General features: G+C 41.6%; 6 protein-coding genes and 1 pseudogene across 14 annotated transcripts in view; 5 read left to right on the top strand and 2 right to left on the bottom strand.

Moving 5' to 3' along the window:
* Positions 1-721: 721 nt before the first annotated feature.
* LOC137880815 (general transcription factor II-I repeat domain-containing protein 2A-like) lies at positions 722-1,781 on the bottom strand (annotated as a pseudogene).
* Positions 1,782-6,091: 4,310 nt separating this feature from the next.
* kcp (kielin cysteine rich BMP regulator) lies at positions 6,092-31,049 on the top strand. Of its 2 annotated transcripts, none has more exons than XM_068722988.1 (46): positions 6,092-6,815; positions 7,603-8,135; positions 8,317-8,389; positions 9,011-9,315; positions 9,390-9,555; positions 16,379-16,449; positions 16,571-16,664; positions 17,291-17,373; positions 17,460-17,553; positions 17,723-17,802; positions 17,891-17,976; positions 18,136-18,226; positions 18,522-18,621; positions 18,776-18,861; positions 19,132-19,225; positions 19,336-19,485; positions 19,562-19,668; positions 19,759-19,852; positions 19,971-20,144; positions 20,224-20,306; positions 20,410-20,503; positions 21,227-21,409; positions 21,602-21,772; positions 21,913-22,086; positions 22,207-22,289; positions 22,380-22,470; positions 22,546-22,628; positions 22,713-22,886; positions 23,504-23,683; positions 23,821-24,085; positions 24,627-24,709; positions 24,790-24,883; positions 24,956-25,129; positions 25,231-25,313; positions 25,609-25,729; positions 25,814-25,896; positions 26,256-26,355; positions 26,470-26,558; positions 26,760-26,802; positions 26,907-27,049; positions 27,284-27,456; positions 28,220-28,331; positions 28,413-28,514; positions 28,622-28,786; positions 28,878-29,178; positions 30,329-31,049. In XM_068722988.1, the coding sequence occupies exons 1-46, from the start codon at positions 6,713-6,715 to the stop codon at positions 30,547-30,549; spliced, it is 6,252 nt and encodes a 2,083-aa protein (XP_068579089.1). In that variant the 5' UTR covers positions 6,092-6,712; the 3' UTR covers positions 30,550-31,049. The 2 variants fall into 2 exon arrangements, with proteins under 2 accessions (XP_068579089.1, XP_068579088.1); XM_068722987.1 differs by having other exon boundaries at positions 26,700-26,802.
* On the top strand, positions 10,264-15,983 carry LOC137881188 (uncharacterized). Its single transcript, XM_068722989.1, has 4 exons — positions 10,264-11,554; positions 11,668-11,987; positions 12,110-13,281; positions 13,860-15,983. The coding sequence occupies exons 1-4, from the start codon at positions 10,876-10,878 to the stop codon at positions 14,092-14,094; spliced, it is 2,406 nt and encodes an 801-aa protein (XP_068579090.1). The 5' UTR covers positions 10,264-10,875; the 3' UTR covers positions 14,095-15,983.
* A 3,063-nt stretch (positions 31,050-34,112) lies between the features above and the next one.
* On the top strand, positions 34,113-37,603 carry LOC137881227 (uncharacterized). Its single transcript, XM_068723053.1, has 12 exons — positions 34,113-34,131; positions 34,268-34,426; positions 34,567-34,669; positions 34,825-34,945; positions 35,057-35,316; positions 35,418-35,727; positions 35,800-36,194; positions 36,304-36,594; positions 36,683-36,859; positions 36,968-37,072; positions 37,150-37,241; positions 37,325-37,603. Exons 2-12 carry the CDS (start codon positions 34,380-34,382, stop codon positions 37,398-37,400), a joined length of 1,977 nt encoding a protein of 658 aa, XP_068579154.1. The 5' UTR covers positions 34,113-34,131; positions 34,268-34,379; the 3' UTR covers positions 37,401-37,603.
* dnaja2b (DnaJ heat shock protein family (Hsp40) member A2b) lies at positions 37,596-42,925 on the bottom strand. Its single transcript, XM_068723054.1, has 9 exons — positions 42,781-42,925; positions 41,698-41,757; positions 41,051-41,277; positions 40,887-40,967; positions 40,623-40,756; positions 40,308-40,504; positions 40,030-40,174; positions 39,403-39,530; positions 37,596-39,307 (listed from the first exon to the last, which is right to left on the bottom strand). Exons 1-9 carry the CDS (start codon positions 42,856-42,858, stop codon positions 39,119-39,121), a joined length of 1,239 nt encoding a protein of 412 aa, XP_068579155.1. The 5' UTR covers positions 42,859-42,925; the 3' UTR covers positions 37,596-39,118.
* A 1,796-nt stretch (positions 42,926-44,721) lies between these two features.
* On the top strand, positions 44,722-59,869 carry ppp6r2b (protein phosphatase 6, regulatory subunit 2b). 8 transcript variants are annotated; one of them, XM_068722583.1, is made up of 26 exons: positions 44,722-44,975; positions 46,402-46,472; positions 46,590-46,745; positions 46,879-46,977; positions 47,314-47,500; positions 47,775-47,912; positions 48,004-48,069; positions 48,205-48,317; positions 48,407-48,520; positions 48,688-48,808; positions 49,362-49,523; positions 49,617-49,847; positions 49,959-50,023; positions 50,107-50,222; positions 50,332-50,417; positions 50,502-50,579; positions 51,636-51,733; positions 51,817-51,874; positions 52,119-52,240; positions 52,358-52,533; positions 52,627-52,783; positions 53,210-53,289; positions 53,799-54,009; positions 54,230-54,253; positions 55,158-55,304; positions 56,338-59,869. In XM_068722583.1, the coding sequence occupies exons 3-26, from the start codon at positions 46,618-46,620 to the stop codon at positions 56,369-56,371; spliced, it is 2,811 nt and encodes a 936-aa protein (XP_068578684.1). In that variant the 5' UTR covers positions 44,722-44,975; positions 46,402-46,472; positions 46,590-46,617; the 3' UTR covers positions 56,372-59,869. The 8 variants fall into 8 exon arrangements, with proteins under 8 accessions (XP_068578684.1, XP_068578681.1, XP_068578686.1 ...); XM_068722580.1 differs by having other exon boundaries at positions 46,307-46,472; XM_068722584.1 differs by lacking the exon at positions 44,722-44,975 and adding an exon at positions 45,083-45,233.
* A 607-nt stretch (positions 59,870-60,476) lies between these two features.
* LOC137881626 (MOB kinase activator 2) overlaps positions 60,477-60,948 on the top strand; it is a 4,428-nt gene continuing 3,956 nt past the window's right edge. Inside the window, exon 1 of the mRNA XM_068723639.1 lies at positions 60,477-60,886. Within this exon, the coding sequence (XP_068579740.1) occupies positions 60,804-60,886 (83 nt within the window). The 5' untranslated portion in view covers positions 60,477-60,803. The remainder of the gene's footprint in view (positions 60,887-60,948) is intronic.

Below are 60,948 nucleotides of genomic sequence, written 5' to 3'. Positions count from 1 at the left end.
CAACTTTGAATCATTTGAAGACTTATTATTTTCTTTGAATCTGTGAACAAAACTCTTCTCCCGATTTATAATTAGAAGTTTTTCCAAAACAGCAACCAATCGCCCCGAGGCAGCAGAGCGAAGTGGTCGGGCGGGGGTGTAAGGCTTGACCATGGCCTGGAGATAGGCAACAGTGCTGACAGAACTAACAGTGTTTACCTGAGGGGTAACCTGAGGGTGGGTGCTACGCTTTCGCAACAACGCTGTCAGTTGGGACCAAGATTATTATCGTTAACGAAAACTAACGAAAAAACGAAAACTAGGTGTGAATTTTTTTTTCGTTAACTGAAATAAAAATAAAAACGAGGCTTTATAAAAAAACGATAACCATCTGAAACTGTATTGTGTCTTTACAAAACTAACTAAGAGAAAATGTCTTTAGTTTTCGTCTTTGTCAATGTATTTCATAGATTTAGACCCTATAGCAGGGGTGGGCAAACTTTTTGGCTCAGGGGCCACATTGACTTTTAAAATTTGACAGACGGGCCGGGCCAGTATCAGATGGATAGAGTGTTTGTGTGAACCAATATAAATTATAAGTAAAAGCCAATAACTAAAAAGTAAAGAGAACTTACATTTCAGTGGGAACAGTGTTGTTGGTCCCCCTTTTTTGCCAGTGCATCAAAGTTTGATGTCAGCTTTGTTGTGGCAATTCTCAGGACAGATCTGAGGTGTTCATCCGTTAACTGGGATCTGTGGCGTGATTTGTTGGTTTTCATCACGCTGAACGTCTGCTCACACACGTAAGTAGAGCCAAACAACACCAGCATCCTCTGTGCCATCCTCCTCATGTTTGGAAACTTGGCTTCGCTTAGTGAAGCATAGAATTCAGCCAGCTTAAGGGAGTTGAACTTCTCCTTTAAGATGGCGTCACATTGAAGATCAATGAGTTCCAATTGCAACTCCTGCGGCGCCGTTTCATAGTCTTGTGACACCAGCTGAAGTGACTTGTCAATTTTTTCAAAATCAGAGAACCGACGGCAGAATTCTCTGTGCAGGTCGTCCAGTGATTTGCTGTATTTCTTCACATGTTGAGGGGCCTCTTTCAGTGTCGCTAGTGTGGGGAAATGAGCGAATGATTTGTTTGAAATTTGTCTTGAGAATAAAGTCAACTTGGCTTTGAAGGCTCTCACATTTGTGTACATTTCATGCACAAACTGATCTTTCCCTTGGAGCTTCATGTTCAGCTCATTCATGTGTGTCAGTATGTCCACAGCAAAAGCAAAATCACAAAGCCAATCTGCGTCGCTCAGCTCTCGAAAATCATCAGCTTTCCCGATTAACTCCAAAAATCAGCTAATCTCCCCTTTGAGCTCCCACACTCGTCGACATACTTTCCCCAAACTTAACCAGCGGACATGAGAGTGATACAGCAAGTCCTGGTGATCAGCATCAGTTTCCTCAAGGAACTGAATAAATTGACGATGCTGAAGTCCCCTCGCTCGTATACAGTTAACGAGTTTTACGACTGGCTTCACTACATGATCAAGCTGCAATACAGATTTACACAGCGCTTCCTGATGGATTATGCAGTGTACAAAAATTACATCCAGCTCAGGGTTTTCCTCTTTCACCTTATCCTGGATTCTTTTCAGCAGCCCAACGTTTTTTCCAGTTAGGTTTGGCGATCCATCCGTGGTGACATTGGCAAGTTTACACCAAGGTAGCTTCAGCCTCTCGATGACACCAGACACCTTGTCATACAAGTCCTCTCCTCGTGTTGTCCCCTTTAGAGATTCCATGGTCAAAAATTCCTCCGTTATCTCAAAATCTTCATTAATCCCTCTGATAAAAATCAAGAGCTGAGCGGTGTCTTTTACATCGTTACTTTCGTCCAGTGCTAACGAATGTAACTTAAATGACTCAGCTTTTTTGTTTAACTCGCTGGCTAAGTCTTCGTCAATTAGTTCTACACGCCGAGTCACTGTCCTGCATGATAAACTCAATTTTTCGAATTTGTTTTTGCTCTCTGGACACAAGAGACCTGCTGTCTCTACCATGCATTCTTTCAAAAACTCCTCTTCAGAGAAAGGCTTGCTGGCTTTTGCTAATTTAAATGCTAGCAAATAACTTGCCTTGGTGCTTGATTCTTGACTAGCAGTTTGTCTAAAAAAACATTTTGCTGTGTCTTTAAATTGGCTGCCAACCTCTGAGCGGTAGCCGCCCGTTCTGGCGTTGACTGTTGGCTAGCATAGTTAGCATGCTTGGCGGAAAAGGGCGGCTTATATTGTATTCTTTCAATACTGCAACGGATTCTTGACAAATAAGACATACAGCCTTAGATCTCACTTCGGTGAAAAAATATGTATCAGTCCACTCCTCTTTAAAAACTCGCCACTCACTGTCAACTTCTCTTTTCTTTGGTCCACTCATTGTTGCAGAGGGGCTCAATGCAGGAAGCTGGCAGGAGGCTGGCAGGCAGAACCCTATATGTCACATGAGCGCGCAGGGCGGCGCAGTCCCGTGGGTCTGATGTGCGTTCGTTATGCCGTATAAAACGGACCATGTCTCCTTGGCGCGCTTGCCTGTGGGGGAGGGGTGGAGGTGAGCAGCGCAGACAGCAGCAGCTGGACTCGCAGCCTGATGCGCTGCAGAAAGCACGGCACAGCTGTCCTCTGCTGCACGGCACGTAAAGACCGCTGTAACGCTTCTCCGTTCCCGACTTGAGTTAAACATTGATGCTGGTATTTTGCCGTCATCGTGCTTCGGGAAACTCAAGTCGGGAACGGAGAAGCGTTACAGCGGTCTTTACTATAATTTATAATTCATAATACTCGGCGGGCCGGATCCGGCCCGCGGGCCGTAGTTTGCCCACCCTTGCCCTATAGACTCTATTTCATAGGGTGCCGGCCAGCGCAGCCGGAACGTCTGTGACCGTCGGACAACGCGTATGGGAGTTTGACATTTTTATTCTATGTGGACCGCCTGCCGCTGGAAGTTATGCTTTGCAAATACTCCACCAGGGACGTGCGGTCAAGGGAGACAGGCAGAGCCTCACCTGTCATCATGAAAAGTAAAAAACAAATAATGATAAAATAAATGTTAATATTTTTCTACTGATCTGTGCTATAAATGTAATTTCTGTATGATTTCAATAATTTCAAGCATTTCTATAATCAAAATTGCTGAATTAGCGCATGTCCTGTTCAAACAGAGAGGAGACACTGAGGTGAGGCAGCGACGAGCTGAGCCTCACTCAGACTGTGAATCCTTAACTGGGTTGCGCGCGTGTCTTTTGCTTTCTCATTGTTTGTCACCACTGTAATATTTGTAGACACTTTTATTATATGTCCTTTCTTTACATAGAATAGGTAAGGTAATGTGTAGAACATATTTAGTGTTGCTGATCTGACATTAAACCGCAGTGAAAAAGCACAGAAAGGCAAACACTACTCTGCCTCAATGAAGAGGGCGTGCGAGAGCCCACGGGTCGGGTTTACTGTATGCTTGTTCTGTCGTTGCTCTTCTTCTACACTTCTCTTCTTCTTATTATATTTTGCTTTGACCACAAACATGTAAGATTCAATATCCAAGCTTAAAAATGTCTCAAAAAAACAAGGAAATATGACCAAATCAACAGCAATTCAACGTCGGACAGGTAAAGTAACCTTTTATGTGTTTGTTGTTCTCTTTATTCATCCGTGGTTGTTAAACAGAGTATCGCGGAATCTCACAATTTTCGCGGGTGGTGCCCGCGAGCGCTCCGCTTCTGAAACGCTCCCGGTGGGGCAGGTCGCGTATGAAGGTAGATTTGTGTCTTTATTACGCAAACAAAAAAATATGTTTTAAAAGCAAATTTCTCGCACTGCAATCAAAAATGAAGTTTATAAGTGAAAATATATAAACTGAGAATAAATTATTTGTTAGTTTTGCTTATGAAACTATAATTTTTGGTTGCAAAACAAAAACCTTTGCTTTCAAAACGAAAAGCTAAACGTAAAGCTACGAGTTGAGTTTGGACGTAGTGGGCGGGGCATACGCTGCTGAATGAGCCAGGAGTTTTTATTGGTGGGTTCGACTTGGATCCCGGCATCTACTTCCACTGTAGAGGTTACTGTGATGAGCGGCATGGAGGTAAGTTGACATTATATTGCTCTGTTAGCACTTCACTTTGTTTTCATGTTGTTAGTGTCGTAGAGTCTTTTTTTTTAAAGAACGACATGAGGTGTTGTTGACATGAAGCTTCACTTTCTGCGTGCATGTAACGTAAGTCGAACCCACCAATAGAAACTCCTGGCTCATTCAGCAGCGTATGCCCCGCCCACTACGTCCAAACTCAACTCGTAGCTTTACATTTTGGTTTTGGTTTTGAAACCGTAGCTTTTCCTTTTGAAACCGTAGCTTTTCGTTTTGAAAGCAAAGGTTTTTGTTTTGCAACCAAAAATTATAGTTTCATAAGCAAAACTAACAAGTAATTTATTCTCAGTTTATATATTTTCACTTACAAACTTGATTTTTGATTGCAGTGTGAGAAATTTGCTTTCAAAACATATTTTTTTGTTTGCGTAATAAAGACACAAATCTACCTTCATAGTCGCGGCGCACATGCTCCCGGTGGAATCAAATATGTACCTTACCTATGTGTGTGTAAAGAATGCTGATATGAAAAACAACCAGTAGTCAATGTGCAGGCTGCCAATTGAATGGTGATTTAAGCTACTCTATTGGGTTCATATATTTGTAAATCTGATTTATGTAGTGTCAGTGCCTCACCAGCCACCAACCTCACCGCACGTCACTGTACTCCACCGCTTTCTGTATCCTCTGTGTGGCGCAACAGAACACGCCCAAACATGCATTATGTTGCTCTATATCAAGTGAAAACCACATAGTGTAAAAGTCATGTAAATCGGATGCTGTTTGTCAGAAAACACAGATTTACTTGGTCTGTTGCATTCCACAGTAAAGACTAAAACTAATACTGAAACTAATAAAAACTAAACTCAAACTATGCATTTTCAAAAAATAAAAACTAAACTAAACTAGCAAACCCGCTTTGAAAACTAAACTAAACTGAAATTGAAAACAAAAAGTCATAACAAAATAAAAAAACTAGTGAAAAATGCAAAAGTATAATAACCTTGGTCGGGAGGACGTTATCAGCTAAGAGAGCAGATCAGAGCTGCTCACATGCACTAACATACACTAAAAGCATGCATGGCCAGCCCGGCTGTATAAACAAAGCAAGGAGAAGCTCAGATAACATTACTCCACAATAGTCTGTTGCTGCTATATTATTAGTCAGAACATTGTTTATTGCTCCTTTAACAAAATAATGTTGCATTCCTAAGCTTTTACTGCTTTATCGCTGTCTCTAATCAGCCCTCTCGGCCTGAAAGAGTCATGTCATCCGGAAGAATGTTGTGTATGTTGAAAAACCACCGAAACGAATAAAGCAAGTCCTCTGGGTAAACTTTTAATTGTAATTATTACAGACCAGCTGGCATGAGTCACGGACGTGACAAGCTTTGTTTAGTATGTGGACAGACGGTGGGAAGATCTTAGTTAAAATCATGGGTTCAAAGTAGTGTCTTCTTTAAGCCTGGATCTCTCTCAACAGATATACTCTCAATCTGTATAGAAAACAATCTGGAGTGGTGAGGGACTCTCCAGTCTGCTGCTTCCATTATGAAACACCTGGGTGTCATCGCATCAAGAACACTACAACGAGACAGAGGGGCATATGTCTGTCTTTTTGAGTGGGAGTGTCTGAGTTGTCGCAAAGCTTTTGCTTATGAGGGTGCACTCAAAGAAAGTCTCTAAAATAATAAACACAGCAGAGAAAAGAAGGACAACAACATGAAAGGAACGCCAAGAGTTGTGGAGACAGAGGTGGGGGGGATTGAGCACAGTGGGATGCACACTGGGACCGTCTCCAAAGCAGTGAAACATGACTACTTCTGTGTACCCCCGCCCTCTCTCTCTCTCTCTCTCTCTCTCTCTCTCTCTCTCTCTCTCTCGCTCTCTCTCTCTCTCTCTCTCTGCACACACACACACACACACACACACACACACACACACAAACATGTTTGGCTGCATGGATCCCCTCCAGTGTCCAGGCCAGGTTTTAGCTGATTACCAAAACGGGGGTCTTTGGGAATCAACACCACTGAGCAGTAATGGGTGGAGAGATGTTTTTTTTTTTTTTCTGACAAAACGAGGGAAAACAAGGGAAGAAAGGACTTCACCCACAGCTATCCTTCTGGGACTGGAAACTGAACAAGACAGACAAGAACCGGTGACCTCACACACACTGCACACCTGAATTTTTCTGCACGTCTCTCTCTCTCTCTCTCTCTCTCTCTCTCTCTCTCTCTCTCTCTCTCTCTCTCTCTCGTTAGATATAACAAGCATCTTGAGCAAGGATAGTAATAATCATCAAACTCTATGCCTTTGTGATCATGGAGTGAAAGTTCGTTGTAGATATGGCCCCAGGGGGGAATGTAATTGTGTGACTGCAGAGAAGTGACGCCCTGCCTGCATCCAGATGTTTCATGTTTCCCCTGTGTGCTCTTTGTAAAAGATCTGCTCGCAGTGAAAACAGGGAAATCTTCAACCTAGAGTACAAGGTCCATGTCACCAGATTAAGGTTAAAAAGACAATGAATACCATTCCTTTTGCATAAATTGTTTGGAGATTATTCCAGGCTTTATATTTTGGTTCCGTCTGGAGAATGGAGAGCGGCAAACTGAGGACGCTCATGCTGCTGGAGATACATTTGCTCTGTATCTTTGTGCTGTCTGTGCAGGGGCACTCCAGTCCAAATCATGAGAATGGTGAGTTTACAAAAGCATTCTTGGGTTACTAGTTCATCTTTTTTTTAATTTTGCATATTTATAGTTTTGTTCATTTTGTGTTTTTTTATTTTTATATGGAAATATTCACTTTAATAAAAGTAGCAATACTGCAAAGTGAAAGTATTCTTAAGAAGTAAAACTAAAGTGCTTCATGCAACATATTCTTAAGTGTCAAAAGTAAGTACTTGTTTTTGCAGTACAGTCTTACATACCTTAAATTATAGTGGTATGTTATTATCACTGATTAGTTATGTGCAAGCAACATGTTATAGCTGTTGTGTTGGTGTAAATCATTTCAACTACTTTACATAATGTTGGGTAGATGAAATCTTAACCATGCATCACATTCTATCAGCATGTGATGCATGATGAAAATATATTTTCATCCAAAATCTTTATTTACAAAGAAGCTAGGCCTATAGCTATTGTAATACTCAATTACAAGTACTCTTTATTAATTGTATTACGTACTTACTTTGTGTACATGCACTCAGCTACTTTCCACCCCCCAGTGGTGGAAAGTAGCTGAGATTTTTCAAAAAAAACCAAAACAAATTTGCTAACTTAAGCTTTTAGCAGTGAGGATTTATCTCCAACAGCCATGTGCGACCGGCCGATGAATGGCTTCATTCTGATTCCATCTCACACAGACTCACACAATCATTACAACCCAGAAACCATAGTGTCACCTTCCATTTGACCGAGCATGACCTCATGCAGTATGTGTCTGCATGTTTGTCACAAGTCTGTTTTATCTCTCTCCTAGTGATCGACCTTCTGGCAGCCCTCAACATGTCCCACCACATCAGCGGTGTGGCCAGACTGCAAAGTCCTGGCAGTGTGATATACAAAATACGTCCCAGAGCCCCGTACCTAACTCTTCCTCGTGAATATTCCCACTTCTTGTTCTCCAACCTTCAGGGTGATATGGGGGTGCATTTGGTGGGGCGTCAGGCATCGGGCTCCAGTGCCACTCTTTTTTCTATCTCCTCTACGTCTTCACCCCTTCTCCAAATCATCTCCTCCACCCACAACTATTCTCTGCATTTGGACTATCAGGCTGGAGGAGAAGCTCAGGGCCTTGCCAGCTTTCACTTCCCAAGGAGAAACCCCTTCTCCGGGGAGGAGTGGGTACAGTTGGCTGTGAGTCTGGAGACTGATAGGCTGGCATTTTTTGTAGACTGTCAAGAAGCTGTTGTTGTACCGATAAAAAGTGACGAGAGAATCAACCTGGAACTGCCTCAAGATGCTGTGGTCACTCTTGCCAGCACACCAGGGAAGAAAGACAGTAAATTTAGTGTGAGTTTTTTGCACATACTGCATACCTGTACATACTCAAATACTGACAACATGAGACCTTTACTGATTTACTTACATTACCATTTATCTTAGGACATAATTGAGCCTCCATTTGATGTGAATTCTGTATATACAGTGACATTTAGCATGTGTGCATTTCTGTGTTTCTGTATGAATGCAGGGATATTTGAAGACAGCTGAGATTTCAATGAAAGCATATCTAAGGAGGCCGTGGATCTGTGACAATGTTACAGGTAAAGAAAGATTTTCTATATCAAAACTGAATGCTAATTATTTTTTTTGAACACAGAACAAGGATAGATATATGAAAAGATTGCCGAAGAGATCCATAAGCATGCCTTTCAAAATAAACATTCAAAGCTCACTATAGAGCTGTGAACAATATCCTTTTTGTATAGATATATACTATATATATATGTGTATTCATGCTTGCGTGCACACACTGTGTGCATTCATTCATCAGTTTGCTGAAAAGCAGATACTGCAGAATCTGACTAGATGCCAGAGGCTGCAGTGTCAATCCCTGTTTGTTTTCTTTTGCTCCATTCGTTCTCTGTATTGCTGACCCTGATAATGTATTATATTCTGAGTACTCTTGTACTGGGAGACATGAGACAATTTGTGTCAGTGAATAGTTCTTTTGTCATAAATTATATGGACTATTATTTGGATCATATCTTTTGGGCCTTAGGCAGATAGTCCCCCAAACAGTTTGTTTATTATTCCTCAGTGTGGGTCTTCATTTTGACAGCATTGTCCCAGGATGTTTGTTTAAGCTCAGACTTTGTTCTTTTATTAATGCAAGAATTATCCAGGAATCTCTTCTCCAAACATCTCCCGCTTTCTCCTTCCAGATGCTCTGCCTTGGTCTCAGTTTACAAACGCCGATAGCTCAGATTCTCGGACTGACAGCAGTCGAATGTTCCAGCAGGATGCATCCTCCAGTAAACATCAAGCAAGCAGCAGGCCAACGGACCAAACCAACCATTATCTCCAGGATGTCCAGAGTGACCAGCTGCAGAGAGGTGTGGTGCTGGGGCCCCCGGGATCTCCTCAAGGGTTGAAGTCTGTTTCTCAGGCACAGAAAGATGACAGGCTGAAGAAGCTGGAGAAGAGGCTGGAAGAGCTGGCTCATATACTGGACACGGTCAAAACTCAGGTACATATTACACTTAGAACAAGTGTGTCAAGTGATATGAAGGATGGACATAGATTTTTTTAGTTTTTCTGCAGAACGCAGACCTACAGTCACGCGTACAGTACCTGGAGGGATGTGAGTGTGTGAGGCAGCGATGTGCGTGGGAGGGACGTGACGTGGAGGAGGGCCAGCGCTGGCAGATTGACCTCACCACTGTGTGTGTGTGCACATCTGGAAAGGTCACATGCCAAGCTAACATTGGTAAGGTAAAAATGATTCCGCTTCTGTCCGTTCTCTTTCGCTGCCTCATTCCCTCCCTCATTTGCTCACTCTGTTTATCTTTGTTACACACATACACAAAAACACACAATAAAATCTAACTATTATTTTGGCACACTTTCAAAAACCTTACACTAACACACATTCAACTGGTGTTAAGTAGCTAGTTTGCAGATGGCCCTCCCTCTCCCAGACCCTTGTCTATCTAACCCCTGTCAAAATGGAGGCGTATGTTTCGTCTTGACCTCTGACCCTGCTGGGTTTCGCTGCTCCTGTCCCCCCAACACCAAGGGACCAGTGTGTCAGAGACAGCTGAGACAGGTATTTTTGTACCTGGATTAGTGGGGTAGAGTAGATTCATAATGTGTTACAAAACAACAAAATGTCTATGTTGAACGTTTTTGTCCATGTTGTGACAGTGTATGTATTAGTGCAGCATCACAGAGCTGTTAATAGGGTGGCAGATGCTTCTTGTAATGTTGACCGTGTGTCCTTGTGTGCTATTCTAAGGCTTTGTCTACAGTAGGTGTTTCATTGTTTTAGTTTGGAAGATTTGCTTATTGTATGTTTGGTTACTCGGCAGGTCTCAAGAACTTTTGAAAAGCTTGAGGTGGGTCACAATCACAAATGAAAATGAAGGTTTGAACACCTCTTTTGTTAAGTGTTGTGTTACTTTAGTTTTCTTTTCGTTTTAGCATTTTCTTGTCAATCGTTTTGTTTGTAGCCTGCTTGTCTCTGTACATTGCTACATTTGACACCACAGTAGACTCACAGTGAGGTAGTACCTTTTGGGAAATACAATTTCTTTGAAGAAATTAGAGAAGAAGATCAATACCAATCTCGTAGTTGCTAATAGGCAGATTTTTTTTTTACTTTTTGACTGAGTGAAGCTAGCTCTTTCCCCGTTTCCAGTCTAAGTGCTAAGCTAAGTTCAACATCTCCTGGCTGTGGCTTTATGTTTAAAGGACTGATGTGAGAGTGGTATCAATCTTCTCATCTGACTCTGCAAGAAAAGTAAATGACTGTGTTTCTCAAAATGTCAAATTATTCTGATCTAGTTTTTAGATGACTCCTGTTATTGTCTGTTATGTGTTAATGGTCTAGGTGTAGGACATTGCTTGGCCTGCTGCATTGGGCTCACCCAATGCAGCAGGCCAAGCAATGCTTTACTTTACTTTTGTCTTCTGTCTGTTCTGGCTATGGGCATTGCAGTGGGGTTTAAGGCTGGGTAAGAGGCCCTGTGTCCCCCCTCCCCACTTCTAGGCATGTTGGGTATCCAAACCAGAGAACAAGTGTGAAGGGATGCGGCCATTTCAACGCCGCTGGGCCTTTAATCCTACCTCAGGCCTCTGTGAGGACTTCCTCTACTGCACAGGACACAGCAGCAACAACTTCCCTTCTTTTAAAGCCTGTATGGACCAGTGCACTTTGGGTGCGTGTTGCCTCCGCAAATCAAGGCAGGATCTAACCACAGGCCACCACAATTACAGTCAACATGAATACAACATCTCCTCTGTGAATAGGACTCTCTGTAGATTCGACCTGGGTAAGTTGGAGAATGACATGCGGTATGACAATATAGACTTCAACCGTACTAAGCTGGAAGATCTTAAAAGAAACCTTAAAAGTGCAAACTGCCGTGAGGACCTGGATTTCACTTATACCTGTGATTACCTTACTCGAACACAGTGCCAAGCTTTGGTGAGGAACCAAGCTGGAGAAGTACAAGTAATGAGCTTCTCTCCCGGAATGAAGTGCTCCAATGTGAGATGTTGTGGAGGTTGTGGTTGCTTCTTTCAACAAAAGCTGTGGAGATATGGGGAACGGTTAAGGCAAGGCTGTGAAGAGTGCACATGCACACGTAGTGGCAGAGTGGACTGTGTGTGCAAGCACCTGACCAAACGTAAAGAGATCAGAGACCTCACACTGAGAGAGAGGAGGTTGTACCAACAGGCTATCAGAAAAGTCTACGCCAGGCCAGGTAAGACTGTAAGTCTTTTTTGCCCATAGCTTTTTAAAATTTTAAGTATACCTTTTTAATCATTATTATGTGTTTATTTGTGTCTCTGTTTGTGTGTTTGCATGTGGATTTAGCTTTGTGGAAGGGCTTTGCGCTACTGAGAGCTGAGTTCTCCCCTCTGGCCGGTGATCATGCCTTCTTCCTCCCCTGGCACCGCTACTTCCTGCGATTAGTGGAGCGTGAGCTGCAGTCAATATCATCATGTAAACTGGCACTTCCATATTTTGAGTGGACAGTGGACTCTGGGTTGATGAAGTTCTCAGCTGCGTGGCAGGCTGGATTGTTTGGAGGAGATGGGGAGCCCAGCTCCGGCTGCGTACCACATCACCCTTTCCAGGGCTTGACTTCCCATTTCCACTGGTCCCCTTGTCTCAAACGGCGTTTCAACTCCTTGGTTTGTCAAACAGCATTTATTCATTTAACAGCCCACCTCCCTGTACTTTCTATACATTGCAACATTTTGAGCTGTATTACTGGTACCCGGTTTGTCTAACTAATTTCCATTAATCCCTTTAGATGTGGCTGCCAGATGCAGTGACCCTGCAGAGGACCGTAAACCAGGCAGACTTTCAAGTGTTCTCCCTGTCTCTGCAGACCTTTTCTGGCCTTTTTAGGCTTTGGGTAGGGGGTCACATGGCTTCCCCTCTGGCTGCTTATGACCCTTTATACCTCTCACACATGGCATTCATGGACAAGCTGTGGGCACAGTGGCAAGATAAACATCAGCATAGATCAAAAAGACAAACTTCTAGTGATGATCATGCTCAGAGTGACATCCTTTACCCTACTGCACAGAGGCATGTGAAGATGAAGCCTTTTGATGTTACCCCCGATGATGTGATTTCTTCCCAGAAGCAGATGTGTATTGTGTATGTGCCAATAACCATTGGTGCACCTTGTAATGTGACATCATTACAAACACACCCACAAGGAAGTCTGAAATATCAGATGCGTAGCTTTGACAAACACAATTCACACCACAACAGTTTTGTCATTGGGGGCTTTGACAGCAGTGGTTTTGACCAACATGGATATGATCGTAATGGCTATGACCGAAGCGGTTGGGACAGGTGGGGCTATGGCAAAGATGGATTTAATCGGGACTTTATTGATAGGGATGGATATGACATGTCTGGTTTAAACCGCTATGGGTTCAACCGTTCTAATGTCACCTGGTTTGGCATGCGTAAGGATGGGATGTTTGAGAATGAGAAGAAAAAAGAGCCTGACAAGACAGATGAGAAAGAGGAGAGTGACAATAAGACACACCGAGACAAGATAATGTCCAAAGTCTTCAGTGACAAAGGCTACAGTATTTATGGGTTTGATCCATTTGGTTTGGATCGCAATGGGTTTGATGCATTTGGCTTTCGAAGAGATGGTTACGACAAGGACAGCTGCAACTGGTTCTTCAATGGGCCGCACTACCTGCGGTTCTACTTCCACACGCAGCAACAGTTGATGTCATCCAGTGAACGAGCTTTAAACAGCATCAACCGTACCTGTCCTCCAGTCACCTCCCTGCCCCAGCACTGGGCCATGCAGGACTGGATGACTTTCAATCTGGACAAAAGCAGTGCTCTCAATGGTCAACTAGAGCAGGAATGGATTGGACAAATTATGCCCGAAAATGTAGCAGCTGCTCAAAATAGGAGCAACATATGGCTTCCAATCACACCAGATCACAGGTATCAGCATTACAAGAGGAACATTGACAATAGTCTTGCAAAGCCAGCCCACAATTTGTTGTTTGATGTTCATTGTGGTATGACACAACTCAGTGGACATTTGCTTGCAAGAGGCATCATTTTAATTATGTTGCACAGTTGAGTAATGGCAGGTGCCTTCCTTACCCTAGACATTAGCATGAGTCCTCCCTACACCTGATTAGACAAAAACAACATTTGCTTGGCTGCCATTGGTCGATTTTCAATTTCTGCTTCTCAATAACTTTGAGATAAAAACAAGGCCATGCAGTATTTTACACCTACAACAGCAAGTTCACAGTTGTTCTCAAGTTACAATGTTTCTAGAGTGAGTGTGTCACATAATCATCTAAACTTCTACCCAATGCTTTAGCACACAAATACCAAGCTTATCTCAGTAGAAGTCTTTGCAACTAAAATGTTATGGTGAAAACAGAACTTGATACACAACAGCTGGCTTTACGAGACAGTCGTCATAGCTTGAATATTAAGTTGAATCTTTTATCAATTGCTTTTTTAGCATTCTAACCAATGATGCCTGTTCCTTCGAAACACTGTAGGTTTTGTTTCAAGCTCCACTGGTTCAGCGGCTGTCCCCTTGGTTCTGCGCCCATTAGCTGCCGTGACCTCTGCCATCAGGCCACAGGCCCGTTGCCATTTGTACCCCGAGGCTGTCTGCCATGTGCGCAATTGTGGTTCCTGTTTCACAGAGTGGCGGGATCCAGCTACCGGAAACCATGTAATATGCCATGGCTGGTAAACACTGGACCGTTTCCCAAAAAAATGGAAGGATAAAGTGGACTACTTTTTACAGCAGTGAGAAGAGATTGGACCATCAGTCTGTACTTACATCGCCTCTGTGTGGTCAGAGAAGCAGAAAGTACTTCATGATTAGGATGACTATTGAAAGGACTGATACTGGAATGAAATGGACATCATAACCAATGTTACAATAGCAAAATATGATTTAAAATATTTTATATTCTGACATTAAAAGTTAAAATTGGTCCAGTATTGCGGGATAACGCTGCAGCAGCAAGCTCTGAACAGGCTTTAGGTAAAAAAAAACATTTTATTTCTCTGTAGGGTCATTTTCATAATGTTGTCAGATAATTAACAATCTGAGCCTATAAGTGGTAAAAAAAAAAAAAAAAAAAAATCACCTTTAGTGGGTGTAAATTAGTCAGTCAATACTGAACCAATTTCAATACATTGTTTCTGGAAAGTGCTATTATTGTTTAATTATTTTAAGGCATTTTTTTAATGCTGCAAGAAGCACAAACAAAATTCCATTCACCCTGAATGTATTTGAGAGGAGGACTTTCTGCTGAGCTAGATTCCACCGGAGATCAGTCAAAATACCAGACTCAAGCTGCTCTTATCAATATTTTTTTTTATATATAGGATGTAACACATTAATATGTGTAATGAGAAGGGAGCAGCCCCAGTGGTCCAGTTCTACTCTGCTTTATGGAGCATTTCAGCGTTTTTCAGCTCATTGTTTTGGTTTTTACGACACACAACTTTCCAGTTCTAGTTTACAGTCACCTGCTCTCAGCATCGAACTGCAGCAGGCAGCTATTTTTTGGCTAAAAAGTTTTGGCTAAAAAATAAACGTTATCAGACAGTGGACAGACATGCTGCAGCAATTAGCTGCGAAAGAGCCACATATTTCCCTCAGGGGTTGGTAGAGACCTAAAACAGAGATAAAAGAGAGTGAATATTGGACTCTCATTCTTTGGGTGGACAGAAACATGACTTGTTACTGCTGAATGTGTAAAAAGTTGACTTTGTCACTTGTGTTTGCAGCTTGTTGCACTGCCCTCAACTGTTAATGCAGGTCTAAAGCATCATCCTGGTAGTTGTAGCATGTTTTTGGCAATGTTTTTTTTTTAAATATATTACTACCATTTGCCATACTCTAGGTTTTAGACTACCTTGCCTTTGTATGGTAATACAGTTGTATTCAACTTCCTGGTTTGAGCATTTGAGGTAACTGTGTAGAACCTCCTGTCATAATAATAGAGTGAAACAAACATGTGTGACTTAAGTTGAATTTGGACTGGCCTCATTAAGGACTCTATTATTCTCTGTCTCTCTTTGTCTCTCTCTCCCTTAGTCCACTCCCACAGAGTTATGTAAACTTTGTTCTGGTTATTGTTCACGTTTTAACCGTCTATGTAATACACATGTGCCCAAACAGCCCACTGTCCCTTCTCTCACCCCTCTTGACTACTCTCTAGGTCACTGTCTCTGCCTTTTCATCCATCCTATCCTAAATTGTTTCTGCATGTTGGCCAGAAGACTCCAATGGCACCCAGTTGATACACACTTGCAGACTCACACTCCCACATACACTTTGATCTTAAGCATGCTTGGCTTGCTAGAGGAAATGCCTGTTGGCTGCTGGCACAGTAGGCAGCCTCACTAGCCTCTCTCACACTCTGTCATTATTGCCCTCTCTCACACACAAACACATTGTCTCTGTCCTTTGGAGAGTTGTCATTAAAATAATTATCTGCTGAAATGTCCAAGCTTGGCATAATAATATTTCATGAGCTAACTGAAAGCCTTTGATGGAACAAATTGAGTCGACTTTGCTCTTCACAGTTTTTAGTATGTGCTGTACAGTAAACAATGTTCTTTTTCATCAAAATAACTTAAACTTAAATTAAAAAGAATGGGGGAAGTTGTTGCGGTGATCTGTTACTCCTACAGTAAATCTCTTCCAGTGTTAATAGACTTGCCGGTGGTCTTTAGCGGCTAGAAGGCTGCAGGCACTTGTGGTTATAGTTGCGGCCCATAAAATATAGTATGTGTGAGAGCAAGCACATATATATTACATCAGAACCATTCTGTCACCACTGGAGAGAGAGCAGAGACAGATGTTTCCCAGTGAGTAGAGAAAGGTGAAACAAATCTGCATTGATAGACAAAGAGGGACACCAAAGCTCAAACGTACTTCCAAATTCCTCTTTCCTTACTTAAACTAACAGTATACACTCAAACGTTTATCTTCTGGGATATTTCAGACACACTCAAAAATGTTTATGCACTTAAACTGCTGTCTCACTTTCAGGATGTGAGCTGGATGGTACAGTTCATAATGTGTCCTACAGTAGAGATGGCTGTCAGACATGTACGTGTAAGGTGGGTATCTTTTTTTTAACATACACCTACATTAATATGAACATATTTGACCTTAAATAATTGCTCTGGTCATCCCTCTTCATCATTTTCTCTCTCCTCTTTGTCCTTTCATTGCAAACAGGAGGGTAACAGGGAATGCAATCCTCAACCCTGCCCTTCACTGGACTGCACACAAAGGGAGACTGCACCTGGAGACTGCTGCCAGCGATGCAGAGGTAAAGACACAGCAAAAACAAAAATCTGTCTTCAACACTCTTTGTTAGAGAGAAAAATCCCAAACAAATCCTCAGCCTCAGTTAACTACATTAAACACTTTTATGAAGAACCTAACTTAAAAAATGCCCAAAAGAATAGATCCGTCTTAGTAGAAATTCCAAACCCTGAAATGGAGTCAAAGTGTATCAGGGTTGTTCCAAAATTAAATTTGTCTAACTGTCTCACAAATGTTTTAAGAAAATATCACCAAGATTGTCTTTGCAAGATCTTAACAAATCCTTAGGCAGCCATTAAATGGGCTGAGCATAAACAAATGTATATATATTTGGTAAAAGCACTTCTAGTTGGTTTTGATCAATGAGAAGCAAAGCAAAAGAATCGGCACCACAAAATCATTGTTACTCTGGAATTGTATTTATACAATATGTTGACAGTTTAATGCTGGTCAGAAAGCATCCCTCCTAGACAGCAGGGGGTGCAAATCTGCCTCCAGATTTGAGGGGTAATTGAGGGGATTGTTCTGAATGAAAATGGTTGAAAGTTGAAAGTACTCCAGAAAGAGACATTTTTTATTTCCTATGTGCTCATTTCCAGTAACACCAGTAATGTAAAAATGTGTTTGCAGGCTGTATCCATTCTGGTGTCCAGTATGATCATAGAGCCAAGTGGAGGTCGGTGGGGAATCCTTGTGATGTCTGCTACTGTTTGGTGGGTTTGATAGTGATTGGCAATGTAACCCTCTTATCTTCTCTATCCCCTTCATCAGTATTGAAATCGTTCTGTTCTCTCACCAGGAGGGTCATGTTCGCTGTGAGAGGGAGCAGTGCAATACTCCATGTAAAAACCCAGCTGCTCCTCCACCCAATACCTGCTGTCCAGTTTGTCAAGGTGGGTTTCTTCAATTAACTGGAGGTGTGTGTGTGTGTGTGTGTGTGTGTGTGTGTGTGTGTGTGTGTGTGTGTGTGTGTGTGTGTGTGTGTGTGTGTGTGTGTGTGTGTGTGTGTGGCTTCAGTAAACTGCAGAGACACAGCATGTATGTCTTGTGTATGTCTTGTAGGCTGTGGTGTGAACAGTCATGACTTCTCTAACGGAGCTGTGATCCCTACTGGAGACCATTGTCAAGAGTGCACATGTTTGGTAGGGCATTTATCAACACATTCATCATTAGATTTCAATTTTTGTGTGTATAAATGAAGTTAATCTTTATTCTATCTTTCCCCTCCAGAATGGAAATGTGGTTTGTTCACCCCTTCCTTGTCCTGCCATGACTTGTCGAAACCCTGTACATCGTGCTGGAGACTGTTGCCCACGGTACGCAACCTGTCTAATGTCATCCCTATCACTTCCAAGCCTGCATCAATCCACCTTATTCATCTCCTACTTTCAAGACAACTGAAACATTTCCAAAGGGTTTAGATGTTTACGGTGTGTGTGTGTGTGTGTGTGTGTGTGTGTGTGTGTGGTCTGTAGGTGTGAGCAATGTGAATATGAATCCAACATGTATGTGGATGGACAGAAGTTCCCCTCCAGGAGAGACCCCTGCCTCCACTGCCGCTGCTCTGTGAGTTCAGTCTGGCAAAGACTTTTTTGTTTTCTTTATGTTCACGTGACTGGATGATGTGTTGGCCGTTATTCAACACCCAGGGGTTCAAAGAAAACCTGTGAAAGCCTATTGCCCTTTCAGAAGTAAATGTGATTACATTTGTAAATGGAATTAAGTGTGAAAATGAAGCTGTTTCCTGTCTTGAAAAAAAAAAATAGATAGATAGATAGATATCTATCTATCTATCTATATATATATATATATCTGTATCTGTATCTGACTATCTATATCTCTCGTGTTTACCTGTTTCTAGGCAGGAGAAGTGTCTTGTGAGCGCATGGATTCATCGTGTTCTACACCACACTGCAGTCATCCAGCTAAGCACAAAGGAGAGTGTTGTCCCACATGCGATGGTCAGTAGTCTGTATCTGTAAATTTGTCAAAAATATGCCATTTCCTCATGTCTTTGTCAAGTTTGTTTTGCCTATTGCATGCCATCCTCCAATTCTACTTTTACCGTTCTAACTAAAGCAAACATAACACAAGTTTTTTTATTTGTTCCCACAGAATGTGAATATGACAGGAGGGTTTATGCTGATGGAAAAGTGTTTATCCCTGCTGGAAGTGGACCCTGTCTGCAGTGCAGGTGTAAGGCAAGTCCAGTCAGTATATTCAAGAAGAAAGTGGTTAAACTTGAAACATTATATTGAAACATGTTTGGTTTAATGAGCAAGTGTGCTGCAAGGGGGAAATGTTTCTACCTTTGTCTCATGTCTCAAGAACAGTATTTTATACCTTTCAAAGCATTTTATAACACTCTAGTACCTGATAGAGCATGCACATAATAGCTATTATTGTTCTGTATGATCTTTTAAACCAAAACACATTGTATCACAACGTTTTTATACTTTTATCTGTTTTAGGGTGGGAATGTCAATTGCCGTGAAGAGAAGTGCCCTCCTGTCCAGTGCTCCAACCCCATTATAGACCCACGTCTCTGTTGTCCAATCTGCAAAGGTTATAATGCATTCACAAACACACACACACACACACACACACACACTCACACACACAAACACTCAGGTGCAACTCATCAAAGAATATAAGACTCCTTTTTTTCATTGTAGCATGTGTGTTGGAGGGGGTAGAATATGAGGAAGGCTCCAACTGGCACCCTGAGGGTCCCTGCTCCAGCTGCACCTGTGTGAATGGAGAGACACGGTGTACACACACACACTGCCCCCCGACCGAGTGCCTGCATCCCAGCAAGACCACTGGTAAGACTGTGAGTGTCTGAGCTTTGTTTATAGATGACAGTGTAACGTCAGTACACTGTCTTTTTCCTTTCCCCAGGCTCATGTTGTGCATTGTGTGAAAGCTGCACCTATAACCATCGTATCTATAGCAATGGCCAGAGGTTTACCACCCCTGACCACCCCTGCCACATCTGCACATGTCAGGTGAGCACATCTCCATTCTCACACACACACACACAATACATAGTACTGTTCGCCTTCAAACATGCTGATACAGCCCTCCCTTCTCCTCAGCATGGCAGCGTAGAGTGTGAGAGAAGACCTTGTCCTCCACTCAACTGTTCTAACTCATACACACCACCTGGAGAGTGCTGCCCTAAATGTCCAGGTTCCCAAACTCAGAACTAGATGTGGTCATGAATCAAGTAGCACATGGTGGTTTAATTTCCTTTTAGTTTATTGTCAGTTAGCTAACTATAATGTCTATGTGTTTGCATCTCTCCCAGACTGCTCCTTTGAAAACCGCATATTTGTGGATGGAGAGGCTTTTCCCAACCCAGTGAGTGTGTGTGAGGAGTGTAAGTGTGTGAGCGGCCAGATTGACTGCCACCAAGCCCAATGCCCTCATCCTCACTGTAACGCGCCTCTACACGGAACATGCTGTCAAAACAACTGCAATGGTGAGGAAACATACATTTTCTATAAGGAATACAAATTAATTTAACTAATTAAAATGTACATAACATTCCTCTATATTAGGCTGCAGATATGCTGGGAAAGAGTATCCCAATGGACAGGAGTTTCCCCATCCTACTGACACATGCAGGACATGCAGCTGCATAGTAAGAATAATGACCATCACAGCATGACTAACCCTGCTGTGTTGATCACCTGTGGTCTTCTTGAGGCAGGTTTCTATTTCAATCTGTGTTGTATTCCTTGTAGAATGGGAATATCCAGTGTCTGATGAAGAGGTGTCCACTGCTGCCATGCTCCAACCCAAATGTGCTGCCTGGAGACTGCTGCCCCCAGTGTCCTGGTAAGGATGTCCAAGAGATAAAAGTTCAGAAGGGTGAGAAATGGAAGTGCTCTAAAATAGACGCAAGGTTAGTTATTGTAGTTTGGCATGTCATTTCGCTCATATATCAACACAGTCAGCAGGTGGAACTCAATTAGGCAATTAGTTTTACCATTAGTGCACAATTATCACAATTTGCATTCAAAAACGTAATTTCTTTGACACAAATCTAAACACACAGACACGATGCGCATATTTAATTTTAATTTTTTTTATAACTCGTAACTCGTGAGAATTCATTTGGCTCACTTTTAATGAAACAAAGTGAACTAACTGACAACATTTTACTTCCTGTTTACATCCCCAAAAGCTCCAGCATTATGGTTTTTACACTTGACTGTTTCTTATTGTTAGTGAGCAGCTATTATGCTCCTTATCGTTCCTATTTTTAATTGGTATTTTATGTTTTTACTTTTTATATGAAATTATGGCTTCATATTGTCTTCATCTGATCCTTATTTTGAAAAGAGAAAGCTTAAGAGAGACATTATATTAATCCTTAAACCATGTGTTTAAGGGATGTAGAGTTTGATGGTTTTCCTTTCAGACTGATGCTACAACTCATAATTGCCTTGGTCGGGTTGGTACATGTTCTCTGTTTGAGTTTGTTTCCTGGCTGATAACGATTATGAAGTTGTATAGTAGAGACACACAGTTGATGTTTTTCCCCTGATATTCCCTCAGCTCCTCCATCAGGCTGTGTGTATGAACAGCAACCCTACAGACACACTGAGCGTTTCTACCACCCAACCGACAACTGTCGATCATGTGCCTGCACCAATGGGACAGTTCACTGTCAGCGCAAGCCCTGCACCTTTGCTCCATGTTCTCATCCCATCACACAGCAGTGCTGCCGGACATGCGAAGGTACAATTTCTTATCTCTGCCAAGATATTGTAACGCAAAGACAAGACAAAGACAGTTTGTATATTTTGATTAAGAATTTTATGTCATCAGTTTTAACAAAAGACCTCAGCAATTTTGACGCAGTTGTTCAGTCATATAAGAAACTATATTTTATAATTTAATCATGTTTTCTGTGTCTCATTTCCCTTGCAGGCTGCTTTCACGAGGGCCGAGAGCGAGCTAATGGGGAGACTTGGGATGATGCATCTGATCAATGTGCAGTATGTGTTTGCCGTGAGGGCTCCATCCGGTGCGAGAAGAAGCACTGTCCACCGTCCAACTGTAACCACCCAGTCCAGAGACAGTGCTGCATGTCCTGTGATAGTGAGTGAAAAGCTATTAGCAAATGTTCCAGCTACTGAAGATTGTCCACAGACATTTCTGTCAACAGTTTTAATTCGGAACTACAGTATGTACCCAAGGTTGTCTCAAAAATATCTTAATCTCTGGTTTTCTACTTGCAGGCTGCATGTTTCATGGGAAAGAATACCCTGATGGCACAGAGTTTGGTGATGACAAAGACCCTTGTGGCGTATGTTACTGTTACGGAGGCGAGGTCATCTGCACCAAGATACCTTGCTATGGAGAGTGCAGCCACCCTTACAAACCACCCGGACAATGCTGTGGAGAATGTGAACGTATGTAAAGTCAAAATCAAACTCTGCCCACATTCGTTTAGGATGATTCATTTTAAACTTTGTTTGTTCTTCTTTCCCATGATTACGAAATGGCAAAATAAACTTGTCTTTATTTGACAGGCTGTTTCTATAACAGTGCAGTCCTTGCAAATGGGCAGTCAATCCCTGACCCAGGAAACCTCTGCGCTGAATGCACCTGCCAGGTAGCATCAACACACACGCACACACATTCAGGTGCACATTCCTGCTGGTTAATCTCTTATAGACAATGTGTCATGCATCTTCTCTTACAGAGTGGTTCAGTGCGATGTATGAAGAAGTCGTGTCCAGCCGCTCGTTGTCCTCACCCAGTCACCAACCCTTGTGGCTGCCCTGTCTGTGACGGTAACCAGCTTACAACATATCACAGTTCATGTTATACAGAGTAAGTAATTAATTGATGTTTAACTTTGTGTGTAGGTTGTCAATTCCAAAGTGTGACTTACGTTGACGGACAGATCCTTCCAGGAGGAGAGGGAGGGTGCCAGGACTGCACATGCTCAGTGAGAGGGAGAAGGGCTGCATTTAGTTTGGGGGTCTCTCTGCACCCTCACAGCTACTGTACATATTATCTTTTTTCTCCATAGAGAGGTGAAATGGTGTGTACACAGAGAAGATGCACTGCTGTGTCATGCTCACATCCAGCTCTTGATGGCTGTGCATGTGGAGTCTGTGATGGATGCAACTTTAATGGACGAGGCTGTTTCAACGGAGAGCGATTCCCACACCCTACAGACCACTGCCAGCTCTGCTCCTGTCTGGTACTACCACGCACATATTTTAATTTGTATCCACTGTTTGTTTTTTTACTTATATGTTTAAACATGAAAACCATCAGTTAACCGTGGAAACCCTAACTAGCAAGGTGGTCTACGTTTGCAGTAAAGAGCTGTGGAACAGAACAAATCAAAGTAGTAAAATATGAAATGGCTCATCAGTGATAAAAAGATGACTAACGTGTTTGAAGTCACAGGGATGTTTTAAAGGAATAGTCCAACAGGAGTCTATTTTTCATAGTATCAAATACGTGCCTCTTGTAGGCTGTGAAAAGTGTGCTTCTTCTTTGATTTACAGCATTTACAATGGATCTAGTGGAGTCCTACAGCAACACCAAAAAAGTGTCAAAACATATGAACCTCAGTTTGCAGCATAATCCACTTTTTCTGTTTATTATCTTGCAGACAATCATTGCTAGAAGTATCCATTTAATCCGATCAGGATGACTCTGTGAAGTGCAGAGTTTAGTTTTTGCACATGGAGCATGAATACACCTAGCTACCACTCCTTCATCTTTTTTTATCTTCAGTTGTACATAAGGACTATATTGAATATACAAAATAAATATTGTCAACCTCAATGCGTGTGTTTTTGTGTACAGAACGGCGGTGTGGTGTGTATGCATGTGTCTTGTCCAAGTATGGCCTGTGTACGTCCATTGACCCCTCCTGGGAAGTGCTGCCCTGTCTGCACAGGGATTTGTCTTCATCGGGGTAAAGAATATCAGTCCGGCTCCTCCTTCCCTTCTCCCTCTGATCCCTGCTCTTCATGCTCCTGTCTGGTCAGTCTGACAATTCTTAATGGATGAAAATGAAATAATCTGACTGTGCAATTGATACAAAGTCAAATTGTATGATTAATTTCATCTCCCCTCTGTTTCTTTCTTTCCAACTTGTCCCTTCATCCCCTTCTGATCAGAATGAGGTGGTAAACTGTCAGAAGAGACCTTGTCCAGTCCGGTGCTCCCACCCAGTTCCTTCAGATACCTGCTGCCCCGTCTGTGACTCCTGTCTGTATGAGAGTGTCGTCCACTCTCACAGTCAAACCTTCAAACCCTCCTCCAACCCCTGTCAGCGCTGCACTTGTGTCAAAGGCACCGTCACCTGTGTGCCCCTGGTCTGCCCACCAACACCCTGCGTCCGACCAGTTACCAAGCCAGGACAGTGCTGTCCTGAGTGCACAGGTACTTCCTGAACTGTTTGTGTAAATGGTATGAGAAGGCTTACGTGTTACTTCTGAGTCTTGTAATATGTATAACTGAAGCAAATCTGTGGCCTCAATGTTTAATCTAAATTAACCCCGTTGCTGCAGTTTGAAGAAAATTATAATTTTCTGACACTTTGTCAGAATGAGATGTACACAATATTGGGGCTGCTTTTTGCTTTCTGTTTTACAGCCAAGTTGCATCTTCCATGCATAGTACTTTCAAGCCTTGGTCTGCATACAGAAAGAACTCTTTTTAAAAGTCTACTTCAACAACAACAAAAAAATTATATTAAATTGTACTTGTTCAGAAATTATTTCACCATTGTTTATTTTGTTTTAACTTTTACCAGTTCCTTCAATTTAACTTTCACCTAAAAGTAATTACTGGAATTGATAAAAGCTACCGCAAATTCAAGGACATTAAAAATCACAAATGCACAAACTTTTCCACATAAAAACAAGCTATATCTCTCTAAAATAGACTTAATTGATTGTCCCTTGTCTGTCTCTGGTCTCAGTGTGTATGCTTGATGGACAGGAGTTCAATGACGGGATGACATGGACCCTGAGTTCAAACCAGTGCTCCACCTGCACTTGCCAGGTCTGACTCCTCACCTCTGTCTTTTTCCTCCATATTCTACTTTTGATGGGTTTAATTGTTAATCTATCTGCGTCTTGCAGGCAGGTGAGGTGCATTGTGCGTCTCCTGAGTGTCCCAAACTGCATTGTATGCATCAGGTGACCGATCCAGGAGCCTGCTGTCCTCGCTGTAGAGGTAAATAGATCTCTAAAAATCTTAATTGCAGAAGGAATTAGTTTTTACCAGTGATTTAATTTTCCTTCTCAGGTTGTGTGTATGGAGGAGAGGAGCATACAGAGGGCAGCAGCTGGTTTGCAGACTCCACCCCCTGTATGACGTGTATGTGTGTGGACGGGGTGACCACCTGCTCTGAAGTACGCTGTTTATCTCCCTGCATCAACTTCATCAACGTGCCTGGGGAGTGTTGCCCTGTGTGTGCTGGTAAGCAAATGAGGATTTAAGGCACATAAGCTTCAAGTTGCATATTAGGATTCTCTTCCTTTCTGATGCTTGTTAATCTTATATTATTGTTTGTTTTGTAGACTGTGTATTTGAGGGCAGAGTGTATGGTCCAGGTGACAGTTTCCATCCAGCCGATGACCCCTGTCAGATCTGCACTTGTGAGGTACGATACACACCTGACAACTGGAAACCTGATTGTGACATTTTTTATGTTTGTTTGTTTTTTTATAGATAAATTGATTAAAGCAGTAAATCTTCAACCTTGAGAAGCTGGAACTAGATTATATTTGCCATTGTTGTTAAATAGATGACTCAAATGATTAATTAATTGTCTCTGATTATCTTCTATCAATTAATAGATGAATCAACAAATAGTTTCAACTGCCCTTGATAACAGAAGTACTATTAGTAAAAGTAGTCATTGTAATCCAACCTGTGTGTGTGCGTGTGTGTCCCAGGTGATGCCGGACGGAGAGCAACACCTGAGGTGTTACCGAAAGCAGTGTCCCAGTCTGGTCGACTGTCCTAAGAGCAACATCTTGTTCTCTGGGCCAGACTCCTGCTGTCCTGTCTGTGCACGTCAGTACCAAACTGCATTTGTGATACAATGTTTGTTATCTCTGCATTGTCCCTGAGCTCTGTAACATTTGTGTATATGTTTAGAGCCTCTCAGCAACTGCACCGCTGCACTGATTGGCAACGAGGTCTTGGCAACAGATGACCCTTGTTTTACCTGCCAGTGCAAGGTACCGCAGCAACGCCACTTTTCCTAGGTTGTATTGTGAATACAGTACGTCAAGAATAAAGTGATGTATGACTCAATCTGAAGCTAAGTAAGAGAATGACGCTGACACAGCTTGTTATAGCCTGTAATGGAAACATGTATATAACAGTTGAACAAATAAGTAATGTAATTAGAATATCTGTTGGAAATCATATAAAATGTTAGATTTTTGCCATTTCATTGACTTAAATCCTTTCAATGAAAGTGAGTGAAGTGAGTTTTAGTTTGACATCGCTGCACCTTGAGATCTAAATTGTTGCTTCGTCTGTCAACATCCCATGTGATTTTGAGCAGTACAGTGATCCTGTGTCTGTGATTTAGGACCTGACATGGACCTGCTTACACCAAAACTGCCTCCCACTCACTTGCCCTCGCAATGAACAGTTCAACTCTCCAGACTCATGCTGCCCTGCGTGTAAAGGTGAAATAACACCTGCTTTCCTCCCGATTGTCTGCTCGCTGTACATTTTCAAATTTTGAGTAAGTCTCATTGGCATTAATTATTATTGTAATGGTTCTCCTGTGTTTCATGCAGATTGTGTGATTGAGGGCCAGAACAGACATGTGGCCAACGGCAGCAGCTGGACAGACAGCGATGACGACTGCGTCACATGTACCTGTAACGTGAGTCTTACAGAAATTTGTACGCTGCTCATGCAATGCTTTAACTAATGATAGTAACATTTACACACCACTTTTCAAAACAATGTTGAAATACAAGATAATATAATACAAGGTAATCTGTTCTTTCTGTTTCATCGTTAGCTGGGCTATATTGAGTGCAGCATTGAGGAGTGTTTACCTGCATTTTGTCTCAATGGCCAGAAACAAGTGAAGATTCAAGGGAAATGCTGCTACGAATGCCAAGGTATCAAAACCAGCCAACACAGTGAGCTTCCACAACTTTAGTGTTCTGCCAAACAAGTTTAATGTTTGTGTATGTGTGTCTCTGTCTTGACATGTGCGTTGTAGACTCAGGGGCGTCGTGTTTGTACCAGGGAACAGTGTATCACTCTAAGGAACAGTGGGAGGTGGATGAGTGCACCAGCTGTACATGTGTGTTTGGAGACGTACACTGTCACAGTGAACGCTGCCCTCCCCTAACCTGTGCAACAGTCAGTAAAACAAACACCCACACAGTCTTTCTCAGTGTTTCATCATAGTCTGAAATGTTCTCATGATGCCTCACTGTGCTGAACCATCAGTATAGAGAGACATTAAATATCTGACATTTCTCATCAGTGTTAACACTGGTGTGTGTGTGTGTGTGTGTGTGTGTGTGTGTGTGTGTGTGTGTGTGTGTGTGTGTGTGTGTGTGTGTGTGTGTGTTTGTTTGTCTATCTTTGCAGGATGAGATGCCAGCCATTGTCCCAGGTTTGTGTTGTCCGCATTGCCTTCCTCGTCCGGCCACCTGCATTGCCTTTGGCGACCCTCATTATCGAACCTTTGATGGCCGCATGCTGCACTTCCAGGGAGCGTGCACATACATCCTGGCACAGGACTGTGAGAGTGGAGACTTCAGGTGAGCAAGTGCTGCATGGTCAGACATGGTCTTGGTCTACTACTGCTGTAGTTGTTTGCTTTGTAAAAATCATTCAAATGAAACGATCTTTGGTTCAACTGCTCACAACTCATGTCTGTAACCTGTGATGAGGGGTCAGAAGTTGACGTTGCTTTGTTTTAAAGGTCTGCTTCTGAATGGGTTTTGCATGAAAATTAAATTTTCTGCCAAAGTTTGAACATATATGATTCATTTAAATTGGCGCCGGATTTAGCAATATTTAAATCAAAATTTGATGACAGCTGATCAAACTCACACAGTCCTAATGAAGCAACTGATCAGTTTTCGAGTGTTAACTCTTAAATATATAATAAACAACTGAACTTTAACCTTGATTGTTGTACATTTACTTATTCATATTTAATTCTAAAGAGAAATATTTTTTTCAAACTAATTTTGTAGGGGCAACAAGCCAAAAAGGTTGGGAGCTACTGTCCTACACATCTTTTGCCCATCTGACACACACATCCAGTGTATTTCGCTGCTGCTAATGCTAGTTTGCAAAAACATCCAGTTTTCAAGATGATTTGCTTTTGTAACCTGCTGTAGAAGAGACTTGACTTTATACATTTAGAACAGGAATCGACAACTTTTAAATTCTTCATGACGTTAAGAAAATACCAATAAAAGAAAACAATCAATCAAAATGCCAGAAGAATTTTTTATTTTTAATAAAAGTGTTACTCTTTTTGCCCTGCCCAATGACTCATCCTTGTTTGTGCAGTGTTCATGCCACTAACGATGATCGTGGGCGTAAAGGAGTGTCCTGGACCAAAGAGGTGACCGTGTTTGTAGGAGACATTACAGTGCAGCTACTCCAGGACTGGGTTGTGAAGGTTTGTGTCTACAAATACAAATCATTTTTGCACAGTCATGTTTCTGATATGCATCCACTCAGCCATTGTTGTACTCTTCAGGTGAATGATGAGGTTGTGACTTTGCCGTTCCTGAGAGAACCGTACATCTACGTAGAGCGACAAACAAACACCATCTTACTCAACACTAACATCGGGCTGAAGGTACAGCCTTTTTATCTCTCATCGTCTTTGTTATTAACGTATGATTCAAAACAGTAAGACCCTTCAGATTCTGTCACACACTTATACACCCACTGGTTCACCTTTAGGTACTGTGGAGTGGTCGCTCACATCTGGAAGTGAGTGTGCCAGGCTCCTATAAGGGCCACACCTGTGGGCTCTGTGGAAACTTCAACAACTACTACCAGGATGACCTCCGAATGCCCAACGGACGACTCAGCCTGTCAGAGTCTGACTTTGGCAACAGCTGGAAGGTAAAATAAATAAATACATAGAACAACACAGAATACAAAGAGTAAAAGTGAAATTGTCATACAAAAATAATTTAACTGCATGTCATTTTAGGTCACGAATGGTAGCCATTCCCTCTCATCCTGTCGCCCCGGTGAGAATGTTGATCCCTGTAAAGACGCAGGCTACCAGGCCAAGAAGGGGGCTAACGCTCGCTGCAAGGTCCTGAAGTCTGCTGTGTTTAAGCCCTGCCATCGTGTGGTGCCTCCTGAACCGTGGTATGGAGCCTGTGTGTACGACCTCTGTGCCTGCGGGGCCAACACTGATGAGTGTCTGTGTGACACACTGGAGGCCTATGCCAGTCAGTGCAGAGAGGCTGGAGTCATTTTGCAATGGAGGAGCCCATCGCTGTGTGGTGAGTAAAACACACACTTGAAGGTCCTGCTAATATATTTTCTTAAGCAACTTCTTTGCTGAATGAGCATGTATGCTAAAAATAATCAGCCAAAGTTAGAGCCATTTTTGTCATTTCACATGAGAGACTATGTTTATTTATGTTTGTCTCTGTGCTTTCCTCACTGATTTGAAGCTTTGCTCAGTGATACAGACATACCTTTGTGTACCAATCAGATTTTTGCAACATTTGAATCAAAATTAAATTTGTGACATTTTCGTGGTTGTTTGCATATGTTGCCAAACCACTGTATCAAATCTGATCAAACCTCACCCACACTGTCCTGATGAAACAGACTGCAGTGCCTTGCTGTGTCTCAAATCACTTACTCGTTCACTCATTCACTACTTTTTATATAGTTTTTGTTTCTGGAACTGCGCAAATTGCAAAAGTAATGGGTGGAAAATGCTTAATATCCCATGTAGGACACCTTCCAGGTTGCTCAAAGTGCATAATTAGCTATTAGTATATCTGGTCAGTGGGAAGTAAACACCCATTTTAAGGTGAAACAGCTTACCCTATTACTCTGCGTTTATCTCTGTTTATTTAATATGTTTAACGTTTGTCAGGCCCTATGATCAACTCTCAGGTAATCAGTTTAACGTGTGTTTAGAGTTTTAATGTTGGAGTTGGTGACACATGACAGAGGGGCAGACTGATGACTTTTAACGGAAAAATCATCAACATTTGAAACCAAGTTTTCAGGGTTTTTGCATATAGATGATAGGTGATTAGGGATGATTCTACTGAACCACATTGCAAATGGTCCATATTATACCTGTGACCACTTAAAATAATAGCAAAACCAGTAATAGTCACATAGTCATACAACTGATTTTTTCCTTTTAGATCTCAAAAAGGTCTAGGACTCATGTTCTGTTTTCAATCAAAAACCCACGCAAGTCCACCTGCTCCTGTTGTAAACTGATCAGTGATGCTTCACAGTGCTAGAAGCAAGCCATGCACAACAAATTAGCCTAAAATGAAAATGAAAAGACAGTTTTGGAAAAACCGACCTTATTGTTGACACCTGCTCATTCCCAATGGTCACTCTTGAAGCCATAGTGTTCTCAGTCTCTTATTGTTTTCTCTCTGTTGCTGTCTTCTACAGCTGTTGGCTGTCCTGTGGAGAGGGGCTTTGTGTTTGACGAGTGCGGACCCCCGTGTCCCGTCACCTGCTTTAACGTGGACGTACCACTGGGAGTGATAGAGAGCCACTGCTTCAAGCCCTGTGTCCCAGGCTGCCAGTGCCCTGCTGGTCTGGTTCTACACAACAACTACTGCATACAGCCAGAAAAGTGCCCCAAGATCATTCATGGCAACCCCCAATAATTCTCTGGACTGCTCACTTTCAAGTGGACACTTAACTTGTATGCACACATATGCACTGCCACCTCAAATAATCTTCAATCCACCCAAGGACTGCTACAGCCTTCTGTTACTGTATACAGTTTGAAATAGAAAAACCTCGGGATTTAACATATTTACAGAAGTGAAATACTGCATTTTAATGTTTTTATCAGCTTTGTTTTACTTTTATATGTAGCACTGAATATTTATACTACACAAGGGTTTTGTCGTTTTTTGTCACATGTTCATTGGTATTGTCTCTACCTGTACCTGTTTTGTTGTACACATTTATGATTATATTGTCCACAGCCTTTAGATTATTTTAACAGTATTATTTGCTACCAAAAGAGCATTTGTTTACTGTACAGGTTTTTTTTTTAGCACTGTGCAATGTGTGACTATATATACAAGAAGCCACATAATCTCAGGTACTCTTTTTTTTTTTTGCTCTCCATCGTACAAATAAACAAAGGTTTCACTAATATATGTGGTATTTCATTTTATGTCATCAAGAATTTATTATGATCTTGGTAACACGTTATGCTGCAGGTTTTCATTTCTCTATCATTTTTAGGTTTCCTAAAATGAAACATGTTAATGTTTAATTGAAACGTTTGTAATTAATTCATTCCAACTGCTTTTATTGAGTGCACAGCAGATCAGCTGAATATGCAAAAATATAAAACAATTTAACAATTCAACATATATTTAGAATAAAGTTTCAAATGATAAATTGAGATGGGATGAATATTTACTTCGGATTTAATGTAACACTTCTTTCAGCTAAATTCATTTCAGTTAGCAACTGCTGATAAACTCCCTACTGTAAATCTGTAAATCCTAACTAAAAGAACAGTCTCAGAAATGTTTTATATTTTCTTCATATTTAGCACTTATACAGTTCTTTTTAGGAAATTAGCAGGGAATTCCAGACCTGTAAACACCAGTGGATGTTTTAAAAGATACATGATTGCATATAATGTAATGTATAATGTATGAGACAAGCATCATAATATACAATTTACACATTAGAGCCACCAACTTTCACTAGTGGTTCAATGTTACAGAGCACTTTTCATACAAGTGTAATGTGTCACATGGTATTGTATCACATTTCTCCCTCTGACTGATACACTCACTTTTGTTGCTTGGTAACCTGATCCAGCTGTTTTGCAGAGGACTACTGTAACCATAGTAACAGCCTGTATAATTTATCAGTCCACGGTGGTGAAAACATGGAGCAGGTAAGATGTAGTATATTAGTTTTTGTGTCTATGTGTAAACTACATGTAATGTCTTTATATCTTCCTTCAGGATTGCATCCCCGGTCTGTACCGATCCCTGGGTAAGTCTGTCGGAGCAGAGTTTTCCTCTGAAGATGTGAGTCTCCTCTACCACAAAGTGTTTCACGTTTCCTCCAACACCGATGAAGCACATGTGGCCATGAAGAAGGTAAAAACGGACATGTTTAAAACAACAAAGCCTCTATGTTTAATCCAATCTTCATTTGTCATTATGGGATACTCCTGTGTACCTGTGTCCGTTTCAGATTGCAGGAGGTGACAATAGTTGGTCATGTGTTGGTGAAAATGTGTTGGATGTTCTCCTAGAAATGGAAAGGGAGAAGGAAAAGAAGGAAAAGGTAGTCAATGCAATGTTTTTTTCTTTTCTCTGAATTTCATATAACGGCGTCTTAGAAACCCAGTGACCAAAATATTATTTTGTCATCACAATATTGTTATCTGCAGCTCTACTGGGACCTCCAGCTGCTAAATGTCGGACATCTCAACACTCTCTATGTGATGGACAAACAAGTCAGAGTCAATCCTCATGTGCTGAATTGCCTCCACCAAAGCACAGACCCAAATACTTTCAAACAAGTGGTGGGGGGGGGGGAGCTGTATGGGAGTGTGAGAGGTGGGAAGAGGCTCAAGAAGGCAGCCAGGCAGTGCTGGGCCAGGTGAGCACCTTAACTCTCAGAAGTCAAAATGTTACTCAAATACAATTCTGAGGTAAAGGAGCTTACCTGAGTTTTCCTTTTTTCTAATACATTACTTAATACTACAACTATATCAGAGTACAGAGGGAAATATGATTGTGTTTGACTTAATGCTCATATAGGATTGACTTTCTTGTTGCCTTGCAAATTGAGGCTATACCTGCTAAACATACAGTAAGATAGGCTCAAAATATACGTTTTTGTTTTAAAGCAAGCCTGTGTAACTTCTGCTGAACAGCGGTCGCTGTGACAATTATGGAATAATGTTAATGTTAAGTAGGAAAAAAGTGAACTGAGTCAGTAATATCTGTTATGCATAGATCTACCTAAAGTCTGCTAACATAAGCCATCATACAATACTGGTCATACCAGACTAAGTAAGGCTGAAGCACCAAAACCCCTGAGTGTATAGATTTGAGCAACAATACATTTTATTGCAAATTGATTTACCTTTGAATTTGTTGGAGGGAGAATGTGTTGTTTCTTCTTACAAAAGCCCCATAGTATCACTTTAACTAAGTATTGATACATTGCAGTATTGATCCTTTAAAGATTCAAATTTTTGACATCTAGAAACAATTAAAACCTTTATTTAATGTCACAAGGCACCCATTAAGCATTGAATTGCATGTTTACTATAATTATGATATTGACATGTGCTTTTATCTATCTTCTTAGAGTAGCATCAGAGAGTGTGCAAAGTATATTGCCCTCTCCCTGGCAGGGCCAAAGCCTCGGGGTGAGAGGTGAGGCCTGGGGCTGTGTCTCCCTATCAGACGTCCTGCTCTTGCTGGAAGTGAAGTATGATGTGGTGACCCACTTGCTTTATACTGAAATGCTTCAGGAGCACTACAGTAAGGAAAGGTCTCACTGAACTGTCGTAGCAATAAAACACAAAGAACAATCTCCTTACTGAAAAGTATAACTTATCCAGTATCATAGAGCCTGGTCCAGGGGCTTCACATTCCCCATTTTCCCCCCTTCCTCTTCTTTATTGATGATACCACAGCTCTGAGTATCTGGGAGACCCTGCTGCCATGGCAACAACTTAAGGAAGAGGAGGGGCTGGGGGATCTTGCAGATGAGGCTTTGGAATCAGGTGACATGCTTCGTTTGGCTGAGCTGCCAGGAGCCTTAAGGGTATACAGGTAACACAGAATAACAAGGTTATTATTACAAATTTAAGATGAATAGAAAACTAAATATACTGAAATGTCTTAAACTGAAAAGAAAACAATGACCAAACTACAATACAGAAATATATATTACACAAATATGCTGTGTAATTTATGTTCTGATTAAAACAAGGACACTCGCCTTCAGTTATGAATAAAAACACAGATAATGCACTTTATCAAAATTCACCTAAACACTGCAAACAACTCTCCATGTCCCCTTAATGGGCGTCAAACAAAAGCACTATAACAAAAGTTACTCTCCTGCAGAGCCTTCCTGAGAAGCCATCCTGAGTGCAGGGAGCAGTGTTGGTCTGCTGTTTCGCTCCTGTACGAGTTATGCACATTTCGGCGACAAGAAAGGGACACACTAACAGTCCTGGGTGAGAGGTAAATACTTTTGAAATTTGAACCTGCTGGGAGTAGGTCTGCTCTTATCTTGCATGGCGGCTGGATTTTTGTGATGTCATGAGATATCGCTTATGCAAGATTTGACACATATGGACTTCTATTTGGCTCTAACCAGGTACGTAATGAGTTGATTCCTTAATCGTTTACCTTCCAGGCTGGACAGGGAGAGCCTGAGGCTGTTGTGCCTATACATCAGATTGGCAACTCTCAGAGCTCAGAGAGAGAAAATGTCTTACAGCGCTCTACTGGCAGCTCGGCAGTCCTGGGAGACATGGTGAGCCAAAACTAAAAGTGAAAATAAAAATTCAACACTGAAAAGGAAAATGTACTCACTATCATCAGTTCTTGCTTTTTGCCCTATGCACACTCTGTTTCAGCTATATATGCTGTCTGTCCCACATGTATCTGATTCAGGCCACATGTTAAGAGTCCCTGCAGAGCAGAGCAGGCAGCACTATGGCTACATGGTGAAGAGGAGGAGCAAAAGAAGGACTTTATCCCAGTATCACCACAGCAGGTATGGTAAATCTGCACACCCTGATTCTGACAGAATGACGTAACCTCATTTAAAAAAAAATTGTGAGTAAGATGTTTCTCGAGTAATGGCTTAAAGGAAAACACTACCGTAGTTTTATCAGCAGCAGATCAAAAACATTGGCCCTGTTACAGCAGGCAGTGCTGCAGTTGCTGGTGCTGACTCAGGAGCAGGAGAGGAAGCACCTGGTCAAGTTGGCAAACGGGGTCTCCATAGAGGATTTGCAAGAGCCGGGTTGCACAGTGCCTCCAAATAAGGGTATATGGATATTTTATTTCTTTTTCTGTTGCATGCTTGTCAGAAATGTTTTTCTTTTGTATCCCCCTCAATTGTATATCCCATCTTTCTTGTTTTCTGTTTCCTATGCAGATAGCCATCAGCAATCTGCTTTAAGAAATGGCTGTATAAAAAGACTTAGAGAAATCCATGCTGGCCTGCAGACATGCAATGGCACTCAGACCCCCTTAAAGCGAACAAACCTTCAGCCACAACTGCAGCCCCACAAAAGCAGTCAACCGGCAATGTGGTACCAACACCATCTGGAGGATTGTTCCCTGCTCCTTTTGACCCATCTGATGGAGCTCCAGGAAGTCCAAGCATCTGCATTACTGCCAGCACTGATGGACAAGGTGAGTCAAGACAACCACAACATCCAATCATAAGATTCAACAATTACAGCGACTCTTTTAATAAAGCACAGACTGTTCAAATAATGATGTGTGTCTGTTAGAGTGCACACAGTGTCCGAGCTCAGCGAGATGCATATGAATCAGAACTTCAAGCACAACGCTACATCAACCTGCTCCAGCTGATATCAGATGCCCCACTTAGCTCTATAATCCCTCCTTATCCAAACTTAACCGAAAATAGCATCAATGAGCAAATCACAGCTCTGTCCTGCTGCAGTGGACTGGTCGATGCTCAAAACAGCAGTGGTGGGCCAGCTGAAGCTCCGACGGTGGATTTAATCAGAAGGGCCAGCAGAGAACTAAATGTGATGCAAGCTGCAGAATGGACTGACGAAGAGGACATCTGTAAAGGTACTGCAAACACAAGCAAACCTGGACCAAACACTTACAGCTGCAATTACAACATATTGCTTTTCCCCCCAGGTTGTGGAGTGGTCATGGAGGACCTGCCCTACTTGGAGATCTTGTGTGTATCAGATGCAACAAGTCAGAGTCTCACCGCAGACCGAGGAGCCCAGGAAGAAGAAGTGGGCAGTCCAACAAAGAGCTCTCAGAGTTATGAGAAACAGGGCTCACTGATCACCCTCGCTTGGAGCAAACCACCAGAGGATGACACTGAGTATGAGGAAGGGGCTGCGGTCAGAGGCACAGGACAGAGCCAGGATGTACAACCAAATGACACAAGCAGTACAGCTGAACACACACCGTGTGAGGAGACGACTGGAGGAAGTGACAGAGAAGAGATGAAACCCACTCTGCTCCACTCTGATTCCACAGGTCATCCTAATGCACAGTCTGCAGACCAGCAGTGCAGCACAGTAGGACAGATATGATTTGTAAAGCAGACCATAAAACATTGTATCACTATGTCATGCATCTGATTTTTTTTACCCTTTTCATATCCTCATTATTTGGCCCTTCTTGGAGAGACCACTAGCTGATCAACCAGAGAAGGGACAATCTGAATGTGACCTGCATACACATGCTTTGGTAGCAGAGACCCTGCACGCTGCACAACCACATCTCTTGGTTGACCCTCCTGAGATCAAGCGGCGTGGTGGTGACATCTCCTCTGAACTGATGAAAGAGACTGCTAACGTGGACGGAGAAGTGCTTGAGGTCGAAACGTGTCCCACTGCAACAGAGTCGGAGCTGTGGGACCTGAGAGGCCCTGAACCCGCTCATGCTGAGGACCAGACATATAATACAGAAGCCACAGTAAGTTTGCTGATACATGGTTGTGCAACCAAGATCTGTGCTGAACATTTCCACATTATTCACTCATCTGCTGTTTCCTAATGTAAAGATTGACAGTAGCCCTGCAGAAAGGGAGGCAATGAGGGAATCCACACTGATGGAGAGAGAGCAAGCAAGAGAACCAGTCTCGGAAATGGAGAGAGAAATAACAATGCGCAACCTGGTGGACGTGCAGAGAAAGGTCGAACAGAGGCAGCAGAGAGATAGAGAGAGACAACTGCTGAGGGTGAGAGAAAGGTGTAGAAGCAGAGGAGGAATTTCACCCACTAGTATTCAGGTCATTGTTTGTGGGAGGCAGAGGTGACATGTCACTCTGACACGGTTTGTCCTTCAGGTTCGGGAGCGTCTGTCCATCATACAGAACAGAAAGGCAGAGGAAGACCTGCTTGGCCTGAAACACACAGACAGGCTAAGGCACCTCACAAAAGATCTACCACAGGTAAAATACTGTGTATTAAGGGAATCAGTCTACATAATTGTATCTATCATTGTATCACCATTACTATTGTGTTTTAGGAGGATAAGAACCAGCAGAAGACAGTTGTCAGAGAGCGACTGGAGCAGCTGAGAAGAGAGAGATCCCAAGTCATGCAGTCCAAGCGAGACAGGTAAGGCACAATCTTTAAAACGAAACAGGAAACACCAAAGTAAGGTTTACCTCCATCCCTTATGTTTCCTTTTTATCCTCTAGGAATACTGCAGGATTTAAGGAGCTCCTGGGTCCAGTAGCTCTCAACAGCAGTGAAACAGATGAGGGAGCAGACTGAGAAACTACAGCTGCTTGAATTCATGTGTAGTTTTAACAAAAGGGATTTTTAGTTGCTGTCAACACTGTCCAACGAAAGTGGGATTTTCTAATGATTTAAAATATGCCACATTGCTTATCAGATAATATTCTATATATAGGCTTACATAATAAGTGTTGTGAATGCAGGGTGTGCATATGCAATAAGACAAAAAAATTGAATTGACTGTTTATTATACAGTTATCATCTTGACAAACGTAAGCATCAACATTAACGTCATTTATCAATGACCCCCTTTAGTTGTGTACACAATATCCCCGTGGCCTTAATTACATACACAATAAGTCGCAGAGGTGCATGTTAACAGTTTACAGAGGTTCCATCAACTCCCCTTCATGTGAACATAACATATAGCGGCACTGTTGGCCATTACTCACTTGTAAAAGAAATAATGTGACTAGATGAAGGACACCGCTGTAGACTTAGAATGCACCTATGGACTGGGGCTATATTTATTTACAGATCTATCATGATAGGAATATTGTAACATGTCAAAGAATGTAAATTTGGCTAACAACTCTACGATGGGGAGATATGTATAATACAGAGGTTTGCTGCGGGGCCCAGTGGTTTTCCTGCAAGAGAAGAAGATCTCCTGGTTCTGGTGAATAGAGGGAGAATGTCTACATGGGGAAAGATTCTCAGCAAATAAACATTCTGTTTTGTCCCTCTTAAATTGCCCCCATTTAGTGTCCACTAACACTGCAGTCCAACACAAAGCAGGAATATCACTCTAATAAGCCAGAACATTCCACAGCCGCTCACACACGGAGCCGCTGCATTACACACACACATACAGTACATACAAAGTACACAAGTGTGTCCTCGATTCAAATCAAGAGTACGCAACTTAGGTTCAAGTTCTGTGGTCTCGAACACACTAACATTCAAACCAACAAAGACAAACAAGTTAAAATTCCAAACTAAGAAAACATGGTGCCTGGCTGACAGGCGTTTTACTCAGGGCTTTAATATCTTAGCAATGTGACGGATGGGGACTTCACAGAAACAGTTGCCTATTCAAAATATGACTGTTCACCTCAGAGGATGACTTGGAATAAACGTGCGGCTCTCAGCAGGCTGTGCAGAGGACACACTTTTAGGGCTGTAATTAGGTCAGCTCTCTTGATAGCAGGGCACTTTGATAGCAGTAACACATTGAAATTTAAACAGGTGTGGTGTCAGATCTCTCTGTGGTGTCCTATCCGGACTCTGGATCTACATGTGCAAGATCGTCAGCAAGAAAGCAGCATGCGCTTGTGTGTGATACACTAAACTACACCTTATACAAGAAAGTCAACAATATTTGCATTTTATACACTAGACTGGTGTTTCCCACAGTGAAAGGTAAAAGCAGAGGATGAAAACAGGGCTGTCCAAGTCAAGTTCATTCAGTGAACCTTCTTGCCAGAGGCTTTGATGAGCACTACTGTCCATAAACACAAAATGGTCATCACACGTCCAGCATATCTCTGACTTATGGGCACCATGGAACTGAGGAGGGTTGATATAAGTGTATATGTATTTGTGTACATCTCTTTTTCATGTGAATCATGAAAGGAGAGAAATCAACATGTATGCGTGTCAAGTCTTGAATGGTGTTAGCAATGGAACTCAAGAGATGTTCATGTATTTATGCGTTTGTGTGTGCGCAATGTGCATGTTTTTATGTATGAGTCCTATTGGTGTGCACACTGCACCCCTGGACCATGATGGCCCCCTTCCTCATCAGAACTATCATTGTAGGCCTCTCTCCTGGCTCCACTTCCTGACCCTTGACTCTTGTCAAATTCTGTCAGGTCAACTTCCTCTGCATCTGCTGCAATAACAGGATTCTCAGCACGAGCAGGCAGTAAGCACTCGAGTTCCTGTAAGAATAGAATTGAGTGAAAAAAATGATAATCATTCAAGCTTAATGGAGCTAAAATTGTGCACCGCGGGTTGTTTAACAATTGCGACTCACATTCAGTTTTTCGGGGCTAATCCAGTTGTTTTCGGGGAACTGGACATCAAACTTGATGTAAAGGTCTCCCTTCTCAAATGGGTTTCTGTACTGAGGCATTCCCTCTCCCTTCACCATTCGAATAGAACCTGCCAAACATCAACAAAATAGTGTAAAGGCATGCAGACACGATAGGAATCCTTAACCTTAAACTGTTTATTGTGATCAAAACAGAACTGTCAGGCAAAACTATGCTTTGACTATGTGGATCACTTTGCTTTTGGCATATTATGATGTGTTACCATAACAATTTAAAATGCTATTTAGGATTTGTTTTATACTTGCACAGTTAATAAGAAAACTAGTATTATATTATACTTTACCGGGTTTTAATTAACTGTTATGAAAATGTATGTGTATACGTAAGGTCTGGGGTTGTTGTTTTAAATTGTGTACGTAAACCTTAGTCAATGGTGTATTACAGACAACTTTAGTGTTTGTAACTAGTAAAACTAGTTGCAAATAACTTAATAGATGCAGTGAATATAAGAGCTATCATCTTTTGCACTTTAAAATGTCCATGAGAACAAAACAAAAAAAGGAGGTCTGTCACGACAGAGGTGGTTGGTGGTTGGAAGACTGGTTTACCTGGCTCGATGACTTTGCCAGGTGGATATTTGACGAGCAGCTGACGTCCATCAAGGTGAGCGACAGTCATCTGAAAGCCACACAGAGCCTCAACCAGACCAATACGTTGGACCATGTGAAGGTCACTGCCATCACGGCGGAATTCCTGATTTAGATCGACATCCAAATGTGTTAAGTGTCATAACAACAAATACATGTAGACATATCATCTTCCTAGCCATGATAATACAATGAACACAGCTAAACAATCAATAAAAGAAGCCACTTGTTTTCTTTACCTCATGTTCTTTCTCTTGCAGCACCAGCACTATGTCTCCTGGTTCGACTCCTGGTGCTTGGTCAGCTTCCCCAGAGAATGTGATCTTCTGTCCGTGTCTCATGCCTTTGTCCACATGCACCTCAAGAAGCTTCGTCTCCTTACACACCTTATGACCCTCGCACTTTCTGCAGCGGTCTTTCTCATTTATCACCTCACCTGCACAAGCACACGTGCACAGATTGGACAGTTTCAGAGTGCCGTTACGCTCGTTGTTGTACAATATCAGTGTCTTTTAAAAGTTTAGCCAGAGTGTGGGCATTTACGGAAATAATACCTTCTCCATTGCAGTCTGTGCAGACGGACTGCATCTGTTGGACCATCCCAGGGGCCAGCTGTCTAATCATGATTCTCATACCTCGTCCTCTGCATGCCACGCACTTCTGCACTGCTCCTGCCTTACCCCCCTGACTAAAAGGCAAACAGGAAAGCATCCTCATTGTTAACAGGAATGTATATCTAACAAAATGACTGTTATTCTGTCAGTGCTTTGAAAATATAGGGTGATGAAACATAAATGAAACATAAAAAGCAAACTCACCCATTACAGGCAGCACACAGCACATTCTTACTGAGCTGCAGTTTGGTGGTTTTGCCATTATAGAGGTCTTCAAGAGAAACTCTGCATTAAAAAAAAAGAGATATAACGTGTGCAACAACACAATATATTTGAACCACTAAACAGTATTTATGTAACACACTTACTTCAGAGGATGTACCATATCATCTCCTCTCCTCCTGCCTCCATTGCGTCCTCTGCCCTGTCCCCCCATGAACCCAAATAGTCCTCCGCCAAAAATGTGAGAGAAGATATCGTCCATGCCAGGCCCACCGCCTCCTCCCTCCCGTAGGCCCTGTTCTCCATAGCGGTCATAAAGCTCCTTCTTCTCTGGGTTTGTCAGTACCTCATATGCAAAACTGATCTCTTTAAACTGGAAAATGAGGAGAAAAAAAAGGTACAATCAGACAGCTTGACACAGTATAAAACAACTCAGAACATCACAGCAAAAAGGGTCAACTAGGTGTGTTTCTGATGAGCCTCTCTTACAAAGTAAAAAGAAACAAAAAGACAGTCTTGTCTTTCCTGTCACATTGCAGAATCTGAGATATTAAGTCATAGAGCAGTACGAATCAAACGCTGATGCAAATTTCGCTAGGGAAAAAAGCTGTTTCATATTCTGTACTCTGATCTGCAACTTACCTCTAAATCCTCAAAGAGTTGGGCTGTGTGATCATGATAAACTAAGTTGACATCATTTCTTGGTCCCAATTGTTGAATAATTGAGCTATTGCTGTTGGTGCTGTTGCTAACTACGGTGTTGCAGCTGTTACCGTGCTATGGTGCATCATACCTTGTCTCCAGCGTCAGGGTTCTTGTCAGGATGGTACTCTTTGGCCAATTTGCGGTAGGCCTGCAATGAACCAAAAATCTAAATGATCAGAAAAGGCTGTGTTTGCACCCTGAAGACAGTTCTGCTAGCAGATCACGACGTGTATTAACAGTCCTTACTAGCTAAGGGCTTGACTTGTGGGCCTGCTGTCAAAAACTCTCGCAAGAGCATCGCTGGCTTTAACATCTCAGACACTCAAGCGTAAAGACATTACATTTATGATCTTCTGGCAAATCTAAAAGCACTTAATTTTGACAGAAAAACGTTTTGAACGTCAATCACACTGTCAGTTGTTGCCATCACCCAGCATGTTTTAGTAGGAATAACAGCTGGAATGACTAACATTACGTTACATTAACTTTGGAGACGTAAGTTACATACACATTAAGTATAAAGTATCGTTAGCTAACGTTACACGACATAAGTCTAGTACCCACCACCACACAAGTGGAGCGTTATCTATAAACCTCAACTCACGACACATTTCAGTTTAGAGATACAATATGTTACACCAACGCCACTAACATACACATAGGTGTATTTCCTTGGTACTCTTTTCTAGATGAGCGGTTTAGTTGTCACTTGCTTCGTTACTTGGTGAAGGCTATTTACTGGAATGTATCATGGAACGTCAATAGCCCGGCAAGCTATCACACTCGTGGTCAACAGTGTATTTCTTGGTTTTTCGGGCAGGCTAATAACTCCATGCTTCAGAATCACGTAACGACAGAAACGATGAAAACGCACAATCATTGCTGATATTTTACAAACACCAATGAGTAGCTTTAATTGCCATAAAAAACGCCGCGCCATGAAGTACTGAACAGTTATCTATAGCTTAGCTTAGTTTACTGGCTAGGCTAGCTAATGCTGAGGATCCTTAGCTAGCGATAGCGCTCCTTAACCTAGCTCACGGTGCTTGTTTCTAGGCCAAAATTCACTGGTGACCTCTCTCTCTCTCTCTCTCTCTCTCTCTCTCTCTCTCTCTTTATTTTGTTCTTAATAAACACATCTCCAGTTCGTTTGACAGAGTAACGTATTTACCTTTTTTAGTTCATTTTCAGAGGAAGATGGTGAAACTCCGAGGATGTCGTATAGCTTAGTGTCCACAACGTTCGACATGATGCTAACCGGCTATACCGAGAGACCTTCTGCGGAGGTTCAGCTGAGAGAGGAGCCGACGCAACAATCACCGGTTGGGGCTGCCCAGGGTTGCCAGATACTCCACGACAAACCCCCACTCGGAAACAGATGTCACTAAACAGCATCCATAGAATTAATGCAGAAAAACATTTAACTAAAAACAAATTTGTCCACTGACTACCAGAAATTGCATTTGCATCTAGATAATGTGGGATAGTGGTGAGAGGGAGGGAGGAAGGTTACACTACACTGTCTGAAGTTTAAACATCCTCTTTGAGTGAATTTGGCTTTTTAAATATATCCCCAAATCTTGACGTTTCCATATGAAGAAAAGGAACATTTAGCTGAAGTGGTTAAAAGCCCAATCCATGGGGGACACTGAAGGTCTATGTTTTAGGACATTTTAAGCATCACTCGATATTTACCTTCAGAAAACTGTGACCCATTAGGTTATATCTGGTGTCGGTCAGTCTCTTAAGGTACATCACAACCCCTTCTATGATCAAGAACATAAAGCCCCTGTTTTCTGCTTGCAATTTCTAATTACTGGTTAATATAGCTATATAACTTCTTATATACAGTCTATGTATATATCAACCACCCTGAGGTGAATAGGTGTCACTAGTTGTTATTTATTAAAAGCTGTCAAAGCCAATCTCTACTGGTGGTTATACTGCAGCAGATTTTTCAAATAGAGCCTTTGGTTAAGAATGCACAATTTTCTGCAGAAATTGAAGGGCAAATGAAATACATAATCTTAAAGTAGTGGGGGGAAAGTGACAAAGTACATGAACTCAAATACAGTTTAAAGTACTTGTTCTTTACTTGAGTATTACTTTATACCTCTATTCCACCATATTTCAGAGAAAATATTGCACTTTTTAACTCAACATCTAATTCAAAGCGATAATCAGTAGTTACTTTTACATACAAAACATATGATCAGTTTATAAAATATTATGCATTATTTTAGATTAAACTACCGTAAATAATTTAAAGCTGTTCGAATTATACACACTTCAACCAACAACCAGTGCTGCTTAAATGTTTCGGGGGCGTTTTACCTTTGATACGTTAAGTGCATTATGTTGCCAATACATTATTCTTCTTTCAATTGCACTTGAGTATTTCAACATTGTAGGATTGCTTATTTTTACTTATCTGAATACTTCTTCCACCATTGACCTATATGGAGACATAGAGTACCTGAACTCTGTTTTGTTTTTAGGTTTGCCTGGAAGGGATTCTTAGCACTACATTTAATATTCTGTACAGCTCCACAGTAATGCTGCAGATGCACATATGGTAAAATAATAGATGTGCAGACCTGTAGCTGGACACAGGGTCAGCATGGGGGATCAGAGTCACTACACAGGGTATCCTCTGTACACCAGATGAACAAGTTACAGCATTTTGTTTTTAGTTATATCTTTTACTAGGGCTTCATTTAAACCTTACTTGAGTTGCACACTTTCATTATCTGCCTGGTTTTGTTAATGTTGCAAGTAAATGTGTAAATATTCAACATTCGGTCCCTAGGCATTACAGCAAAAACTCTGAGGTCAGAAAGTGAGGGACAGTCCCTTAACACTGCCAGGTGTCCATGGCATGGCCAGAGACCAATTATTGTAATAGTGAAATGTTTTTATAATTATTTTGATCTCATTGCACCTTCCTTGCCACAATTTGAGAGTTATAAATCTGAATATTTTGCTGCAGTATCAGCCAGCTCCTGACAGCATTTTTTCAGGGTGACCTCATATAAATACGGAGTAGGTCTTGTGTTTACACATTTGATGGACAGTTGAACTTTTGATTACGTTTTTAGGTATCCGCCATTTTGATTTCCAAATCTGACATATTTGTTTTTGATGCCTGCCTGCTGAAACATAATTTGGACAGTGTCGATACCACAGGTCAACACAGACGACGCTCCGTGAAGCTGCGGCAGTGTAAATGACATTGCAACCGGGAAAAGGACCTTTTCTTCACGCTAACAAATGGTGATCTATGGGCCTCCGGGTGACCTGAGAGCCAAACTCAGCCGATTTACTGTTCAACTTTTGGATGACGACTGATACGAAGATGGATACATGGTAATAATCGCTTGTCTTTTGGGAGAAACCGATGTAACGGTAACCTAACGTAAACGTGGTGCGAGTGGTCGTAAGGATGGTGACGCTAGGTTGCTGAATCAGAAGGACACCGTCACGCAGCCGTGATACACAACTGACCGATGTTAGCATCTGAGCTATCGTTTGCCACCAGTAACGTTACCGTATTAAAATTGTTTGATAACGTTAGCAACATGATTAAGATATTGCTAGCGGGCTGGTTTACGACATGCATGCAAGGTAAGTGAAAGGCACCGTCGTTATAAACACTGTAAACGCACTGGTAGGTTATCTCCTGTTGCCAATCTCTGACTTGGCATTAAGTTAAGAGAGCTGTCTGGATAAGATTAGTGACGCTAAATTAACCATACTTTACGCAATATACCATGCTATCCGTTGATGGCTAGCATTAGCTAGCTGTCACCAGCTGATGTTAGGACGAGAGGAAAGGCCCGTTAAAGCTGATCATGGCTGTGCTGCTGTATGACATTTAAAATACATTTCTGATTTAGCTATAAGGAGGAATTCATGAAGTGCTTCGTCTGAACACCTGTTTGTTTAGCCTTGTTTATTGTTGTTGTTGTTGTTGTTTATACCAGCGAACTCGGAGATCGTTATTGTGATACAGTCAATTTGAATGGTGCGTGGAAATTAGCAAGTTATGTTAAAACCTAATTGTACACTGTAAATATATTACACACGTTCTACTGTGTGAATGCTGACTTTGCGGTATCCGAAGATATACATTTTCAAGGGGATCCTTATCCACAATTTAGACGAATACGCTGGATACGTTATGCAGCGTGTTTATCATAATAATCGACTGTTTTGTCCAATGGATGAAGGCTTGAATCACAGGCTGTTAAGATGGATTCTTTACTGTATCCGTGGTCTGCTTTGAGTCAGAGGGTGTAAGTTTAAGATCCCTCCCTTCTAGGCATTGGCCAGTGACAGCTCTTGTCTGTCCCCAAACAGAGTTCAACTGTCATTATCACCACAAATAATGACAAATGTGTAGTAACATCTGCAGAGGATTTGTTTTGTACAGCATTATTCTTACTCCAGTCATGATTTACTCCTGTAAGTAAATGTGTGAGGCCATTCTCAAAGCAAGCTGGGTAATGTCAATACTCTGATCTGCAGCACCAACTCAATTACAGATGCATTGCTTCCTGCTCCCTCCAGAGAGGAGTGCAAGCCTAGTCACGGCACTTACGCTGACTTAAATTCTTCTGCTAACTGTAAGGATGCGATGTAGCTCTTTCTGGAAATGATTCTGTAACATTTGTTGTTTCTTATTTTGTCATTACCAGCTTGATGCCAATATCTCCTGGGTTTGAGTGTCTGACTGAAGTGGGTGTGTTTGTGTCTTCATTGTGTGAATTTGCTGATGCTGACTGATGTCCAGGCCATGCAATGTCAATAAGGCAAATGGCTGTTTAGCAAGATCTGACTGAGGGTACTGCTCCTTGTCCATATGTAAGAGCATGCATTATATTACATCACACAGTTAATTGTTCAGCACACAGGTAAAAATAGTGTGATTAACTTGTACGCTCAACGGATCACCATGTCCCATCCTCTTTTGATCAACAGCTAAGTGTGTGTGCCGGTGACGTCAGCCATGTTTTGGAAATTTGACTTGCACACATCTTCTCACCTGGAGGCTTTACTGGACAAGGAGGATGTCACGCTCATTGAGCTCATGGAGGAGGAAGATGTGTTGCAGGAGTGCAAGGCACAGAACAGGAGGTCTGTAAATTGTCCATTGGTGCGTTTATATACTGCGTATCTGCAGCATGTTATGATATTATTGCATTTGACTGTCCAGTAAGACCTTTGGTTGCTAACTGGTGCTGCTTTTCTGATCATTGTGGATTTGTAGACTTCTCCTGTTTGTGTGCCAGGACCAGTGCATGCAGGACCTGGTCCGAATGATTACTACAGAGCCCCCTACTGGTGTAGAGGAGACAAAGCGCTTCAAGTAGGTGGTTGTGCAGAATATGCTGATGTGGCGTACTGTATCCAGGAAAAGATGTGTTCTGCTGGTGCTGCACTACATCATATCTTACCTGCCATTTTTTTAAGTAAAAATGAGAGTTCAATTGGGCTCAGATTAGTGAAAACAAATGGTTGTTGATCCAGCTATTTAAACAAACCATTGATCATGCATTGTACATATAAAACTACTTGATTGCCTGTTGGACAACAATCTGTGGAAATCAGGAAAACCCTGTTCCTGTTTCTTTACAGTTATTTATAATTTGGTTTTGTTTCATCTTAGTTTTACTTCAAGGTGTGTTCTCTTCATTTATTGCAGATATCCAAATATAGCATGTGAGCTTTTGACATGTGATGTGGGAGTGATCAATGATAAGCTGGGTAATGAGGAGCCTCTGCTGGAAACTCTGTATGCCTTCCTGGAGCAGCCGTCCCCACTTAACCCCCTCCTGGCATCCTTCTTTAGCAAGACAATTGGGAACCTCATCACACGAAAGACAGAGCAGGTAACACACCCCTTTACATATGCCGCCCCAATATGTTACATTTTTTGCTACTCAAATCACTGAAAAATTGCATTTTAAAATATTGCACAGCATGTTTTTTTTGTTGCAGAAACAATATCCCATTTGCTCAAGATATATCTTTTTTTCTATTTTAGAAATAAGCCCAAGTACAACTTTTGAAAGCAAGGTCGCATGTACTTTTCTTAATTTTAAGCTGGACACCGATTTTCAGTTTAGTATCATTTTTGTTTCCTCTGCTCTCTGTTGTGTTCAGGTGATTAGTTTCCTGCGACGAAAAGAGGGATTCCTTTCCTTGGTACTGAAGCATATTGACACATCAGCCATGATGGATGTGCTCCTGAGGCTTATCAGCTGTGTTGAGCCACCCCCTCTTAGGCTCGAGACACTTATTGTATGAGACAAATGGACCCACATTCACACCATACCTTTACACATTACACACTGACATTGTTTGCACTTATAATGTGATATTTTCTCGACAGTGGCTGAATGAAGACAAGCTGGCCCAGAGGCTCATCGAGCTCATTCACCCTGAGAGAGATGAAGAGGTAGAAGTAGAAATATTTTTATATTAATGATTAACTAATATCTTTGCTAAAACGTACTATCACTAGCACACAGACTCTTGACAATTTGCAGGACAGAATGTTCATGTGTGTGTATTTGGGTTTTTTCTCTTCCAGAGGCAGTCCAATGCATCTCAGACTTTGTGCGACATCATTCGTTTGAGCAGAGACCAGGCCAATCAGCTCCAAGAGATTTCCCAGCCTGACCCTTTGCTGACTGTGCTGGAGTCGTAAGTCGGACAGATTTACACACACAAACCCGTTTGCTCTCTTTCTACAGGATGTGGAGACAATGACAGACTCCGTTCTGTTTCCACAGGCAAGAGTGTGTGGAGCAGTTGCTGCAGAATATGTTCTCAGCCAAAAGTACTGAGAGCTGTATCATCAATGGAATTCAAGTTATTCTCACATTACTGGAAATCAGGAGGCCTGTGTGAGTGTGAGAGTTTTAAGCAGTTTAAAACTGTTTATGAATAATACTATCTAGTTATACTATCAAAGGATCCATAATGTCATTTTTCATTTGGCCCTTCTCCTGGTCAAGTTAGTCACATCTCCTTTTTTCCTGTTTTTCATACATTTTGTCTGTTTGAATATCAGGGTGGATGGTGTAATGGATGCTCAGGGGTTTGAGAGAAGTTACACTGTTAACAGCAGCATTTTGTTGGCCATCCAACCACACCTGATACATTTCCACCAGCTACTTCTGGAGCCACCCAAGGTATGTAAACAAAGATATAATCATCTTTTGTTTGTTTGTTTTGTTTTGTTTGTTCTGTTTGTCTCTGCCCTATGTAAAGCGTCTTTGGGTACTTAGAAAAGCGCTATATAAAATGAAAGTATTATTATTATTATTATTATTATTATCTATAGGTTCTTCATTTTAGCTGTTGTAGTATTAGACCACATGCTGCTCATGATAAATACATATAATGATGGCTATCAATAGAAAAATCAGAGATCCCTTGCACACCAGTATAATTCAGTTCCAGACAATATGGAAAGCAATGGAAATTCATCAAGCTCTTTCACTTGCAGAGAGTGAGAGCATACTATAAATATCAGGCATGCCCCTTTCTTAAAAAGTGATGTCTGATGCTCTGCCATTTAGATAGATAGATAGATAGATAGATAGATAGATGTATACTTTATTTATCCCCAGGGGGAAATTTGTTTGCAGCAGCATTTAGATACAGTAGTTGCACCTGTATAACACAACTCTGCTACACCTTTAAACGTTTGTTCTCCAAATTCCTCCATCTGTGTGCTTTTAGCGGAATCCCATGCTGACTTCTCTGGGCGTGCTAGAGGAACCACTAGGGAACACACGTCTGCACGTAGCCAGACTGGTGGCCTCTCTGCTGTATACCAGCTCTGCTAGCCACGCGGTAGTAGCACAGGAACTCTGCCGACTCAATACAATGGACCTGCTTCTGGTGAGATGTGCAAACACGCTGCATTTTTATCCCAATGATGAGAAAGTAATGCATGTTAAATGTCCCATCGAAAAAAACCTTCCTTTTTTTCAGGACTTGTTCTTCAAGTATACATGGAACAACTTCCTGCACCTCCAAGTGGAGCTCTGTGTTGCTGCCATCCTGCGGCCCTGTGCCCATGAAATGAGACTTCAGCCTGGCTTGGGATCCCAGGAAAAGTCCAATCCTCATCAGGATGCCTCACAGGAGCAAGCTTTGACTGATACCCCTTCTGAACCTTCAGCCACCCCTGAAAACTCTGCACATAATCTAATGGTGACTCATGTAGGTTTCTCTGCTTGTGTTTGAAGCTAGAGGCTTGATTTACATTTAATCTGCTGGAACGTAGATTTAACACAATTTATTGACTCTCTCTCTATTTTTGTCTCTTTCAAGTTGTTTCAGCACTGCCACCTTGTCCAGAGGATTCTGGAGGCTTGGGAAGAGAATGATAAAATACAGTAAGGATCTTAATGGCACAATGTTGTTCTTGCTAACAGGCAGCAGCTGCCTATAATGGGGTGTGTGGTACCTCTGTGTTCAGGTCAGAAGGTGGTATGAGAAAAGGGTACATGGGACATCTGACCAGAATTGCCAACACAGTAGTCCACAACCTGGAGAAGGGCCCAGTTCACACACAGATTAGTAGTCTCATTACAGGTGAGTGTGGACATGTGCACTCACTTTCCTATGTGAAAGAAATACACAATTGCCAATCTACTGGAATAATGCTTTCTCAATGCTGCTGTTCTTGTGTTTTTGGATGTAGAGCTGCCAGAGGACTACAGAGGGCGCTGGGAAACCTTTGTGGATCAGACCCTGTCGGAGACTAATAGGAAGAACACCATAGACCTGGTAAAGACACACACATGCTCATCTCGTCTGTAATAACGCACACACTCAAACTTCAAATTTGCGGTGTTTTTTTTCAATGTCCAGATTGGCACTGGAAACCCACGCCCTTCCTCAGAGGATGATATGGAGAGCCCCTTCCCAAAAGAACTGACACTACAGCAGGTAGACATACATAGGCACACACCAGTGACGTGCGGTGAGGTTGGTGGCTGGTGAGGCACTGACACTACATAAGTCAGATTTACAAATATATGAACCCAATAGAGAAGTTTAAATCACCATTCAATTGTCAGCTTGCACATTGACTACTGGTTGTTTTTCATATTTCATATCAGCATTCTTTACACACACATAGGTAAGGTACATATTTGATTCCACCGGGAGCGTTTCAGAAGCGGAGCGCTCACGTGAGATTCTGCAATAATCTGTGTAACAACACGGATGTATAAAGAGAACAACAAACACATAAAAGGTTACTTTACTGTCCGACGTTGAATTGCTGTTGATTTGGTCATATTTCCTTGTTTTTTGAGACATGTTTAAGCTTAGATATTGAATCTTACATTTTTGTGGTCAAAGCAAAATATAAGAAGAAGAAGAGAAGTGTAGAAGAAGAGCAACGACAGAACAAGCATAAACCCGACCCGTGGGCTCTCGCACGCCCTCTTCTTTGAGGCAGAGTAGTGTTTGCCCCTCTGTGCTTTTTCACTGCAGTTTAATGTCAGATCAGCAACACTAAATATGTTCAACACAGACGTGAAATACATTACCTATTCTATGTAAAGAAAGGACATAAAATAAAAGTGTCTACAAATATTACAGTGGTGACAAACAATGAGAAAGCAAAAGACACGCGCTCAACCCAGTTAGTGAGGGATTCACAGTCTGAGGTGAAGAACAGCTCGTCGCTGCCTCACCTCACGTGTCTCCTCTCTGTTTGAACAGGACATGCGCTAATTCAGAGATTTTGATTATAAAAATGCTTGAAATTATTGAAATCATACAGAAATTACATTTATAGCACAGATCAGTAGAGAAATATTAATATTTATTTTATTTTAGCATTATTTGTTTTTTACTTTACTTCATGATGGCAGGTGAGGCTCTGCATCACCTGCCTCCCCTGACCGCACGTCCCTGGCACACACGCACAAAACATATTGACGGACTCTGTTATCACAGATCATAATCTAATTCAAATTATAATGTGTGTTTTAGGCCTTTTCAGACTACCAGATCCAGCAGATGACGGCTAACTTTGTGGATCAGTTTGGCTTCAATGATGAGGAGTTTACTGATCATGACGACAGTATTGGGTAAATTAAATGACATTCTTCTCTGTGTGACAGTGAGCTACTGTTATTGTGTGTCAGTTGAGTGATTTCTACTGTTCCGGCAGAGCAACGTTTGACCGAATTGCTGAGATCAATATCAACATTGATGCAGGGCAGGACAATGTGAGTTATTTTATGTAATAAATGTATTCACACATTTGTTTTATAAAGTTGTATTTCTGTAATGCTTTTGGGCTGTAAATGTCTTTGTCAATTCTTAAAGATGCATTCATGAATTGTAGGGATACACAGCCACACAATTCCGGTTTAAGGTTTAGCCATATCCTAGCATTTGCTATGATGCATTATGAATCTTGATGTACACTGATTAAACTAAACACATCTACCGTGTCCACCTGTCCTGCAGGCTAATACAGCTGTGTTTGAGACCTGTTCCAAGGAAAGGATTCAGCCCTTTGACGATGATGAAGAGGACATTTGGGAGGAGAAAGAGATACAATTTTCAGCACAAACCAAGTCCCGTAACAGGTAGACACACAGCAATAATTACTGATGAGCCATGCTCTGGATTTTATTTCAGCATTATGCTTGACATTTTTAATTATTATGTGAATTAATTGTCAAAAATGTTTTGTGTGATTCAAGATTTGGTGGGTCACGATCATCCCAGAACCCAGCAGCCAGTAAAGACTGTGATAGGACAGCAGCTTCTGGCACTGAGGCCTCTGACAGAGCAGCAGACTCTGACTCCGAGGAGGGAGAGAATCCAAAAGAGGACCTGGATCCTTTCTCAAGCCAGGGCCAGACCGATGGAACAAAGAGTGAGAAATATTGTATTCTGTAGTGATGCATAATGGTTTTGCCCATATGTGAGGGCTAAAGCAGGGTTTGAGCATGTGTCTCATGGTATTCAGGCACCGGCTGGATAGCAGACTTCGGGGAGGTGAACTCAAAGGCTCCTGCAGCAGGAGTGGGCTTTTCTGCCTGGGACACTCCAGACTCCAAACCAGCTGCCACAGAGGCGGAGGAGAAAGGATGGGCCAAGTTCACTGACTTCCAGCCTTTCTGTTGGTGAGTCTGAGTGTGGTCTAAATATGAGGAGTTTATTTGAGAGATTGCATCTGAAAACTTTGTTTTGATAAAACTATTGTGGTAAAATACTACTAATAAGTTTGCATCACCCTTTCAGTAATTACAAAACTACACATTAAGGCAAAAAAAAGAAATTGTGGTAATGGTTAAATGAGAATATATTTGAAGAAAAGCCCCAGCATGTATTTACAGCTTGAAGTTAAACATTTTAAATATTGGTTGTACCAGTTGTTTTTTTGTTTGTTTGTTAAATAGTTAAAAATATATATTTTTGCACAAGCAACATAGATACACACTATAATGGGGACAGGTTCAACCTTAAATTTCAATGCATGTGTGTCTGCAGTTTATTGGCTGTACTGTGTTTCCTGCAGGTTTACTTATCTATGTTACTTATGTCCTCAGCTCTGAAACAGGCCCTAGATGCAGCTCTCCTGTGGACTCGGAGCTCAGCGGACCAGGCAACACCAAACCGAACCAGAACCGTAAGTTGCTGCAGCTCGGCAAATTAACTCAGTGACTTGTTTTATTTTTATTTATTTTTTAAACGTTTTTTAATAAGATAAATTGACAATTGCAAATACAAATGTGATACCATAATGAACTTTTCATTCTATTATTAGAATGAATATAGTCAAAGGATAAACAGTCAAACAGTTCATTGGACACATTAACATACTCACTGCAAAAATAATGTGACCATATGTGGCCCAGAACACCTCCAAATATGATCTGAGCAATCAGATCTCAATGTGTCTTCAATGTGTCTTGGGTGCATTCACACCTGTACTTAGAGCTGTCTACTTGTGTTCGGATCACACAAGATGTGCATGTTAATGCCAGGTCTGCACAGGGCTTTAGAGTCATATCACTAAAACCTATATGCATGTGGCAGCTCATTACTACTGCCTCTCAATCTCTTACCTCTCCAGGGAAATGAGCCTACATCCATTGTAAAGTCAGATATTTCTTCCCTCTTCTTCGCTTTCTGCAGCGTGTGTGTGGAGTGTGTGTGTGGCGAGAAAAGCTCCACTGGTAGCGTCGGACAGCTCTTCCTCCAGCAGCTCAGACAGTGATGAGGAAGAGGGAAAGACGGAGTCTTCAACCAGCGAGACGGTCACCACAGAAACCATCACCACCGGGGCTGGAAAGGAGACCATTCGGCTCACCGTGGATGCCAAAAATGAAAGGGCAGTCTTTAGCAGGTAGACACACACAAGTGACGTGCAGCTGCCTTGTCTTGATTGTTGCAGCGTGTCCCCCTTCCCCCAGTGTACTTTCAAGTGTTTTTATAGAGCTCTTCCCCCTCACCCCAAAAAAAAATATCTTTTTCCTGAACAGTTGTACCTCCACCTTCTCTGTTTTTCTTCTGATATTGCCCTCCTCCTGTCTGTTCCCTCCTTTCCCATCTCCCTTTGACTCCAGAGTATTCAGACCAGCAGTCAGACGGTATGTTGTGCTTAAGGTCCTTTGCTCTGGAGTGTTCCTGAAGTTGTATGAAGGATTTAAAAGGCCATCATAAGCACTTATGTGCCACGTTTATTTATTTTTTGCTTGTTGCATTTAACAGGATGTGATAACAACAATTACTCGCCATAAATCAGGACCAGCCTAATTCATCACAAGAATATACTAACTCACAGCTGGTGGCTTGTAGAGAACCTACAGGACCTCTGTCCCTATGCAAGGCTCATCCCATGTTCTCAACATAACTCTATAGTTCCTGATGATGACCCCAAGCACGCAACTGTCCACGCAACATTAACAGCAATCAAACAGTGGCCTGTTATCCTATGAAATTACACCAAAAGATGAGATCAATGTATGACAACTCTTTGGTTTTATGATACCGATTATTCTGGTCTCAGTCATAACATAAATATAAGTTTGTATGATTTGTTTTCATTCAGTGCACCCACACTACTAACAGTATGTCAGATAGCATGCTGTGAACAGAAGTTGCTACCGATCCAGCACATCAACATTCTAACAAAACAATACATTAGTAGGTTACTAACAAACAGTGCAACTACAAGCATGCTACAATTCAATATATCCTACATGGAATCTGAGGGTAATTAGCTTAGCACAAACCTTAGCCACTTTCATGTTGGTCGGTCACAGCCAGCTGTATGTTGGCAGTAACAGGTGAGTAGATTCATGCGTTGCTGTACGCGCTGGGCATGGTAATGATGGTATTACATTACATGGTAATGACCAGTGCGGACAGCTGAAAGCAGCAACTCTGGTGAAATTTAGCCAATTTAGCAGAAAGTAGCATCTGCAGTTTGTTCCTTACGTTATGAGTTCAGGTGACAATCCCTGGCTATGACCCTAGTTGTTTTTTTTGCAGCGAAGCAGTTAAGGTGCCAGTAGAAGGACTCTCCATCAAAGACAAGGAGAAAGGCAACAAGAAAGAACACAAAAAGGGAAAGAAACATGGAGACTGTCCCAACCCAACTACCGCCAGTCCAACTAACCAATCGGCTGCTGTCACACAGTAAGTAAGTAAGTAAGTAAGTAAGTAAGTGTGTGTGTGTGTGTGTGTGTGTGTGTGTGTGTGTGTGTGTGTGTGTGTGTGTGTGTGTGCGCGTGCGTGCACAACGCATCATATTCCTGGAATTGTTTCTATTCCACCAGCTCGTAACGTGACGGTTTATAAAAGGATAACAATAAATACAACGGTAAAGGGAAAAGTCGGCACCTTTTTGTGTGGATGTCCAATCAGTGCTGAGAGTCAATGTTCACTGAAGAAGTAAATTCCCCAATGCATGCTTTATTGACAGAGAAAGTTGATTTCTCCTGCTGCGGAGATGTGCCAGCTGTGCCTATGTGTACCAGGATGCATTGCGTGCGAGCGACGAGTTTACTACGTCTGATAAATAAAATAAACAAAATGCTAATGAAGGAAATATTATTGAACCGTAACAGAAAAATACAACCATACACCTTCTGAGTTCAAGTTTCTCTTTTACGTCGAACTAAGACAGGCTTAATTGCCTTTTTAACTCAACATAAAATGCACTTTATTAATCTAGATAGAAACAAAATACAATTCGCCAAACCCATCTTTTTATTCTTTGTTTTGAATGCCTCCGCACCAACGACAGCTTTGGCTGGATGCAATATGTTTTTGGGTTGTCCTTCCAGTCCATTTTTGAGAATACAATATATATATATATTTTGTAATAATAATTTTCCTCAAACGTCCACTTGGACTCGAGGATGAACTGATGACAAATTGAACAGATGTGGATGTAAGATGCAACATGACTGGTTGGTGGAGACATACTAATGTGAGGCGGTAATCCTAGTTTCCCTCTCTTTACAAGAGATGTTACTGGTTTGTTTAACTGTAATTTAATTTAATAAGGTTATAACCAACATTTTGTTCACCTGCATTATAAGGGTGGTGGCAGAATTTTTATTGATCAAAATCTTATTGGATAAAACCAAACTTCTCTTAATTTTTCTTTCTGTTTTTTATCATGTTCATAAATTTGTCATGTTTTTTTGTTTTTTTTTACTTGCAGAGAGATGCAGCCATCTGCTAATGGACCGGCCTAACGATGCAGCAAAGGCACACACACACACACACACACACACACACACACACACACACACACACACACACACACACACACACACACACACACATGCTCCATACCTTTCCATTCAACACACAGCAATGCCAGCTTTGCTTCATGTTAGCAGCCCTCATTTGCCCTTTTTGTGTCCGAAGAATGGTAGCTGCTCAGTGTTGAGGTCAAACAGCCCTTAACAGTATGTTTGCTGGGTAATACACATCTACACGTAGGTACATTGATCTCTTTTGCACCTTTATGACTATAGTATAAATAGTATAACTGAACTCAAGGACGAAGTAACTTTTGAACCTCTTCAAAGAGGAATGTATGTTTTACAGAACATTTCATCGTACTACACACCCAAAGCCAAATTCTGTAACCTATGAACTACTTCAGAATGTGATTTTCCCATTAATTTAAGAGAGTGACAACACTCTTCCCTGTTTTGATGAGCAGAGGTTTTGATGAGCAGAGGTCTCACTGAGTGTTTGAATGCCAGCTGTGGCACTTTAAGAAAACAAATACCGTAGTCTGAAATTTGACCTTTTCATTAAATCCAGCATCAAATTTCAGATTGTTTGAGCATGTCTGCTCTCCGGGCATTAAATCACAAACCAGAGGTTTTTTTTCTATTGGAGCATTTGACTGTTTACACTTTAGTAAAGAAAACTGTATTCAAATAATTAGCCAAGATTACAAGATGCTTGCCAAGATGCTTGCAAAGCTAGCTGCCATTTTCTCATCAGCATTTCATGCCAGGCAGACATTTTATTAGTATAAATGTGTGTGATAATTTGGCTTTTTTTTTATACATGCTACTAAAATCATTTCCCAATACAAGTAAGATTTATTTGCTTTGATCATGCAAAACATCAACGCTCTCTTTTTTAAATTTTTTTTTTTTATTTGGAGCCTCAGATTTGGGATCGGCATGTGTCACCTCCATGTTGAAAAGTGTGTGTTGTATCCATGTGTGAAGGCATGTGTGTGTATGTGTGTTTGAGCTCTGTCTGAGGTACAGAGTGCATTCTCAGGTCAAAGGAGAGTTATGCGGCTACAAAGAAAGCACACCTGTGTAACATTCACACATACATACAGTGCTGTACACACATGTATACACAACTAAATCCTGACACGCGTGCAAAAAAATTACAGTGATGTCCACATACCAATTCATATCACCCTCTGAGCTGTTTAAATGTAATATTGTGAAATTTGAACATGTATTAGGTTGTGGCTATTCTTGGTAATATGTAAACGTAATATAAATATAAACAGTATATATAAACATTATATCTATTTTTGGAATAAATCCAATGTATGGAAATGCGGTTGTTTGCAGGTTGCAGTGTGTGTGTGTGTGTGTGTGTGTGTGTGTGTGTGTGTGTGTGTGTGTGTGTGTGTGTGTGTGTGTGTGTGTGTGTGTGTGTGTGCGTGTGTGCGTGCGTGCGTGTGTGCGTGCGTTGTACTGTTGAAATGAGGCAATAATGATGTGTGTGTTTCAGTTAATACCCCAGCATCAGTTCATGTTGCTCTGCTACTTGCTTCCTACATAGAGGTTGCGTGAGAGTGAGCGTGTATTTTAGAGTTGGTAGTCTGTGGTTTCTCGTCCTCATTATTTTCCTAAAGAATAATGCTGCTTTAGAGCTTGGGTCTTATTTTCATTCAGTTTTAAACAAAATACCAGGTTAACCAATTTTATTAGGAAGAGAAAACGCTGGTGGACATTGAAATAACAAAACTACTGCTTCAACCTATAATAATAGTAATAATAATAATAATAATATTATTATCATCATCATATTATTTGTGTGCACATACTTTTCCTATGTAATGATGGATTATTATCAACTACAGCTGAACAAATTTGTTGATTAATGTAATAGTTAATCTGCAGAAAAATATTGGGCAACAATGCTAATCATTTAGTCATTAAGTAATTTTTCAGGGAAAATGTCCCAGTTTCCCAATTTGGATCTTTTCTTTGTCTAATGTTACAATTAACTTTAGGTTTTGGACTGTTGGTCAGACTTTAAGAAATTATGATGGATATTTTTCACTTTTTTTGATAATGGAAATACTCGTCTGTGGCAGCCATGCTATCAACACTTTGAGAGAACACACATTCACGTTTGCCAAGTAAAGTTGACTTCATATTATTAACAGTATACCTTGTTGAGCACAATCTAATCATAACTGATAGAAATCAGGACAAAAGCAAGACCCACGTTGTTATAAACCAGAATTATTCTTTAGGTTTGTGTGTGCCAGACAGTTACGCTTTACTTTATCTTTCTCCTTGTCGCTCTCTTTCTCAGGGCAGGAGTTGACTTTAATTGCATATATGCCTATGAAACGATTTCCATAGATTGTTGTATTTATTTAAAAAGCACTTTTTCAAGAAGCACTTTTGGTTTGTATTTGGTGGTGCCAAGCACCATCACATTATTCCCCACTCAAAGAGGTGGGAATGTTTGACTTGAACGAGTGAATTGTGTAGATACTTTAGAATACTTTTTTCTTCAATGCTTTCTGCCAAAGTGTGTCTTCCCACCAGTGTTACAACTGGCTTTCATATCTGTGAAGTAGCCTCCATTCTTGCAATGGTGTCACAGGTCTAGATTAATCAAAACCAGTCTTTGTTTGAGCCCTCTCATTTGTTTTCCATCATGTGATGGAGTTATCAACAGTAAGAGAGAGGATGCCACATGTCAAAGAAAGACTTGGAAGATTCATCTTAGACCACAGATATTTTGCTTTTATCTGTTCAACACTTTGAAGTGTTTGAAGTGGAGCTGTGTAGAGTAAGCATTGGTTTAAGTCAGGGTTAGAGGAGAAAAACAGGGCTTTTTATTTTGTCAGGGTGTGTACAGGTCCGGATTTTCATCCCATCTTTCTCCAAACCTAAGCACTGCGTCTGACCCTTACGTTGTGTTTTTGGTGTGTCTCCTTCACCTTGAGTGGGCTGCGTGTGCAGTGTAGCTACGGGTACGGTGTGATGTTTTGCATAATGGCATGAGGTACAATACAGTCATCTTTAAGTGCCATTAAGTTTGCACATTAGCCTCATTGACCTCATTGGGTGTGTGCTGTATTGTACAGTGTATGCCCAAAACTTTAATTAAGAGACAAAGGGTGTTAAATTGTTACTTCATCCCAGTGTCTGTTCTAAGGCCATTTCAAAGTTAAAATCTTCCTCGCATTATAGCTTATTGTGTAGGTGAGTGTGTGCGAAAGGCGGCTGTGTTGTAAAATTGCTTCTTTTTTTTTTTTTTTTGTAAAGTGGACTGATGCTGGTGTTTTGTTTTTGTTTTTTTCTTTTCATTTAGGGAGTAATGTGTCTGTTTCCTGTTGTCAATTTTGCTTGTACATTCAGATATGAACCTAATAAATATGTCAGACCAAGAAGAAGCATGAGCCTGTGTTTGTCTCACATGTAAAGCCTGTTATAATAAAAACACTATTGTACAAACAGAGAGAGAGAGAGAGCAGGACTTGGTCTATGGAGGCGCACAGATGTTTACCTTAGGGGCAGGTAAGCTAATGTATTATGTTGCCTACCGCGCCTCACACTGACAATTAATGCTACACCATCTCCCCGCAGTGCAAACATAAACTTTCCTGTCACATAGATCTTAACTGTGCTGTGAGCTGGAATGAGTTCATGTAACAGTGGGGGAGGAGCTAAACTCCCTTCTTTTGTGTTCATACACTTCACATATTCACTTTTTGTTTAGCTTGGAGTCCTATATGTCCTTGCCCATTTGCTGAGGGTGTGTGTTGTCTCTTGGCTCTGATACATTGTGCATGTCATCACATTCCTCTAAAGTTTACAAGCACAGATACTGAACACACCTGCTGCTGCTCCGGCTTCTCTTTCTACTCCTCTCCCTGCCTTACTGTCAACTTCCACAGAGAAAAAAAAATGTACACACATTTTAGTTTGCCATCTGCACCTCCCTGCTCTCTGTGTAGAGTGAGTGCATACATGTGGAGAAGTGCGTGTGTGCGTGCAGTGGGTGGAAAGGGGAAGAAGGCGGAGTTGTGTTTTGTACTTTATTGGGTTGTGGAGAAACCTGCCTGTCTGCTCAGAGCTGGGAGAGGAGGAGCCTGTGGGGTGTGGGACTCCAGACAAAGGAGACATATACTCTCTGACACTGGATCACTGGAGCGAAAGAAGACGCACAGGAGACAATCCTCAACTCCTGGACCACTTTCTTTTTTTGTGTGTTTTGGAAAACTTTGTGTTTTTTTTGTGTTTGTCAGCTGTATGGATTCATTTGTGAGTTGAGAGATGTTTGTGCTGGAGTAGTGGTTCCCATATGCTGCCTGTGGCGTGTAGAAGTGTGTGCGTTAGTATGTTTGGGATGGAAAAGTGGGGCAACCAACACCTCTGCTCTTAGCTTCACGCCATGGGGGGTTGTCATAGTTACCCCTCGGCTACGAAGGCAGACAGTCAGACTCTTCAGCCTTGTGACATCAGCAGTGAGAAACTGTAAGTTGTATTTCTTTCTCTTAACTATCTTCATCAGCGTTACACTTGTACTCATGGTTCAG

This window comes from Cebidichthys violaceus, unplaced genomic scaffold (genome assembly GCF_023349555.1).
Source record: "Cebidichthys violaceus isolate CVI_PGR_0920_01 unplaced genomic scaffold, fCebVio1.0.p SCAF_3, whole genome shotgun sequence".
Lineage (NCBI taxonomy): Eukaryota > Metazoa > Chordata > Actinopteri > Perciformes > Stichaeidae > Cebidichthys > Cebidichthys violaceus.
Note: the sequence above shows the minus strand (reverse complement) of the source record. Positions and strands in the feature narration are given on the sequence as shown.

Excerpts from the sequence above, each read along its gene's own strand:
- kcp (XM_068722987.1), top strand. The coding sequence starts at position 6,713 with ATGGAGAGCGGCAAACTGAGGACGCTCATGCTGCTGGAGATACATTTG. Across the intron at positions 6,816-7,602 it reads CAGTCCAAATCATGAGAATG|TGATCGACCTTCTGGCAGCC; the intron begins GTGAGTTTACAA and ends TCTCTCTCCTAG. Across the intron at positions 17,803-17,890 it reads GTCAAGAGTGCACATGTTTG|AATGGAAATGTGGTTTGTTC; the intron begins GTAGGGCATTTA and ends TTTCCCCTCCAG.
- LOC137881188 (XM_068722989.1), top strand. The coding sequence starts at position 10,876 with ATGCGGCCATTTCAACGCCGCTGGGCCTTTAATCCTACCTCAGGCCTC. Across the intron at positions 11,555-11,667 it reads AAAAGTCTACGCCAGGCCAG|CTTTGTGGAAGGGCTTTGCG; the intron begins GTAAGACTGTAA and ends ATGTGGATTTAG. Across the intron at positions 13,282-13,859 it reads CCAATCACACCAGATCACAG|GTTTTGTTTCAAGCTCCACT; the intron begins GTATCAGCATTA and ends GAAACACTGTAG.
- LOC137881227 (XM_068723053.1), top strand. The coding sequence starts at position 34,380 with ATGTCTTACAGCGCTCTACTGGCAGCTCGGCAGTCCTGGGAGACATG. Across the intron at positions 34,670-34,824 it reads TCCCAGTATCACCACAGCAG|GCAGTGCTGCAGTTGCTGGT; the intron begins GTATGGTAAATC and ends CTGTTACAGCAG. Across the intron at positions 36,860-36,967 it reads GAGAGAGACAACTGCTGAGG|GTTCGGGAGCGTCTGTCCAT; the intron begins GTGAGAGAAAGG and ends TTTGTCCTTCAG.
- dnaja2b (XM_068723054.1), bottom strand. The coding sequence starts at position 42,858 with ATGTCGAACGTTGTGGACACTAAGCTATACGACATCCTCGGAGTTTCA. Across the intron at positions 39,531-40,029 it reads TGGCAAAGTCATCGAGCCAG|GTTCTATTCGAATGGTGAAG; the intron begins GTAAACCAGTCT and ends GATGTTTGGCAG. Across the intron at positions 39,308-39,402 it reads TTAGCCCCGAAAAACTGAAT|GAACTCGAGTGCTTACTGCC; the intron begins GTGAGTCGCAAT and ends CTATTCTTACAG.
- ppp6r2b (XM_068722585.1), top strand. The coding sequence starts at position 46,618 with ATGTTTTGGAAATTTGACTTGCACACATCTTCTCACCTGGAGGCTTTA. Across the intron at positions 46,746-46,878 it reads TGCAAGGCACAGAACAGGAG|ACTTCTCCTGTTTGTGTGCC; the intron begins GTCTGTAAATTG and ends GTGGATTTGTAG. Across the intron at positions 49,848-49,958 it reads ATAATCTAATGGTGACTCAT|TTGTTTCAGCACTGCCACCT; the intron begins GTAGGTTTCTCT and ends GTCTCTTTCAAG.